A 51,115-nucleotide genomic window follows, 5' to 3' on the forward strand; every position below is an offset into this window, starting at 1 on the left:
CAAAAATTTGGAGTGTTATACCGCGACCCACCGTCGATCAGACCTGTAAGTGTCCGACTTACGTATTTTGGACTCCTCTTTGATTTTTTTTTTGAAATTACACTTTTGTTCCTGTAGTGCGGCGTCGGATGTCGACCCCGGCCAGGCTGCCAGCCAGGGGACGGGCGAGCCTGTCCGCGCTGCTGAAGATACGGCCCCCCAGACCACAGAGCAGCCTACAGCTGCAGTCGCGCCTGGGAGCACCGAGGGGCTCCCGACCGCGGCACCAACTACGACAGGCAGCCCGACCAGGGCTGAAGAGGCTCCCCCAGCTGGCTCCACAGAAGAGGAGGGAAGATCCCCGACCGCTCCTCCTGGCGGGGGGGGGTGAAGTCCCCACGCCGCCCCGAGCAGGAACCTCTTCGGCTGCAGGCTCCCCAGGTCTGGTCCGAGGGCCAGTAATACCTGGGACCACCACCGGGGGTGACGCAGCGCAGGAGGAGGAAACCCGGGCGGCCTCCAATGACGAGGTGGAGGAGATTGAAGGTCGTCCCCGTGATGGCCGCCAACACGTTTATGTGTGGCGCCAACGCGGGGATCATTTTATCGGGCATGAGGAGCTCGCCGAGACCGAGGAGGCCGCCAGGGTGGAGTGCGCGGCCAAGCGCCTCGTCGACGAAGTCAAGGTAAGCGGCTTTTTGTACTGCTGTACATTCTATGCCTTGTCTTGCATGGTCGTTATATGCTCGCTTTGTAGGGCGCAATGAAAACGGCAAAGTACCGGAAACGGTGCTTTGACCAGATAGAAGGCGTCGTGGCCGAGAACAAGGCCCTTGCCGCAGAGGTAGACCGGCTGCGGTCGGAAGTCGGGGAGAAGGTGGCCGAGATGAGTGCCCAAGAGGAGCGTCGTCTCGACCTCACTCGTCGCTTGGCCGATCAGTACCGGCAGCGAGAAGGTTAGTCACACGCTTCGAGCAGCTTTGCGTACTTGTGTAGTTTGCTTTACTGACCAGTTTATGATTCACGCAGACTTGGAGGAGGAGGTGGCGCGCCTCCGACAAGAGAAGGAGCAGCTCAGCCAACAGCTCGCCGGTGCGCTGGAGTCCGGGCGGCGAGCAGGAGAGGAACTGGGTCGAAAGGACCGGGAATTATCTGGTAATGGGTGCCGCCTTGTTAGCTGCTGCTTGTCGCCCCTTTGTTTGTTTGGTATGCCGAAAATAACGCTTTGTTTCGTTTGCAGTGCTCAAGGTGAACGCCAAGAAGCACCTGGATGATCTGATCAAGGACCGGGACTCCTGGAAGGTCAACTGTTGCAGGATCTGGAAAGGAGTGTCCCCGGTCCTAGACCTGATCAGTCCCGAGCTCCCGGAGAGCCAGCCCCGCGCGCCGCAGTTGACCCCGGTCGAGAAGGCGCAACGGGCGTGGGACTGGCTCCATCAGTTCGTGAAGGACGCCGGGGAGTTTGCCGGCGCGCACGTCCTCAGCATGGTGCGCGCCCACTACCCCCTGGTCGACTTGAGCAGGCTGGAGAAGGGGTACCCGAAGGAAGTCGGTCCACAGGAAGCGGACGAGCTTCGGGGTAGTCTGCTGGACTTGTCGTCGACAGTGATCGGCGACATCAATCTGTGCGGAACGGCCACTCCCCCCGACCAGCCGAGCTCAGATAGGTCGGCCAGGGAGTTGTCGGGCGCGTCCGTTGCGGGAGATGGGCGGTCGACGCCTGCGGTCTCGACCAGCCAGGCGCCGGTGGCCCCGACCCCTTCGTCCGGGCAGCAGGGCCAGGCGGGTGATCAGCCCGAGCAGCTAGGCCAATAGAGTAGTCTGTAGAAATAGACTAGTGTCTGCCCGTCAGGGTATTTATTGTAAACTTTGTATGTAAAGTTTGTAATAAAGTTTGCTTTTTGTCATGACTGTTATTTTGAGCGCTGTAAGAATATCTGAGTGACGTGTCACCGTATTCGTCTTGGTAGTCGTTAAGAGCATCCATTGCAGGAGGTTTTCCGAGTGCTGTGTGCGACAAGGTACAGGCAAAAAATAGAGAATTTCATTATCAACAATTATAAGATACTTACAAAGGAAAGTTATTAAAACTTTATGGATAGAAACGTCGCAGTTTGTCGATGTGCCAAGAGTTAGGCACTCGCGTGCCGTCTGGGTATGCCAATCTGTAGGACGTAGGTCGTGTGACCTCGGTCACCACGAAGGGTCCTTCCCAGGGAGTGGATAGCTTGTGCATTCCCTCCTGGCTTGTTTTCCATCGAAGTACCAGATCGCCGACCACGAAGGAACGGTCCTTGACGTTCCTGTTGTAGTATCGCCTGACTGCCGCGAGATATTTTGCTGTTCGGAGACAAGAATCTAAACGCTTTTCCTCCATGCAATTGATTTCGAGTTCTCTGGCGTTGTCGGCGGTCGCCTGGTCGAAGTGTTCGATTCTAGGAGATCCGAAGTGTATGTCAGACGGCAGGACCGCCTCTGCACCGTACACCATGAAGTAGGGAGACACCCCTGTGTTTCGACTGGTCTGAGTTCGGAGGCCCCAGACCACTGCCGGCAATTCTTTCATCCATCGACCGGGTGCTCTGTCGTTTTCGGTGTACAACCTTTTCTTTAGGGCGTCAACGATCATTCCGTTAGCACGTTCCACTTGACCATTGGCACGTGGATGTGCCACTGACACGTATTTTATGACTATGCCTCTGTCATCGCAGAAGTCCCAAAAAGCGGTGCCAGTAAACTGAGTGCCCAGGTCGGTGATTATGCTGTTCGGGATGCCAAATCTGTGTATGATTTGATTGAGGAACTCCACAGCCTTCTCGGAGGTTGCCTTGACCAGAGGCATGTATTCAATCCACTTGGAGAACTTGTCGATTAACACGAAAACAAACTTGAAATTGCCCGGGGCTGGTTTAAATGGCCCGATCATGTCAAGCCCCCAGCAAGCAAAGGGCCAAGACGACGGGATGGTTTGAATTTCGTGGGCAGGTACGTGGGTCCTCTTAGCAAAAAACTGGCATCCTTCACAATGTCGAACCAGTTTTTCTGCGTCGCCGACCGCGGTTGGCCAATAAAAACCTGCTCGGAAAGCCTTTCCGACCAGCGTTCTGGATGCGGCGTGATTGCCGCAGGATCCAGCATGTATGTCCTCTAAGAGCTTGATACCATCATCTTGGGGTATGCACTTGAGCAGTACTTCGGAGCTTGCGTTTTTCCGCATGAGTTTGCCGTCGGCCAGGATGTAGTTCTTTGATCGTCGAATGAGGCGCTCGTTCTCTGTTTTGTCCTGAAGGCCTGTCCCGTCCGATATGTATTTGATGAACGGGGTACGCCAGTCATGCCCACCGGTTGTCGGAGTGGCGTCGTCTATGAGCATTGCCTCGGTGGGCTGCTTGTCGACCAGGGAGGAGCCTACGCTCGGCTCGTGGATGTCCTGGACGAAAATACCCCGCGGGATCTGGGCCCGAGATGAGCCTAACTTCGACAACGCATCTGCTGCTTGGTTCTTATCCCGGACCACGTGGATGTACTCTATGCCGTAGAAGTTGGTTTCCCATTTGCGAATTTCTTTGCAGTAGAGATCCATCTTCTCGTGGGTTGCGTCCCACTCCTTGTTGAGCTGGTTGATGACCAAAGCGGAGTCGCCATAAACATAGAGGCGCTTGACTCCCAGTTCGACGGCTAGTCTTATGCCATGCAAGCATGCTTCGTATTCGGCGACGTTGTTTGACGCCGGAAAAAGGATCCGAAGGACGTAACACAGTTTGTCCTTGTTGGGTGATACGAACAGTATCCCAGCGCCGGCACCGTTGATGTTCAAGGACCCGTCAAAGAACATTGACCAGTGGTCTGAGACATCGGGAACGGAAGGCTCGTTGAGATCCGTCCATTCAGCAATGAAATCGACCAGGGCCTGAGACTTGACAGTGGTGCGACTCTGGAACTCCAGGGAAAATGGACATAATTCCATTGCCCATTTCACGATTCTGCCATTGGCGTCTTTATTGCGCAGGATGTCCCCGAGAGGGAAACTGGTTGTTACCTGGACTCGATGGCCGTCGAAGTAGTGCTTCAGCTTTCTTGACGTTATTAGAATGGCGTATATGAGCTTCTGTATTTGTGGATACCTGGCCTTGGACTCGTTTAAGACTTCACTTATGAAGTAAACTGGTCTCTGGACCTTGTAGGCGTGACCTGGTTCACCTCGCTCGACCACTATTGCCGTGGAGACAACCCTGTCGGTTGCAGCAATGTAAAGGAGTAGGTCTTCATTGGGCTGAGGCGCTGTAAGGACAGGTGGTGAAGTGAGGAAGGTCTTAAGCTGGTTGAATGCGGTGTCGGCTTCTTCTGTCCAAGAAAATTTTTCCAACGCTTTTAACAGTTTGAAGAAAGGGAGGCCTTTTCCTCCTAGCCTTGAGATGAAGCGACTGAGGGCGGCCATACATCCTGTTAGCTTTTGGATATCCTTTACGTTCTTCGGTGGTCGCATGTCGAGTACCGCCTTTACTTTTGAAGGGTTTGGTCGTATGCCGTCGCGACTGACAACGTTGCCGAGCAGTAGACCGGAAGGAACGCCGAAAATGCATTTCTTGGGGTTGAGCTTCCACTTGTACCTATTAAGTGCCTTGAAGGTTCGGTCTAAGTTGTCGATTAGGGTGCTCGCGTCCCTTGTTTTTACGACCACGTCGTCCACATAGGCCTCGACGAGGTCATCACGAATCTCGTCGTGGAGGCATTGCTGGATGGCCCTTTGATAAGTGGCTCCGGCGTTTTTGAGTCCGAAAGACATGGTCGTGTAGCAGTATGCGCCGAAGGGTGTGATAAAGGATGTTTTGATCTGATCTTCTTCCTTTAGCGAGATCTGGTGATAACCAGAGTAGCAGTCTAGAAAGGAGAGGAGTTCGCATCCGGCCGTTGAGTCGACCACCTCGTCGATGCGAGGGAGACCAAAAGGATCTTTAGGACAGTGTTTGTTGAGATCAGTGTAATCAACGCACATTCTCCATTCATTATTCTTTTTGCGTACAAGAACCGGATTGGCGAGCCAATCGGGGTGATACACTTCTTTTATGAATCCGGCTGCTAGAAGCCGTGTTATTTCTGTCCTAATAGCCTCCTTTTTGTCACGAGCGAACCGTCGCAGTTTTTGCTTGATTGGTCTTGCGGTCTTCGAGACATTTAAGGAGTGCTCGATCAGGTTTCGTGGGACACCGGGCATGTCTGCGGGTTTCCATGCGAAAACGCTCACGTTGTCCCTTAGAAACCTGACGAGCGCGTATTCCTATTTTGGATCCAGGTTGGCCCCGATGAGGGCTGTCTTCTCGGGGTTGCCTTCGACCAGCTGCACTTCTTTGTACTCCTTGGATTTTGAGTTCTTCCTGGCTGTCGCCTGTTCGGGTAATCGGAGCTGGTCGGGAGGCAGCTGTGCGGCTTGGTTTGCTGTTTCCGCCATGCGGATTGAGAGGTCAATTGCCTCGGTGATCTTGAAGCTTTCTTCTTCGCAGGTGTACGCAGTGTAGACGTTGCCTCTGACGGTTAGGACACCCTTCTCCGTGGACATCTTAAGGACTAGGTATGAGTAGTGCGGGACTGCCATGAACTTTGTCAGCGATGGGCGGCCCAGTATGGCGTGATAGGTCCCGTCGAAATCCGCGACTACGAAGTTGATGAACTCCGTCCGGAAGTGGTCGGGTGTGCCGAATTGGACAGGCAATGTTATCTGTCCGAGAGGCACGGAACTTTGACCTGGCAAAACCCCCCAGAATTGGGCGTCGTAAGGTTTTAGTTGTGCCGGGGATATCTTGAGGGCGGGCAGGCTGTTGCGGAAGAGGATGTCGATGGAGCTTCCCCCATCCACGAGCACGCGCTCGAATCTGATGCTGTTGATGCAGGGGTCAAGAATCAGGGGGAAACGACCCGGCTCTGGGATAGCGGTCCACTGGTCCTTCCTGCTGAACGAGATCTCCCTGTGGGACCACGTGGGAAATTTCGGGTCTGCGATCAGCCCGTCCGTGCTGTCTATGTTGAGGCAGGCTCTCTTTAACAGCTTTCTTTCTCGCTTGGACTCAGTGGAGACCTTGCTCCCGAAAATGGAGTGGACCACGTCAGTGGGGCTGACGTATTGGTGTCGGGGGTCCCTATCTTGGTCCTCATCCTCATCTTCGTGGTCGTGCCCGTCGCGCTTGTTATTTTTCTTGGCGGAGTCGTCTTGGGTGGCCCGCCATGTATAGATACTTTTGAGGACGCGGCACTCTTTCATGGTATGATTGGACTTTGGGTGTAGTTGGCATGGTCCCTTCAACGTTTTGTTGTAGTCTTCTTGGTAGTCCCGTCGTCCATTGGGACGTTTGACCGTATTTACTTCGTGGTCGTAGTCGCGAGGGCGCTTTCCTCTGAAGTCGTCGCGGCTGTCGCGCCGCCGATCCCAACCCTCTCGGTGATCGCGGTTGTCGGAGCGGCGGTGATTTCTGCTGTCGTAGCGACCACGACCGTCATCTCGCCGGGGAGGCTGGTCGGGACCTCTCGCATCGTCTCGGATTAGTTTTTCTGCGTCGTCGGCATCGGCGTAATTTTTGGCCGTGGCGAGGAGCTCTGCTACCGTTGTTGGACGCTTACGCAACAGCTTGTTCCTCAGCGCTTCGTGGAAACGCAGGCCCTTGATGAAGGCTGAGATGGCCTCGTCATGAGAAATCTTCGGGATTTTGAGGCGCATATCCGAGAATCGTCGGATGTAATCGCGCAGAGGTTCGTTCTTCCTGTCCCTTATCCTTTCAAGGTCATACTTGTTTCCAGGCTGCTCGCATGTGGCGATGAAGTTGTCGATGAAAGCCTGGCGTAGCTCTTCCCAAGAGTCGAAGGAGTCCTCGGGCAAGCCGAGAAGCCACTGATGACCAGCCTGGTCGAGAACTACGGGGAAGTAGTTAGCCATGACGTGCTCATCCCCTGCCGCTGATCGGACGGCGATTTCATAGAGGGTGATCCAGTTCTCTGGATTTTCCTTGCCGTCGTATTTTTTAAGTTTTTCAAGCTTGAAATTGCGGGGCCACACGACCTGGCGGAGGTGTGAGGAGAACTGTCTTAGGCCCGGAGGACCGTGCGTTGCATCGTACTCGATGCGGCGCAGGTTTTCGTGGACTGCTCTCTCTGCGGCGCGCCTGTTGATGCGGTCCCGGGCATCTTTGGAAGGGATGTTGTGGCGGAGATCCCTGTGTTGATCTTCTTCTTGGCCGCGTACGCGGTTCTGCTTGTGGCGGCCATCGGCGTCCCGACCACCATCGTCGCGCCGTGAGTCCCCTCGACGGTTGTCGGGGGAGCGGCTGCGGTGACGCCTGCTGGGTGAGGCCCGGCTACGATTAGTCTGGTCGGAGGCGGCTTCCGTATAAGAGACGTCCTGGACTCTCTTGAGCAGAGTGGCTGTCTGTCCCATTGCGGCGATCAGATGTGCTCGGGTGCTGGTCCGGACTCCCTGGCATTCGGGGGTATCAGGAAGCCGATCTAGGTTAGCCATGGCGACAGCCACGTTGGCGCTTGGCGTTTTGTAGACTGGCTGGTCCCCGACCATGTCAAAGGCATCGTTGAGATTATTTGGTGGCATTTGTTGTTGCTCGTCCGCACGTCGTCGGGCGCGATCGGCGTTACGCTGTTCGCGGAGTTGCCTCTGGTCATCTGTTTCTCCATCAACGACCGGTTCGTCGGCGCTGACATTGAACACAATATCCCCTCGCCGGGGGGGAAATATCGGGAATCGGTCGAAACCCGGAGGGGGTGAAGGAAAATCCAGGTCGTAGTCCTCGTCTTCGGTGTTTATAACCTCGGTGGGGACGGAGCCGGTGCTTGAGTTGGTGCTGGAAACCTGGCCGTCCCGTAGTTCTCGGATTGTCACCATGTTGACGTGGTGATGATTGTTCCTTGTCGGCGACCAACCCGCCTTGCTGAAAACGGATTGTGTGTGCTGTGAGTAAACAGAGGCCGAGTTGTTCAGGCCGCAAGGATAGTCTTCCTTCTTGAGCTCGACGGATCGTCCTGAGGGGGTTGAGGTTATCGTCAGAGACGTTCCCAGCCGTTCGTGTGTGGCGACACGAGTTGGCCGGCGGGATTTGAAAAAATCCGCTGGAGCAGCTTGGTCGGGCCGACGCAGAACTCCATCTATTAGTCGGGAAACTTCGAATAGCTTGGAGTCAGCGCGATCAAACGCTTGGAGAAGGTCCGAGCAGTCGATCTCCTTTCCCTTGTAGAGTGGGAACGGTGGTCGGGCGCTTGGTTCCGTCATGCGTGTGGTCGGAGACGGCGTGATCTCAGATTGGATCTGGATCTCTTTCGAAACCGTGGTCGTGAAGCCGCCGCTGCACGTCGTCCACGTGATCTGGCCGACGGTGAACGTGAGGCCTTCGGGCACGATCGCGGAAGCTGGGATCGTGACCATCTTGTTCGCCGGAAAAGTTGCACGCACAGCCCCTACCTGGCGCGCCACTGTCGACGAAAGTTAGTCGGCAGTCTACCTTGGGGTATACCCACGGTAGTAGTTTATCGGTAGACGGTGCGCAAACTACGAACTCGATGGTGACGCAAGACACGGACAAGCTTTTTATCCAGGTTCGGCCGCCGAGTTGGCGTAATACCTACGTCCTGCGTCTGGTTGTATTGGATTGTGTTGAGAGATAATTTGTCCTAGGGGGGTCCTTTGCCCCTCCTTATATAGTCTGGAGGGCAGGGTTACAGATCTAGAAACTAATCCTAGTCGGTTACAATTGTCATGGATAATTCGATATCAATTCCTATTCTAACCGACTAGAATCCTGCTTGATCTCCACATCTTGTTTCCTTGCGCAAAACTCCAAGCTGTCGAATCAAGCCTTGAACTCGTCTCGTAATGGGCCAAGCTTCCTAGCCGAAGTCTAGCCGTAAGGGTATAGGGGTTTATACCCGCACAACAAACAAGGCCTTGAGTTTATTTCTTACCTTGCTCAAATTATATGAAATACCATTATACTCCCTCCATCTCAAATTGTAAGTCATTCCAAGAATTTTGAAGAGTCAAAGCATTTTTACGTTTGACCAAAATTATAGAGAGAAATACTAAGAATTTAACGTAAAGTGAGTATACTATGAAAATATAATTAAGAAAAGATCTAATGATACTTAGTTGGTATTATAATAATTATTATTTTATCATATAAATTCGGTCAAACTTACTTCAAGATTCATGGAATAATTTACAATTTGGAATGCAGGACTTGCATCACTGACTACGGCACTACGCAGCTGTTCTAGGAGTATGCTCTAGTCTTCTGCCCCCAACCGGAAGTGCTCAAGCGGGCGACCGCCGAGACCTTTGCTGTACGAGTACGCGACGAACTCCCTAGCCGTGACGCTCTTGTAGAGCGGCGCACTGCCGCCATCCGTGATGGGTCCGTAAAGCCTCGTAGATCTCTTGGCGTCCGCGTTGAAGAAGCACGCCACCGAGACCCTCGGCGTGTCCCTGCTCTTGTTCGCCAGGACCCGGTGCTCCACGCTCCTGAACCGGCCGTTGCTGACAAGCTGCATCCACATCACGAGCAAGGCGCGACAACAGTCAATAAGTTTCGAGCAGAATGGAGACCCGGGCAGTGTCGAGATCGAGTGGGATGCCTGAAGAAAGTCGCCGATGTTGACGATGAGAGCGCCGGGGAGGGGAGGGACGTCCACCCAGCCGCCGCGGTCGAGGAGCACCTGCAGGCCGCCCGTGCCGTCCTGCAGGAGGACGGTGACGAAGGTGGCGTCGGCGTGCCTGCTGGTGCCGAGGGTGAGGTGCGGCTCCGGGCACGGCGGGTAGTAGTGGCTCGCCACGTTGAGGCTCTGCGCGCACCCCATCTCGCGCAGGTGGTCGCTCGCCAGCCCCAGGGACTCCGACAGCAGCTCCAACACCCACAGCGCCAGCTTCGTCGCCGCGTCGCCGTACTCCAGCATCACGCCCCTTTTCGTTCGCCATGGATCAGACAGAGATTCAGTAGTGCATACTCCGGGGATTAGTGTGCCTGCGTGTGTGTTCATACCTGACAGCCTCCGGGAGCTCCTCTGGCCGCGGCGGGTCCGGCGCGAGCTCGCAGAAGAGGGTGTCGCGCCAGTTGGCGGCGGCCGACTGGAAGAGGTCGTAATTGGAGCAGAACCTCGCCTTGCGCGCAGTGTCCCTGGTGTAGAACCGGCGTTTCACCTCCGGTTGCTGCTCGTTGAACCGCCTCACCCCGGCGAGCACGCCGGCCATGAGCTCCCGCGGCACGCCATGGTTGGTCACCTGGAAGAACCCCACGGTCTCGGCCGCGCGCTTCACCTGGCTGGCCACCTCTCCTCGCGGTGCTGCAGCTGCGAGGTCGATGACCGGGATGGTGCCGGCGCTGGCCACGACGTCGGTGGGCGGTGGGGACGAGGTCGCCTCGAGTGACTCCGGGGGGTGGCGGAAGATGGCTGGGATGGCCGTGACGCCGGCGTCGACGAGCCCCTTCACGCCCGCCTTGGTGTCGTCGAACGCTTGCAGCAGCTCGCGCCGGCGGTCATAGCCATCGGAGGCCAGGCCGGCTGCCGGTTCGGTGGCAGACATCGATGGTGTACTTGGTGGTGGGGCTCTGCGCGCGACGGGTGAGATAAGATAAGCGGGGTGGGATCAATCATCCATGGGCCATCGATCTCAATCGTGCTGGCCGGCTGGGCTAGGATATTTTTGCCCCGGCAATGCACGGCTCCATCACGGTCACGCAACTCCAGCGCAGGCACCAAGGACCGTGTAGCGAGCCATGGGACTTGTTTAGTTCACCCTGAAAACCAAAAAGTTTTCAAGATTCCCCATCACATCGAATCTTGTGGTATATGCATGAAACATTAAATATAGACGAAAATAAAAACTAATTACACAGTTTAGCTGTAAATCACGAGACGAATCTTTTGATCCTAGTTAGTCCATGATTGAATAATATTTATCACAAACAAACGAAAATGCTACAGTACCGAAAAGTTTTCACTTTTCAGAACTAAACAAGGCCATGGCAACTCTGGTCATCGTGGACTTCAGAGCAGGCCTGGCCTGCTGCCAGTGTTATGTTATCCAACTAGCAGTAGTACAGTAGGGGAAAATTGCAGATGCCGTTAAAATTGCAGACTGACTCGAAGGTCTCGTTTCACTCCGAAAATCAAAAAGTTTTCAAGATTTCCCGTCTCATCGAATCTTTCGGCACATGTATTAAACATTAAATATATAAGAAAATAAAAACTAATTGCACAGTTTACCTGTAAATCACGAGGCGAATCTTTTGATCCTAGTTAGTCCATAATTGGACAATATTTGTCATAAACAAATAAAAAAATACTATAGTAGCGAAATCCAAATTTTTTTCGCATGTAAACAAATCCTGCGTTTCAATCAAACAACGGCCGGCACCAGCGGCAGGATGCACCGTGGCCGTGCAATGTCACGCTCGCAGCGCACGGCGCAGGCTCTGGAAGTGGAAGGCGGGCACGGCAGCGCGAGCGACACCGGGGGACGGCGTCGCGAAACGCACGAAGAAACCGCACCCTTGTCAGGCTCGCTGTCTGCACGCAACTCGACACGCGCGCCACGCCACGCCACGCCGCGCTCCCTTCCCGACTCCGGAGCGCAGCCTGCCTGCCTGCCTGCCTGCGCTGCGCCGCTGCCCACTGAACTCCTCTTCCCCTCTTCCGCGTCGGCTCCCTCCCCATCTCCTTCCCGATTTCGCGAGCCCCCGAAATTCGAATCGCCCGCGTCCCGAGCCCTCGCCCGCACGCCGCCGATGCCCTCCAAGCGGCCGTCCCCGCACGCCATGGACGAAGCCGCCGCTTCCGCAGCCGCCGCGCGCCTCCGCCCCTCCACCCCGCGCTCCAAGAAGCGCACCTCCCGCTCCAAGTCCCGCGGCCGCTCCTCCCGGGACCGCCGCCGCTCCTCCCCGAACCCTAACCCTAGCTCCCGCCGCGAGCGCGCCGCGGCCGCGGACCACGGCTCCGCCGGCGCCGCGCCCTCCCGCAAGAGCGACCGCAAGCCCAAGCCGCGCTCCTTCCCGGACTCCGCCACGCTCGCCACGGCCATGGCCTCGGTCGCGGCCGCCGCCTCCGCCTCCGCCGCCGCCGCCGCGGCCCCGTCTGCCGGCGGCGGGGGCCGTGGCAGTGCGGGCGCCGTCCAGAAGCTCTGGACCGAGGCCGACGAGGTCGCGCTGCTCACGGGCGCGGTCGCCTTCAAGGACCGCACCGGCATCGCGCCGCGCCTCCCGGACATGGGCGAACTGTTCGAGTCCATTAAGGACTCCCTCGCGCCGCACCTCGACCAGGCCAAGGTGTACTACAAGCTCAAGCGCCTCAAGAGCAAGTTCCAGCACTCGGTGCCGGGCGAATCCAGCACCGCGCACGAGCACCGGCTGCGCGACCTGGGCGCGGCCCTTTGGGGCGCCGAGCTCGCGCGCCCTGAAGAGAACGCCATCGCGGTGGCTGAGGAGGCCGACGAGGATGACGCCGACGAGGGAATCGTCGGCGGGGATAGGGAGGGGGCCGTCAAGCTTCCTATGGTCAAGGAGGTGCTTGGAGAGTACTGGAGGCTCAACGGGCAGACCATGTCAGGTGTGTCGCTGGAGAAGGGGTTGGCGATGCTTGGGCCACAGGAGGCTAGTGTGGCCGAGGTCAAATGGAGGCGACAACTTGAGGCAGATATGCGCATGCAGATGCGCCGCCATGATCTGGAAAAGGAGGTCTATGGCCTCCTCATCGATGCCATCAAAGGCCTAGGGCCTTAGCTTGGGTACAGATTTTACCATTCTCTGTGATCTGTGAGACAGATCGATTTACTTCTGTTGTTTCAATTGCTTGGACTAATTAGACTGTTTTTTTTGCTTATCATCAGTTTACAATTGGATTAAGCTGCTAATGCTGTTAAACTTGCATCGGAAATTGGCATGCTCGGTTGACTATTAATTATTGGGATTTAGTTATCCAAAATCACCATGCTTGTTTGTTTTACTCTCAAGTCTTGAGGTTTGATTGTCTTGACAATTTAGTCTCTTTCCCTTCCTGTAGCCTCAATGGGTATAGTAGGCAAGTTTCGTCTCAAAGTGCACAGGCGTATGAAATTTGGCATACTTTTAAGAAGTTAGGCTATGTCACTCTTTTTTTTTACATTTACCATGCAATATTTTGTAGTATGTATTTGTTTGAAGGAAAATTAACATTTTTCTTACAGAATTTTTCCTTCTTTGGAGTCTTCTGGTTATTGGCTAAATTTTCATTTTCATAGTTACACCATGCTTATCTTGCCTTTTTCTTTGCAAGGATTATCTAGTCTTCTTTTGTTTACAAAGTGGAACTGTTTGGTTGTCTTTCTTCTTTCTGTTTGGTTGTCTTTCTTCCTTCCAGAATATAGAGCTCTAGCTTTCAATAGGCCATGACACGTTCATACATAACATATGGCAGGTGTTTGTTTCTGGAGCTATTGAGCTCAAGTTTCTGTATCACAATATTAGTGTGTAGAATAGGTGTCAATCTTCAAGAGTTCAGCTTGCAATGGATAATTGAGTTGCATTTTTTATTCATCATGAGTTTATTATTGAATAAGTCACAAAGTTATGCTTAAATTAGTTGGTCGGCATGCTCCCCCATATATTTTTTGTTCATTCAAAAAGCAAACCGATTACATGCCTGTCTGGTTTACTCTTCTTGTCAAGTAGAATTGTGTTTATGGTTTGGTTTCGTTGTCATGCCAGTTCTACCATCTACTGTAAACGTAGTTAGGTGATTGGGTGGTGTCTAGTCTAGCAGGTGAATGCCTAGGTAGTCTATATGGATAAGCAGAATATTGAATTTATAATTGGATTTTCAACAAGTTAGCATCCAATCAGCATGAAGATAACGAAGAATTCCATGAGCTAATTTGGCATACGTGGCATAATTAAATTTAAGCCAAAGAGTGTGAAACTCATTTGTGTATTTTCCCAATCAAGCATGAACATTTCAAGCCAACAATCAATTGTTGGTGCTAAAAGTTTATTGTCCACTTCGTGCATCATGTGGTTTAGGTCAAGGTCATTGGTTGCATGGTTGTTCCAGTACTCCTGTAGTCCTATTAGACTTGAATCACACATTTTTTTTGTTTAAAACATGCCTTGTAGTTTACGATTTGGCAAAAGAGACCTGCTTTAAATATAGATACCTGAACAGAGTACTGCTGTTGGATCTGGTTGCAGTGTTTGAAAGAACTAGTCAAGTATGCATATCTATTATGCTGTATATGTGTTACATGTGCACAACTATACAAGCTGTGTAGTTATTTGAGATGTTCGTATATGGTGTATGATAAATCCATCAATCATGTTTAGGCATTTGGAGGTTCTACTTGTGTGGGGGAATCCTTTATACATCAAACCTTTGTTATTTATTAATAAAAAAATGGACTTTGTGCTTGTATGTTGCCTTGGGTTCTCCCTGATGGACAATATTGGCTTAGTCATTTGACTTTGGAAGGTTGGTACTTGGTTGGACGTTGCAGCATTGAAAATACAAGGCAAATTATATTATGGTTTACATGCCTTCTATTCCATTGACAATTTTGGTGTGCTCTCTGTATGGCAGTCAACCATCTAGTTTGTTTTCTTGACATGTCTTCTATTCGATGGATAATTATGGCGTGCCCTCTATTGTATGGCAGCCAACCATCGAGTTTGTTTTCCTAATGGGTTCACAATAGACCCACTGTCTCCACATTTTGGCAGTTCACCTTTTGGTGTCCACCACTTATTATCTGAGTTGCCAACTTCCCATGCAGGGAGTTCCATCCTCCATAATGTTGAGATAAGCCACATGGCTGTGATTTCTCCCTCTTTGTTGTGTGTGTTGTCTTTGTTGCTGTCTCTTTTTGTTCTCTTTGTTTGATGTGGGGTTGGCTTTGGTGGAGAATGAGATCAGTGCCAATTTGTTCCCTATTTTATTTATGGGATAAGTGTTCCAGTTATATAGTTTTGGTTTGCTCTATGCTTCCTACACATTCAGGCAACTTATCCGTGATAGAAGTAAGCATTACCAATCAAATAGAATATCTATACCAAAATAACAAAAAAAATCCACCTGAATACAGCGTTGAAAGTCTTATGTGGTGCCCATGCCCTCTATTAGCTTGATTTACTATTACTTTTCTTTGTCCCCTAATTTGATGTTCTAACACAATGTCCACGAAAGTTTAGTGCCCCTATGGGAGCACACCAGAAAGGGCTTCTACTCTGGCTCCTATTGAAAGTTGAAACTCTACCAAACGGTCTCTTGCAGCTTTGCGGGCGAGACAGGGTGAAGGCAGAGTCGTTTTTTGCGAAGGCCGGACGAAGTGCAAAATTGTGGCACTGGCACTCCACTTGGTCGAGGGTTGCACAAGCAAAGAACTCCTGTGTCCTCCTCTGCCGCGCGTGAACCTCTCCTCTCTCTGAGTAGAGCCATGCAGAGGCCAACGACTCGGCAGAGGTTGGCCGACCAGGAGGCAATGGATGGACCTAGTGCTGCCACATTGTAAGCTAGGATGGGATGGACTTACAAGGCTCGGCCGTGACAGGCACGAGCATGGTCCTGGCTGTCTGATCTCGACTGGTGCTTGCGCTTCCCACATCTGTGGATGCAGAGCGCGATGTGAGGATCAGGTGATGTCATGGTCACTCATTTTCCCTTAGAAAAATAAAAGAAGAAATATGGAGCAATACATGTTTACATACTTGGACCTCCGGCCACCACGCACAAGTTCAAACCAAGTCGAGAATTTATAGTAATATATAATAATGTCTTTTTCTTATGAATTATACAGTAAAAAAGCAAATGAAAAAAACTAGAGAAAATCAAGTTCATAAAAACAGTAATATCTAGGGGCAACATGAACATTAGATATATTCTATTCATTTCTGAAAATGCAGAGCTCTTTTGCCAAACATTTTCGAAAGTGCTTCAACTTCACCGAAGAAGCCACTTCTCCAGAGGAGCTAGAGTCGGAGCCCTGCCAAACAGGCCCAATCTCATCTTGCATACCAGATTTGCAAGGCATTAAGATAGAAAGAACCAAGCTAACTCCCTGTCCTTTGTCTGCTCCCCTCCCCCCAGGGCCCAACACATTGAAGTTCTAATACAAAGCCTGCTAAAGCTTAACGTATCAGTTTCACAAGGAGTTAAGATGGAAAGCGCGCAACAATTTACGATACCTGAAGCAATTTGTTAATTATAATATTGGATCACATCCCATTTGGGGCATTTTGACCTACCTGCCAAATCCGTATTTCCATGTGCAGCTAAGCCATTTGGTTGTACTCTTCTTTCATTTTGTCACGTGTCGCCACTTTGGCTTGCGCTGTTCGGCAAATTCTAACTATATGCCATTGGTGAGGTCTGAACATTACAAGTCCCTCTTCACTGCATGGGAAATCTACTGTTACTTCAACACCTCCTTTATCTATGATATATCATTTCTACATCATGCATAATGTGGGCAGTACTTTTTTCTCGAGAACATTCAGATTTTCATGCTTGTCTAGATTAGGTCTTGTGTGGAGTTGTGCTTTGTCCATCTTTCTCTGATCCAAAACCAAGCACGACCAATCGCCCTCAGGCCGAAACAATCACAAACATGGAATTAGAGGAATGCAGGAATGCACTCGAATGGAGGAAAAACCATAATCAATCGTCTGCCAAGAGATTACAAATCAAGGCTGAAGGAATCTGTGACGGACTGCTTGTCGCCACACCAGAAAGGAGTTGCCGCCCAAATGGCCATGTCGAAGAAGACGAGCCTCTGATGCCACCTGTCACACCCATGGTCGCTGTTGATATCAAATCTGACGACGTGAGTAGCAAAAAAAAAAGGAAATCAGAGGTTAGATGATTTAGATAACACGAGGAAGAAACCTTCCTTTCCTGTCTGTTATGTTTCTTTATTTTCTCCATTTTCTTTCTTGCTCTCACTGTCCAGACTCCTGGAACATATTCACGTCTTCCACCTGGGTCCCATGGTTGGTTGGCCCCTTGTCAGTTAAAGCACTGGGCACCTTGCTCTTCATCATGGGTTTATCTGCTACATGTAGGACATCTAGTATTTATTGAATGCTGAAAAAGAAACAAAAATATTACATCTAGGGCAAGTAGCCAAGGCGTTCAAAATAATGGATTATATGGGAACTTTGGGCCTGTTTTGTACTGACCTTGTCCATTCTGCCTGGTCCAGGCAGAAAATCTAGGCGTTGGATTCCGGATGCCTAGGTCTGGATTCGCTGCTTGTTCCAGGTTGCCTGATCAGGCTTGAATTAGGTAGAATCTGATAGGAGATATCAGGCAGTGCAGGAAACAATGTTTTTATTATCAAAAAATAATGATAGCAAAATTGTTTTTAAGGAGTCTTTCAGTGTGATGTTCTGGTACCTTCCAGAGTTCCAGCTACCAGTCATGGAATTTGCCTAAATCTTTGAATTGTGCCTTAACTAGTGTGATACTCCATATATATGGAGTTGAAGAGTCTTCTGAAAGCATTTGGGGATAACTTTAGCACCATGAGTATCTTTTTTCTTTTGGAGGGTAACCATGGGGGGTTCTAAAAGCACCTGAATTTGTGCTCTATACCAAATGGGCTAGTCTTGGTTCGCTACATGAATAAGTCTGGGGGGATATCTTGTGTCTAAAGCAAAATGTGGTTGCATGACACTTGTTTTTGTGGTGCATTTTGCTGATCATTCATTTGTTCTACATAATCTTGAATTGTTGCATCACTTGTTGCTTGATTAGTAACCATTTTCCAGCTGAAAATTTACTAGTCTATCACTTCTTTCAGTTAGATTTGTGCTGCTGTGACTTCTCACTACTTTGTTTCTATACATTTCTACAAACCATAGCAATTTTGTGTTTGATGAAAACTATTTGTAGTAATTCTCATTTGCTTCAGTAAAATCGCTGGCCAAAAAGGTAGGTTCTTATTAGAGCCTTTTCTTGGAGTAATTTACTTGTATAGATTCCCCAAAAGGCAAAAACCATATAATTAGTGATGATAACATGCCTGAATAAAGCTCAAAGAAAACAAAATTTGCTTCTTGCACATGGTACAGCATCTGAATATTGCAAGTAGTGACAAGCACAATACATGTGCTCTTAGTTATGTTATGCTTTTTTAAGAGCCAAATTAACATCTTTCAGCTCATTTTAATACTCTCTACTAACATTTTTATTTTCTGTTACCAACTCTAGTGAAAACAACTCTTTCAAAGCCTGTATTCAGATAATCCTAGTTATACCTTTGGAATATTTGCATAATTCTGATTGCAAGAAAACTGTTTATCTGCTACTAAAGCTAAATTTATTTTGCAGATGCAGTTGATGGAGTACATAGCTGGATACATAGGTGGGATGTTATTTTGTAGGCTGATCAACCCGACCTCTTGGTTGCTGACTGACAGGCCTAACACGGTGTGAGGTGCTGTAGGGGTTTGCACGAATCAGTCGTGTCAATTTATGTCTAGTTGTTGAACTATTCAATGATTGTCTAAGTCGCTTAGGTCTGGAGATGTTCATTTTACTAATCTATCTTGAGAAGAAAGCTTGGTCTATGATCAGACAGCTTTCGTATCAATGCTACATTTTCTGTAAATCATTCGCCAAGTATTATTGCGATGATGATGCTGTGTTTCAGGTGTAGAATCCAGTTTCCAGCGGTTCAGTTTCTCTTGATATGTTGTTGTCTTGACTCAGATATTTCGCTGCATAGGTTACTAGATTCTGTCTGGACATATATATGTATGATTTGCTCGGAGTGGTTAGCCCTCCACTTGTTAGTTGTTGCCGGCATGGTACTCATATTATCTCCTGTTCGCTTAGATAAGCTCAAGCGAACATCCTGAAATTGTTTTATAGCTTTGTATTTGAGCTTGAAGCAATCTAATCGTACAACACGTCATTTAGACTCTTCTAAACAGTGATTTTCAGCTATTTTAGAGCTAGACAACACGTCATTTAGACTCTTATATCAGAATGGTCCTCAACGAGGCCGGCTGTTTAACTGAGCCGAATGTTTTTTTAGCAAATATGCATGGCTATATTAAAGTCACAAAACATACTAAGGCAATGCACAAACAAGCTGATAAGTCATGGCAGAAAGTAGTGTTGGCTGATTTATTGTGAGAGAAAAACATTGCTGAATGACTGATAGATTCGGCTGATAAACTCAAGTGAACAAAACGGAAGGATCCCAACCCACTTCTAAATAGACATGTCCTCTCTACTTGTTGTCGATCAATTTTATTACTAGGATAAGCACACCATGCTTTGGAAGGAGCTGCAACAACATTTCTGAAAGATCTGTTGGCCACAGCTGCCGCCGAAGGGGAGAAAGGAAGGAGGCACAGGCACGAGCACCGCAGGATCAGACAACCGCCACCACATCATCATGTGGATCGGACGCTTCACGAATCGAGTACTGCACACTTGAGAATCACTCGAGTGACATACAGATTTAGCGTTCTGAAAACGAGATCAAAGAAACAATAAACACTCATCGGCCGAGGATGCACCCCGTGCACACGTGAGCTTGGAATTGCCCTTGCTGCCTATAGAATGGAAGGAAGAGCAACAACCCTCCTTGTGAAACCTCAAGCACAAAACTATTTCTACTGTATGCCTTGCTCCATAACGCGGTAAACATTGATGAACACAACCTTGACAGCCAAAATCCCAACAACCTCCAGCCAACACCGCCCATGACAATGCTAGGATAAAGAAAGAGCTTGAAAAACATAGGTCCCAAATCCCAATAGTGTCATCATCTCTGGCCATCAACACTAGGGAAGCAAAAACCCAACTGAGAACCTATGAGCTTCATCTAGAACACATCAAGTAGAGCATAACAAACCTCCTCGGACCATCGTCAGAGGGATACTTGAAAGAGCATCTAGGCCCCTAGTGATTTCGGTGATTAATGACAATGTTGATTACTATGACTAACGTGTGTTTTGCAGAGGCAAAGTCATAGGTAAGGTCATGGTAATAGGTACTCGATAGATAGGGACGTACATGCCTACTTAATAGTGGAAATCGTTTCAGTTTTCAAAGGATGGATGGACATCGTCAAGACTAGACTAGGTCTAAGTGCCATATGGTGAAGAAGGGCACTTAGAGTAGTTTAGGACTTTGTTTTCCTTTGACCGTACTATTAAGAGGGGCTTTGATCTAGTAGCTTGACTTAGGCAAGGCTTTAGGTTTAGGTGTGGTGCACACTTGGTAAACCTAGCACTAGGCAGCTCAGAGATAGTCCTTAGATCGAGAGGAACAAACTTCGTTTTGGAGCGATCACGTTTCAACGAAGTTAGGGTGCCCAAGGGGGCACCGGACGCTCTGTGAGTGCGTCCGGTGAGGTCCTTAGCCGTTGGGAGTTCTCGGTGCTTAGGGTTAGGCACCGGACGCTGGCACCGGACTCACCGGGCAGTGTCCGGTCCCATACCCAGGGAGGTTGTAAACCTGCCCCGAGCACCGGACGCTAGCACCGGACGCACCGGGTAGCGTCCGGTCCCATGCGCAGGGAGCATGTAAAACTCCCCGGAGCACCGGACGGTGCCACCGGACGCTGAGAGTTAGCGTCCGATGACCTGTCAGACGCAAGTACAGTTAGCCGTTATGGAGCACCGGACGCTCGGTGCAGTGCGTCCGGTGCAACATAAAGAGCGTCCGGTGACCCCGTTTTCAGTGGAAAACGGTTGGCTGACCCTTGGACTTCGTGGGTAGTATTTATACTCCACCTCGTCCATGAGAGCTCTCTTGCCCATTTGAACATCTGAGAAACTTGTTGTGGAGCAAGAGAGTAGCAAGGGCCTAGAGAGGATTGAGATTTGAGTGATTTCTTGAGAGAATCCTTCTCTAGTGAATTCTAAGAGTCAAATGTGCATCCACCACTCTCTAGAGCCTTGCTTGGGTCAAGTGAGAGTTCTTTGCTTGTTACTCTTGGTGATCGCCATCACCTAGACGGTTCGGTGGTGATTGGAGGCATGAAGACCGCCCGGAGTTCTTGTGGGTGGCTCGTGTCAAGCTTGTGAGCTGTTTTGGGCGATTCACCGCGACGGAGTGTCGAAGAATCAGCCCGTAGAGAGCACTTGGTCCTTGCGCGGACCAAGGGGGAGCAAGACCCTTGCGCGGGTGCTCCAACGAGGACTAGTGGAGAGTGGCGACTCTCCGATACCTCGGCAAAACATCGCTGAGCACTTTCTTCCACTACTCCTTTACATTCTAGCATTTACTTTGTGTTTTTACATTCTTAGAATTGCCTTGCTAGAATAGGATTGGAACTAGGTTGCAAAACTTTTATCCGGTAGCTCTCTAGGTCACTCTAGGCACAAGGGGTTGAATTGGAGCTTATAGGTTGCTTAAATTTTTAGAGAAGCCCAATTCACCCCCCTCTCGGGCATCTTGATCCTTTCAATTGGTATCAGAGCCTAGTGCTCTTGATTTAGGCTTCACCGCCTAGAGAAAAGATGTCTAACGGGGATGGACCGCCACCCATGTTCGATGGGGATGACTTCCCGTATTGGAAAATACGGATGGAGTCATACCTTGAGGCATGTGATGTAAAGTGCCTAAAAGCCGCGACCGAAGGGTTTACCCCTCCGGAAAAAGACACCGCTCTTACTCCACAAGAGCAAGAAAACGATAAGTGGAACGCGAAGGCCAAAAACCACATCTTTAGAGGCATTTGCAAAGAGGTGTTCAACCGCGTTCGGAGCCACAAAACCGCCAATGCTCTTTGGAAGGAACTTTGTGCGCTCCATGAGGGATCAAAGAGTGAACGTGAGGAACGCTATCACATAGTGATGAACAAGCTTAATACATTTGAGATGCTTCTAAAAGAAAATGCTAATGAAATGTATTCTCGCTTGAATGTCATTGTAGAGGAGCTTAATGGACTTGGGCTCACTCAAATGAGTGCGGCGGATGTAGCAACGAAGATGCTATGTGTGCTTCCCATTGAGAAATATGGGCACATAGTAACGGTGCTTCACCAAGGCGATCTCTCCACCGCTACACCAACCGCCATATTGGGGAAGATCAATGCTCATGAAATGTACATGCACATGAACCCTCAAGATGGCTCCTCATCGGCCAAGAAGGAGAAGGACTTGGCTCTCAAAGCTTCTCACAAGGGCAAGGCCAAGAAGATTGAAGTTGAGTCATCAACTTCAAGTGATGATGATGCATCCATTGCCCTCATGGTGAGAAGAACTACAAAGATGTTGAAGAAGCTCAACAAGAATGGAGTCAACTTTGACTCCAAGAAGAAGAAGTTCTTCACAAGTAGCAAGAGAAAGCCCATCTCCGAGATGGATTGCTACAATTGTGGTGAGCTTGGCCATCTTGCTCATCAATGTCCAAAGCCCAAGAAGGACAAATACAAGAAAAAGAACAAAGAGCAAGATGACTCAAGTGATGATGAGAAGAATGAAAAGAAGCCATACAAGAAGAAAGGTGGCAAGAAGAAGGAGCACTACAAGAAGAAGAATGGCAAGGCCTACATTGTTGGTCAAGTGGTGACTCCTCCGGCAATGAGAGTGATGATGAGAAGGTTGCCGCCATTGCCATTGATGCTTCATCACCATCATCTTCACCACCATCTACATCCTCTACACACCTATGCCTCATGGCTAAGGGTGACCAGAAGGTACAAAGTGAGGATGAGAGTAGTGAAAGTGATAGTGAATTTGAACCTCCATCTTATGATGAACTTGTAAAATTGCTTAACAAGTACACTAAAGTCATAAGAAAATCTAGAAGTGAAAATGAAAAGCTTGAACTTGAAAATGAAACACTTCTAGCAAAGCTTAAGTCTAGTGATGAGCTTAGAGACCAAAATGAGATCATGACCACTAAGCTCAAGGAGCTCAAACTCTCTTTAAAAGAGCTCAAAGAAAAACATGATAAACTTGAGAGTGTTCATGATGAGCTTATCACTAGATATAGAGCAATGAAAGAAGAACTAACAACTCTAAAAGCAAACTATGACAACCTTGAGATTGCTTATGAACTTGCAATTGATGAAACACATGTTGCTACTAACAATGTTGCTAAGCTTGATGTAGCCACATCTTGTGATGACTTACTTGTGGAGAGCACAAGCAAATGTGTTGATTGCAAGGGCAAGAAAGTGGTAGTGGCCAAAAGCTATGAGGACACTATCAAGCTCAAGGATGAAATTGTCATGCTCAAGAAAGAGTTGCAAGACCAAGCCAAGCACAAGACCATTATGATTGAGTCACTTGATCAAGACAAGAAGCTTGCATATGAGAACAAGTTGCTCAAGGAAGAAAATCAATATCTCAAGCTTGGTTTGATGTATGACAAGCAAAAAGAAGATGAGACATTCATCTTGGATGAGTTAGCTAGCAACAAGGACCCAATCATCAAGAAGCTAACTCAAGAGAACAACAAGCTCAAGAAAGAAAAGGAACATCTAACCATGGGGTTTGCCAAGTTCACAAAAGGAAAGGACCTTCAAAGTGAGCTCTTCATGAACACCGTCATGAAGATGGATAAGAGTGGGATTGGCTACAAGGCTCATCAAACAAAGCTCATCAAGTCACTAGCCACTCATGATCAACCAAGCAAGCCAAAGCCAAAGAGATGCTTTGAGTGTGGTCAAGAAGGACACTTTGCTCATGAGTGTAAGGCACCACTACCACCACCCTTGCCCAAGCATGCAAGACCATTTGCCTTCAATGCTCACTACATTGTAAGGAAAGACAAGAGTGGCAAGGTCAAGGTTAGCTTCATGGGGCCGCCCAACAAGCAAAGGCCAAAGAAAATTTGGGTGCCAAAGCAACTAGTAGAGAAGGTCAAGGGCCCTAAGCAAATGTGGGTCCCTAAATCTCAAGCTTGATCTCTTGTGTGTAGGTGAACTACAAGACCGGTGGATCACATTGGGTAATTGATAGTGGTTGCACTCAACATATGACCGGAGATCCCCGGATGTTCACCTCTCTTGATGAAGATGTTGACAACCAAGAGAAGATCACATTTGGTGACAATTCAAAAGGCAAGGTCAAGGGACTAGGAAAGGTTGCTATATCAAATGACAACTCCATCACCAATGTGCTCTATGTGCAATCATTAAGCTTCAACTTGCTCTCGGTTGGACAACTTTGTGATCTTGGATTTGAATGCCTATTCAAGAAAAAGTAAGTAATTGTGACCAAGTAAGGTGACAATGAAGTGATATTCAAGGGCTTCCGACACAACAACTTATATATAGTTGATTTCTCATCCGATGAAGTTGATGTCAAGACTTGCTTATTCACCAAGACTTCACTTGGGTGGTTGTGGCATAGAAGATTAGCACATGTTGGAATGGGCACACTCAAGAAGTTGATGAAGAAAGAGTTGATTAGAGGCTTGAAGGATGTGACATTTGAGAAGGACAAGCTTTGTAGTGCATGTCAAGCCGGCAAGCAAGTTGCAAACACTCATCCAACCAAGGCCTATCTCTCTACTTCAAGAGTGCTTGAGCTACTTCACATGGATTTATTTGGACCGACCACATATGCTAGTCTTGGAGGCAACAAATATTGCTTGGTCATAGTTGATGATTTCTCACGGTACACTTGGACATTCTTCTTGCAAGACAAGGCCGAAGTTGCATCAATATTCAAGAAGTTTGCAAAGAATGCCCAAAATCAATTTGATGTGAAAATCAGGAAAATTAGAAGTGACAATGGGAAAGAGTTTGACAACACCAACATTGAAGAGTATTGTGATGAAGTGGGAATCAAGCATGAATTCTCATCAACATACACACCACCACAAAATGGGGTTGTAGAAAGAAAGAACCGGACATTGATCACCTTGGCAAGAACAATGCTAGATGAGTACAACACTTCGGAGAAAATGTGGGCCGAGGCAATCAACACCGCATGCTATGCTTCAAACCAGCTCTTTCCTCACAAGTTCCTAGAGAAGACACCATATGAGTTGCTCAATGGGAAGAAGCCTGATGTCTCATTCTTTAGAGTGTTTGGATGCAAATGCTACATCTATAAGAAGCGCCAACACTTGGGAAAGTTCCAAAGAAGATGTGACATTGGCTACTTGGTTGGCTATTCATCAAAGTCCAAGGCATATAGGGTCTTTAACCAAGCGACAAACACGGTTGAAGAAACATTTGATGTTGAATTTGATGAAACTAATGGCTCCCAAGGAGCAAGTGAAAATCTTGATGATGTAGGTGGTGAACCATTGAGGGATGCCATGAAGAACATGCCGGTGGGAGACATCAAGCTAAAAGAAGATGATGATGATGTGCAAGTCATTGAGCCACCATCCACCTCACATGTTCCACAAGATGAAGACAAGGATGTGAGAGATGCTCATGAAGACACTCAAGTCACTCATGAACAAGCGGTGGCACAAGCACAAGATGTTGATGCTCCCCAACCAACCCCTCAAGTGGCGCCAAGAAGAACATCACATCTCCTCCAAGATCACTCTCAAGATCTCATCATCGGGAGTCCATCACGTGGTGTAACTACTCGTTCTAGACATGCTTTATTTATTGAACATCACGCTTTCGTGTCTCTTGAAGATGAACCAAAGACTATAGAGGAAGCTCTTCGTGATGCGGATTGGATCATGGCCATGCAAGAGGAGTTGAACAACTTCTCTCGCAATCAAGTATGGACACTTGAAGAGCGACCCAAAGATGCAAGAGTGATTGGAACAAAGTGGGTCTTCCGGAACAAGAAGGATGATCAAGGCAAAGTGGTGCGCAACAAGGCAAGGCTCGTGGCAAAAGGCTTTTCACAAGTGGAAGGTCTTGACTTCGGTGAAACCTTTGCACCGGTGGCAAGACTTGAAGCAATCCGTATCCTACTTGCATATGCATCTAGTCATGATATCAAGTTATTTCAAATGGATGTGAAAAGTGCTTTTTTGAATGGATATATTAATGAGCTTGTCTATGTTGAGCAACCCCCCGGTTTTGAAGACCCTAGGTACCCCAAGCATGTATACCGGTTGTCCAAGGCTCTCTATGGTCTCAAGCAAGCTCCTAGAGCTTGGTATGAGAGGCTTAGGGTCTTCCTCATTGAGAAGGGCTTCAAGATTGGGAAAGTTGACACAACACTCTTCACCAAGAAAATGAATGGGGAAATCTTTATTTGCCAAGTTTATGTTGATGATATTATTTTTGGCTCTACTAATGAAGATTTTTCCAAGGAATTTGGTGATTTGATGTCCAAGGAGTTTGAGATGTCCATGATTGGCGAGCTATCCTTCTTCCTAGGTTTTCAAGTCAAGCAAATGAAGGAAGGAGTCTTCATCTCTCAAGAGAAGTACACTCAAGATCTTCTCAAGAGGTTCAAGATGATGGATTGCAAGCCAATCAAGACTCCCATGGCATCAAATGTGCATCTCGACTTGGATGAGGGAGGTAACCTGTCGACGAAAGCTAGTCGGCAGTCTACCCTGGGGTATACCCACGGTAGTAGTTTATCGGTAGACGGTGCGCAAACTACGAACTCGATGGTGACGCAAGACACGGACAAGCTTTTTATCCAGGTTCGGCCCCCGAGTTGGCGTGACACCTACGTCCTGCGTCTGGTTGTATTGATTTGTGTTGAGAGAATAATGTGTCCTAGGGGGTCCCTTGCCCCTCCTTATATAGTCCGGAGGGTAGGGTTACAGATCTGGAAACTAATCCTAGTCGGTTACAATTGCCATAGATAGTTCGATATCAATTCCTATTCTAACCGACTAGAATCCTGCTTGATCTCCACGTCTTGTTTCCTTGCACGAAACTCCGAGCTGTCGGATCAAGCCTCGAACTTGTCTCGTAATGGGCCAAGCCTCCTGGCCCAAGTGCAGCCATAAGGGTATAGGGGTTTATACCCCTACAGCTAGTCCCCGAGCATCATGTATTGTGAAGTAACACGCCATCTTAAGCTTCTTCAACCAATGAAAACTTAACGTCTTCAATCAGCATGAAAATTGCCCAGACAGTTGCAACGGTATTTTGACCAAATCTAATTATATTTGATCAACATCATCATCGAAGAAGTCAATTGTTCGAAGAATGCATGGTGTTCTTGAGAAAAAATATTTTTTTTCCGGTGAAGTGTGCCCACTTTACTTTTCTGAAAAGTACGGATCTTCAAAAAAGGAAAAAGCATATTCACCGCAAGGTGAAGTGTGCCCACTTAGTCCCCGAGCCTGGTAGTAGGTGACGTAGGCACGTGGTGCCAGGGTCAAAAGAAAAATCCTCAAAGTAATTTTGAATCTGAGATGCATCGCCAGATGCATCGTACCGATGTAGTCCCCGAGCTTGCTGGAAGGCGAAGTATGAACCTTGTAGCAAGGTCTAAAAAATTAAATTTATCCAGTCCCCGAGCATCTCATGCTCGTTTACTATCAGATAGACTTATCAATTTGACGAGCTGGTCAACCAGTCCCCGGGTGTACAATGCGAGGAAATTGGTACAGCCCGCAGATTCCCAAACTGACAGACTGGATGACCAGTCCCCGAGCATCAAGTGCTCGGTGGTCGGTGCAGTCCCTGATCTCCTGAACCAACAAACTTGATGGCCAGTCCCCGAGCATCAAGTGCTCGGTGGTCGGTGCATTCCTTGAATTTCCGAATTGACAGACTGGGCGACCAGTCCCTGAGCATATAGTGCTCGGTGGTCAGTGCGGTCCTTGAACTTCTGAGTTGATAGACTGGGCGACCAGTCCCCGAGCATATAGTGCTCGGTGGTCGGTGCGGTCCTTGGATTGTTGACCTTCTACCAATTTTTGTCTGTGTTATTTTGAAAAAATCTTACCACGTAAATGATTGACGTGACGAGACCTCCTGACGCAATGTCAGATGGTTGCGTGAAAAGTTGCGCCTGGTAACTGTGCAGCCGCCCTTTGCGCGGTTTGAGAGAAAGAAACCATCAATTTGTACGAAAACACCGCCGCATTAATTGCCGATAATTATTGAAAACCGAAGCGCCGCGTCCGCCGTTGGGCCCGCCCACCTCCCAAGAATGCGGGAAGTGGGAGGGGTGGAGTTGTGGTTTATAAAATCTCGACAGTTACCCCCGCGTTGCTTACCCTGCCATTGCCTTCAAGCCTTCCGCTCTTGCCTTCTACAATCACCTACACCCTCCTAGCTCGAAACCACTCCTGCACCTCCAATGGCGAAGAGCGACTCCAAGAAGAGGGCCGAGCTGATGGCCAAGGAATGGAAGAAATCCCGTAGCACTGCGAAGTCCCTCGGTGACCTCGTCGATATGGGGCTACTGCACAGCCCAGAGCTCGGCGGCTGGAGGGCGCCAGAGGGGGAGAGCTACCCCGACCCCCGCGCCGGTGAGATCGTAGTGTTTGAAGATTTTCTTATGAGGGGTTTTGGGGTTCCTGTCCACCCTTTTCTTCAGGGTCTTCTTTTGTACTATGAGATCGGGATTTGCAATCTGCACCCGAACTCAATCCTTCTCGTCTCTACCTTTATTCATCTGTGCGAGGCCTATGTTGGCATAGAGCCGCACTTCGATCTTTTTTGTTATCTTTTCTGTCTAAGGAAGAAGGGAGCAGTTGGAGGCTCCAAGATTGCAGGTGGAGTATACCTCAATCTTCGGGACGGGATGAAGAACCGGTACCTAAGCTGCTCGTGGAACACCTCTCTTACCGAATGGTACAGGAAGTGGTTTTACGTCAGGGAGGAGCCGGGCAGCTCCACGTTCTGTGACGTGGGGTACATCCCTGAGAAGAGGGTCAGTTGGACCGACCGCCCAGAGTTCGCCGGCCAAGTAGCGGACCTGATGAAGCTGATCGACTGGTCGCGCTTGGACGGGCTAGGAGTGGTCGGCAACTTCATTTGTCGTCGGGTGATGCCCTGCCAGAAGAGGGTGCACTCGGCGTACGAGTATGCTGGAAGCCAAGACCCGACCAGGATGACACCTGAGATCTTGGAGAAGGCGGAGGTGCAGCAGTTGTTGAATGAGCTGTTCAACTTTGCTGACGGGAGCTTCATCTGAGGTAGTGATCGGGTGCAAGCTTTCAAGCTGGGACGACCAGCTCCTAAGGTATCGCTTCTTCCTGATTGTGCCTCCTTAGCGCTTGTTATTGTCAGCTGCTGACTTGTCTGTGTTAATTTTGTAGATAGGAGATGTTGACCGGTGCACAGTGTGTGTGTCACTGGCGCCTGGGATGGAGAATCCCGCAGGGGAGGATCCACCGGTGGAGGACGCTGCTTGGTGTGCTCGGTACACCAGCAGTGAAGAGGAGCAAGCCCGTCCCGCCTCGACCACCGAGGACCGGGTGACTGGGAAGAGGCCATTGGCAGCAGATCCTTCACCTGCGCCGACGCTGTCGGCAGAGAGCAGCCAGGCTCCAAAACGCCGTCGGCTCGTCCGGATCGCCGACGACGATGATGAGGAGGAGCCCGCACCATCGCTGGTCCGAAGGCCTCGTAGTCGTGCGGACAATGCGCCGGCCACCACTGATCGGGTGGCCAGCGACCCTCCTGCACCACGCGTCGCAGAAACGGGGGCACCAGCGCCGACCGGCAGGGCTAGGAGGAGGTTCACCGCAACCCACCGTCGATCAGACCTGTAAGTGTTCAACTTACGTATTTTGGCGTTTTTTTACTGTTGTTGAAAATGTCGCTTCATTGCTCAGCGCGGCGTCGGACGTCAACCCCGACCAAGTCGCGGAGCAGGGGATGGCCGAGCCTGCTGCCGCCGTTGAGGACGCCGCACCGCAGGCCACAGGACAGCCTGCGGCGGCGGCCGCTACTACAGGCGCTGACGGACAAGCCGCCCCGGCGAGTGCCGCGGAGAGCACTCCGCCGAGGGGTGAGGAGGCGACAAGGACCCCTCCCCTGAGTACTGTTGTGGAGGAGGAAGGCAGAGTCCCGACTCCTCCAGAAGAAGAAGCGAGGGTCCCGACACCGCCCCGAGCAGGGGCCTCTTCGCCCGTAGGTTCCCCTGGCCTGGACTAGGGACCCGTGATGCCCTCGACCGCAGCCGGGTGCAATGCGGCACACGAGGAGCCCTAGGAGGCCTCTGACGACGACGTGGAGGAGGTCCAGGGTCGTCCCCGTGATGGTCTCCAGCACGTCTATGTGTGGCGCCAACACGGGGACCACTTTATTGGACACGAGGAGCTTGCGGAGACGGACGAGGCCGCGAGGGTGGAACGCGCGGCTAAGCGTCTCGTGGACGAGGTTAAGGTAAGTGGTCCTGTGTGCTGCTCGACAACTATGTGCAGTGTTCCTGTGTTCAACATATACTCTTTCTTGCAGGGCGCGATGAAAACGGCGAAGTACCGGAAGAGGTGCTTCGACCAAATAGAAGGCATTGTGGCCGAGAACAAAACCCTGGCCGCAGAGGTGGACCGGCTTCGGTCAGAAGTTGGAGAGAAGGTGGCCGAGATGACGCTCAGGAAGAGCACCGTCTCGAGCTCACCCGACGCTTAGCCGACCAGTATCGGCAGCGAGAAGGTTAGTCTCGTACTCTGAGGCAGTTGTTTGTAGCCGCGTTGGTTGACTTTGCTGACCAGAAGATTATTCGTGTAGGCTTGGAGGAGGAGGTGGCGCGCCTTCGGCAGGAGAAGGAGAAGCTCGGACAAGAGCTTGCCGGGGCGCTGGAAACCGGGCGCCGAGCAGGCGAGGAGCTAGGACAGAGGAACCGGGAGTTGTCTGGTAAGTAGCCGTGCCGCCAACCTTTTATATAGCTGCTCAACGTTCTTTTCATTGTGCTGACCTATTCCTTGATTTGTAGTGCTCAAGGTGAATACCAAGAAGCACTTAGACAAGCTGGTCAAGGATCGGGACTCCTGGAAGACTAATTGTATTAGGCTCTGGAAAGGAGTATCCCCGGTCCTAGACTTGATCAGCCCCGAGCTTCCAGAAAGCCAGCCCCGCGCGCCAAAGCTGACGCCTGTCGAAAAGGCGCAACGGGCCTGGGATTGGCTCTAGCAGTTCGTGAAGGACGCCGGGGAGTTCGCTGGCGCGCATATTCTCAGCATGCTGCGCGCCCACTACCCCCTGGTCGATTTGTCCAGGCTGGAGAAGGGGTATCCCAAGGAGGTCGGCCCGCAGGAGGCGGACGAGCTTCGGGCCGGTCTGCTGGACTTGTCGTCGACGGTGATCGGCGACATTAATCTATGCGGGACGGCCACTCCCCCCGACAAGCCGGGTTCAGACAGGTCGGCCAGGGAGCTGTCGGGGGTGTCTGTTGCTGGAGATGGGCGGTCGATGCCTGCGGTCTCGACCAGCCAGGCGCCGGTGGCCCCGACCCCTTCGTCCGGGCAGCAAGGCCAAGCGGGTGATCAGCCCGAGCAGTAGACCAGTAGGGTAGTCTGTAGGAGTAGACTAGTGACCGCCCGTCGGGGTATTTATTGTAAACTTTGTATGTAAAGTTTGTAATAAAGTTTGCTTTTGTCATGACTGTTATTTTGAGCGCTGTAAAGTTATCTGAGTGACGTGTCACTGTGTTTGATTCATAGTCATTAAGAGTTTCCGTCGCAGAGGACATTGTTGCTCTTCGGCGAAAGCTCTGCGTGTAAACAAAGTATAGCCAAAAAAGAAAAACTTTTATTATTGCCAACTATAAGAGACTTATAAGCAAAAAGTTACTAGAACTTATGGATAAAATTGGCGTAGTTTGTCTATATGCCAAGAGTTAGGCACGCGTGTTCCGTCTCGATATGCCAATCTGTAGGATGTGGGTCGTGTGACTTCGGCAACCACGAAGGGTCCTTCCCAGGGGGTGGATAGCTTGTGCATTCCTTCCTGGCTCGTTTTCCATCTGAGTACCAGATCGCCGACCACGAAAGAACGGTCCTTGACGTTCCTGTTGTGGTACCGTCTGATTGCTGCAAGATACTTTGCTGTTCGGAGACATGAATTTAGACGCTTTTCTTCCATGCAGTTAATTTCGAGCTCCCTGGCGTTGTCGGCTGCTGACTGGTCGAAGTTTTCAATTCTAGGAGAACCGAAGGTTATATCAGACGGTAGAACTGCCTCGGTGCCGTAAACCATAAAGTAGGGCGACACTCCTGTGTTCCGATTAGGCTGAGTTCGGAGACCCCAGACCACAGCTGGTAACTCTTTCATCCATCGACCAGGTGCTCTGTCATTCTCTGTGTACAACCTTTTCTTTAGGGCGTCAATAATCATTCCGTTCGCACGTTCAACTTGGCTATTTGCCCGTGGGTGAGCTACTGACACGTATTTTATGACTATGCCTCTGTCATCGCAGAAGTCCCAAAATGTGGTGCCAGTGAACTGAGTACCCAGGTCGGTGATTATACTGTTTGGGATCCCGAATCTGTGTATGATTTGATTGAGGAACTCCACGGCCTTGTCGGAGGTTGCTTTGACCAGTGGCATGTATTCAATCCATTTTGAGAACTTGTCGATTAATACGAAAACGAACTTGAAGTTGCCAGGGGTCGGTTTAAATGGCCCGATCATGTCGAGGCCCCAGCAGGCGAAAGGCCAGGACGACGGGATAGTTTGAATCTCATGAGCAGGTACGTGGGTCCTTTTAGCGAAGAACTGACATCCCTCACAATGTCGGACCAGTTTTTCTACATCGTTGACCGCGGTTGGCCAATAAAGACCTGCTCGGAAAGCTTTCCCGACCAGTGTTCTGGAGGCAGCATGATTGCCACAGGATCCGGCATGTATGTCGTCTAGGAGCTTGATGCCATCATCCTGGGATATGCATTTGAGCAGCACTTCAGAACTTGCATTTTTTCGCATGAGTTTGCCGTCCACCAGTATGTAATTCTTTGATCGTCGAATGAGGCGCTCGTTCTCTATTTTATCCTGAAAGCCTGACCCGTCCGATATATATCTGATGAACGGGGTGCGCCAATCACGGCTACTGGTTGTCAGAGTAACGTCGTCTATGAGCATTGCCTCAATAGGTTGCTTTTCGGCCGGGTTTTAGCCCACGCTTGGCTCATGGATATCCTGGACAAAAACACCTCGCGGGATCTGGGCCCGAGATGACCCTAACTTTGACAACGCATCTGCTGCCTGGTTCTTGTCCCGGACCACGTGGATGTACTCTATGCCATAGAAGTTGGTTTCCCACTTGCGAATTTCTTTGCAGTAGAGGTCCGTCTTCTCGTGGGTTGCGTCCCATTCCTTGTTGAGCTGGTTGATAACTAAAGCGGAGTCACCATAGACATAAAGGCGTTTGACTCCCAACTCAATGGCTAAGCGTATGCCGTGAAGGCATGCTTCGTACTCGGCGACGTTGTTTGATGCCGGAAAAAGGATCCTAAGGACGTAGCGCAGTTTGTCCTTGTTGGGCGACACGAAAAATATCCCAGCATCGGCGCCGTTGATGTTTAAGGACCCGTCGAAGAACATCGACCAGTGGTCGGAGACATCGGGAACGGGAGGCTCGTTGAGATCCGTCCACTTTGCGATGAAATCGACCAGGGCCTGAGACTTGACTGTGGTGCGACTCTAGAACTCCAGGGAGAATGGGCATAATTCCATTGCCCATTTTACAATTCTGCCGTTGGCGTCTTTATTGCGCAGGATATCCCCAAGAGGGAAACTGGTGGTTACCAAGACTCGATGGCCGTCGAAGTAATTGTAACACCCGGCCCAATGCTTAATAGGATTAATAGGAGACTCATACCAACAAGTTGCAACTTGTTTTCCGGGAGCCCATCTCCAAAGAACTCTAAAGTTAAGCGTGCTTGGCCTAGAGCAATTTAGGGATGGGTGACCGACCGGGAAGTACTTTTCGGGTGCGCACGAGTGAGGACAAAGTGTGCAAAAAAGACTAGTGTTGGTCTGTGGGGGCTGACTATGTCCTAGAAAAGCTGTCAGATATAAGTGGGCCCGGCCTCATGGAGGCGGGACGTTACAGAATGGTATCAAAGCCGACTCTCGCGGTTTCACGGGCGCGTGTGTCGCAGTTGCGCAGGCATGGTGTGCATGGCTGGTGTGGACCCAGAGTGGTCACACAGCATGGCACTGGATGCACGGACGTGGCCAAGAGAGGATGTTCCTGGCTTGGGGTTGATCGACGAGGACGTCGATCTCTTAAGGGGGTGAGGATGTAACACCTGGCCCAATGCTTAATAGGATTAATAGGAGACTCATACCAACAAGTTGCAACTTCTTTTCCGGGAGCCCATCTCCAAAGAACTCTAAAGTTAAGCGTGCTTGGCCTAGAGCAATTTAGGGATGGGTGACCGACCGGGAAGTACTTTTCGGGTGCGCACGAGTGAGGACAAAGTGTGCAAAAAAGACTAGTGTTGGTCTGTGGGGGCTGACTATGTCCTAGAAAAGCTGTTAGATGTAAGTGGGCCTGGCCTCGTGGAGGCGGGACGTTACAATAATGCTTTAGCTTTCTCGATGTGGGGGCTGACTATGTCCTAGAAAAGCTGTTAGATGTAAGTGGGCCTGGCCTCGTGGAGGCGGGACGTTACAATAATGCTTTAGCTTTCTCGATGATATTAGAATGGCGTATATGAGCTTCTGTATTTGCGGATATCTGGCCTTGGACTCGTTTAGGACTTCGCTTATGAAGTAAACGGGTCTCTGGACCTTGTAGACGAGACCTGGCTCGTCTCGCTCGACCACCATTGCCGTCGAAACAACCCTGTCAGTTGCAGCAATGTAAAGGAGTAGTGAAAGTGCATCTAGCCCTTTGTGGGTTTTGGTGAATTGAATGACAACATGATTAAAGGTCTAATAAGTTTGCTAAGTGTTGAACAGGATATTGAGTCTATTGCACATACTTGTGGATTGTGTATTAACAAGTATGTTCAAGGCTCAACAAGCAGGCAAACTTGATGATATGCCACATAGTGTTGAAATGAAGGCCAAATTGTGTATTGTTGTATTAAAGGATTATGGAAACAATCTAGGTCAAGCAAAAGACAACAATGCAAATAAAATCTATGGAATGGCTTATATGCTGTGGGATATCATAACATCATGAGAAAGCAAGCATATTTGACAAATGGCAAAAGAGACATGAGTTGATGTTCTTGGATTGGTGTCTACAATGGCTTGCTTTTCATGAACAAGAAAAGCTTGATAGTGAACTAGGTTTGATCAAGCTAGAAGTATGAAGATCAATATTGAAGTGAGTATTGAGTGTCAAGCCAAAATAGAGAGGATATAAGGAACTGTGAATTGGCTTGATCATATTGATGCTGATCCATATATGTCTCTATGTGAGTCAAACTGAAGCTTGATTGATCTCAATATTTATATCTAGAAGATATTCAAGCAAGGATCACAATATTGAAGAAATGATTATTCAATGGATACTTAATGTGATATGACTTGAGTATGGCTTGATAAGGTGAAGATAGCAAGGAAAGGGCTTCGAGGGACTAAGCGGAGGTGAAGGGATAAGCGACGGTTTAAGGACCGAGGTACCATGGCTAAGGTGAAGAAGAGAGTACTTGCATTGAGTCGAGGAACTAATCAAGCTATGAGGAGTCGTATTGTGTTGAGAATCAAATCTTTAGTAGAAGTGACTTGAAGCCATGGAGGTGAACTCATATGTGTTGAAATGGGTCAAGTCACATGCTCAAGGTGTGTTTGCTCAAGAAAAGGAGACAAAGTTGATTGCAACCCTTTATGGAGTAATATTGAGAAGAAATGGCATATGAAGACATTGAAGACTCAAGTGGTTAAATTGGTTATATTCTTTTGTTCTTGAGTATAGGTATGCCGTACTATCAAGGGGGATGCAATACGAATGATAGACAAGTCTCAAGTGCTCAAACTAACCGAACCCAAGTGCTAACATGAGAGAAAACACTTAGCACTGCACCTGCAATAGTTGATCTTGAAGCTTGTTCTCTATAGGGTTGGATAGCCCTTGAAACAAGCTTTCCGAAAAGTCCAAGATCACTGCAAACGGAGTTCGGAGTAAAAAGTTATGACTTTTTCCGTAAGGTGACCTGTGCTGTTTTTACAAGGGCGGCAGTGCCGCCCATGATGGGCGGCAGTGCCGCCCTTGTACAGTCACAACGGCTAGTTTTCGAATCCTAACGGCTAGTTTGAGTGGAATGAGTATATATACCCATCCCACTGCTTCTGGTCGTGCTGCTGATGCTCCAGACTTTCCCAACCTTTGCAAAGCCTCTCCCCAACCCTCTCTTTGTGGGAGTGAAGTGCTTAGTGCACAATTAAGTGTTGGGGCTGTGTGATTAAGTGTTAGAGAGCATATTAGAGCAATCCTAACCTTGAGCACTTGCTGAGCTTCGTCGATCTTTGTTGTGCATTTGTTACTCTTGGAGGTAAATCCTCCTAGACGGCTAGGCGTCGTCCGGCGAGCTCCCGTGCTTGTGGTGAGCAGCGGGACAGTTTGTAAGACTCTCTTGCAGCTAGTGAAATCACCCCTCATCTCAAGAGTTCATTCTCTTGATTTGAGAACGAGGGCAAGGCAAGCCTTGGTGGCGAGCCAATCCTTTTGTGGATACCTCAACAACGTGGACTTAGGCAAGCCTTGGTGGCGAGCTGAACCACGGGATAAACACCGTGTCATATTGTGCTTGTTTTACATTCTTGCAAGTTTATATTGTTGTTGAGGTGCTTGTAAGGTTTGTGGCCGATCTACTTGGTGGTACTTGTTCTGCTGCGTATAACTACTATTCAGTGACTAACATACTTGCAGGAAGCTGGGAAATTTACCTGATCTAAATTTCCTTGGTTGGATTTTGAATTGTACTAAGTTCCTCCTGCGCAGGCCGGCAGTGCCGCCCTCCAAGGCCGGCAGTGCCGCCCTCTAATCTGATAGTGTTTTGAGTTGAAACTTTGTAGATTTGTCATTGGATACCTCTAGTACTTCTTCACCAAGTTTGGGCTCATTTGGACACACGGTTGCAGGAAGGCAGTGCCGCCCTGAGTTTTAATTTCAGTTTGAGCAGAATTTTTTTGCAGGCCTATTCACCCCCCCTCTAGGCCTCCTCGGCGACATCAAGGTCCTTTCAAGTAGGTCTTCATTGGGCTGAGGCGCTGTGAGAACAGGCGGTGAAGTGAGGAAAGTCTTAAGCTGGTTGAACGCAGCGTCGACCTCTTCTGTCCAGGAGAATTTTTCTGACGCCTTCAAGAGTTTGAAGAAAGGGAGGCCTTTTTCTCCTAGTCTTGAGATGAAGTGGCTAAGAGCGGCCATACATCCGGTGAGCTTCTGAATACCCTTAACATTCTTAGGTGGTTGCATGTCAAGTACTGCTTTTACTTTTGAAGGATTTGGCCGTATGCCGTCGTGGCTGACGACGTTGCCGAGTAGTAGACCGGAAGGGACACCAAAGATGCACTTTTTGGGGTTAAGCTTCCACTTGTACCTATTTAGCGCCTGAAAGGTTCGGTCTAAGTTGTCGATTAGGGTGCTTGCATCCCTTGTTTTAACGACGACGTCATCTACATAGGCCTCAACGAGGTCATCACGAATCTCGTCGTGGAGGCATTGCTGGATGGCCCTTTGATAGGTGGCTCCGGCATTTTTGAGTCCGAATGACATGGTTGTGTAGCAGTATGCGCCGAAAGGAGTAATGAAAGACGTTTTGATTTGATCGTCTTCCTTTAGCGAGATCTGGTGATAACCAGAGTAGCAGTGTAGAAAGGAGAGGAGTTCGCATCCGGCCGTTGAGTCGACCACCTCGTCGATGCGAGGGAGACCAAAAGGATCTTTAGGATAGTGTTTATTGAGATCAGTGTAATCAACGCACATTCTCCATTCATTATTCTTTTTGTCTACAAGAACCGGATTGGCAAGCCAATCGGGATGATACACTTCTTTTATAAATCCGGCTGCTAGAAGCCGTGTTATTTCTGTCCTAATAGCCTCCTTTTTGTCACGAGCGAACCGTCGCAGCTTTTGCTTGATGGGTCTTGCGGTCTTCGAGACGTTTAAGGAGTGCTCGATCAGGTTTCGTGGGACGCCAGGCATGTCTGCGGGTTTCCATGCGAAAACGCTCACGTTGTCCCTTAGAAACCTGACGAGCGCGTCTTCCTATTTGGGGTCCAGATTGGCCCCGATGAGGGCCGTCTTCTCAGGGTTGCCGTCGACCAGTTGTACTTCTTTATACTCCTTGGATTTTGAATTCTTCCCGGCGGTCTCCTGCTCGGGTAGTTGGAGCTGGTCGGGAGGTAGCTGTGCGGCTTGGGTTGCTGTTTCTGCCATGCGTATTGAGAGATCAATTGCTTCGGTGATCTTGAAGCTCTCCTCTTCGCAAGTATATGCAGTGTAGACATTGCCTCTGACGGTCAGGACACCCTTCTCCGTAGGCATTTTGAGGACCAGGTATGAGTAATGCAGGACTGCCATGAACTTTGTCAGCGATGGTCGGCCCAGTATAGCGTGGTAGGTCCCATCGAAGTCGGCGACCACAAAGTTGACGAACTCTGTTCGAAAGTGGTCGGGCGTGCCGAATTGGACAGGCAATGTTATCTATCCGAGGGGCACTGAACTCTAACCTGGCAAGACTCCCCAGAATTGAGCATCGTAGGGTTTTAATTGTGCCGGAGATATCTTGAGAGCGGGCAGGCTGTTGCGGAAGAGGATGTCAATGGAGCTTCCTCCGTCTACGAGCACGCGCTCGAATCTGATGCTGTTGATGCAAGGGTCCAATATTAGAGGGAAACGTCCTGGCTCCGGGATAGCGGCCCACTGATCCTTCCTGTTGAAGGAGATTTTCCTGTGCGACCAGGGAGGAAATTTTGGATCGGCGATCAGGCCATCAGTGCTGTCTATGTTGAGGCAGACTCTCTTTAAGAGCTTTCTTTCTCGTTTAGACTCGATGGAGACCTTGCCTCCAAAGATGGAATGGACCACGTCAGTAGGACTGACATACTGGTGTCGTGGGTCCCTATCCTGGTCTTCGTCCTCGTCTTCGTGATCGCGCCCGTCTTGTTTCCCGTTTTTCTTGGAGGGATCGTCTTGAGCAGCTCGCCGCGTATAGATGCTTTTGAGGATGCGACATTCTTCCATGGTGTGGTTGGATTTTGGATGCAGTTGGCATGGTCCCTTCAACGTCTTGCTGTAGTCTTCTTGGTAATCCCGCCATCCGTTGGGGCGCTTGACCGTATTCACCTCGTAGTCGTGATCGCGAGGGCGCTTGCCTCTGAAATCGTCGCGATTGTCGCGGCACCTGTCCCAGCCTTCTCTGTGGTTATCCAGAGTTATCGTATTTATATTTTTACCACTGGGAGAAAGGGTGCATCTGACTAACCAAATCTATTGCTACTATCCCTTTAGGCACAAAGAATGTCTTTCGATGTGAGTGACAAATAGAGAAGACTGCAACCGTAGTCTCCTTCTAACCTTGGTAAGGATGATCTATTGTTCTAATGGGGAGGCTAACGGAATCTAGACACCACAAAGGATGTTCAACCCGCACCTATAAACCCTATCCTTCCTGCTAACGAGATGTGATCTACAAAGGTAACTCGGAATTGTCACGTTCCTCACTACTACCACGGTCCAGCTAGTCAGGGAATATCTATGAGTACCCCAGCCTAAACACCACGTTTACGCCAGTAATGATTACTCTAAACTCTACGCGAAAAGATTAAAGTAAACTCATAAACCATAAGAACAATAAAACAAGAACTTACTAGAATTTAGAAGTGGAAATATTGAAGAATCCTAGGAGCAAGCTTCGGGTTAGGAAAACTTGATCCCGCAGGTACAAGCTTGGAGTAGACACCGACAGGCCGGGCTTCCTCCAATCAACACCTCCACTCTATCTCTCTCAATCTAGTAGAAACTAGAAGATCTATTTCTACCTTACATTGGTTGCTAAGCCTAAAAAGAAATATTAATTAGAGAAGAGGTTTTCCTTCAAGGGCACCCCTCAATCTCTATGATAATTTCTTCATGTCTTCTCCAGGGGCCAGGGGAGTCTCCTTATATAGTCCTCCCCTTCTATGCGTTTTTGGGTCGATAGGCGAGGTGGTACTATGTTTTCCTTGATCCAATAGGTCGGTGGAACATCCCGAGCGAAGAGAGTCCTGATTGGCATCCAACAGGGGGCGGGCGCCCAGGTCCTCAGGGCGGGCGCCCTGGGCCTGGCCCCTTTCGGCCTCCGCTTCCTTCCCGTGGCTTCTGGAGTCTTCTAGATGGTAGAAAATTACGCGGTGCGTTGATATCTCTATGTAATTCCGACATGTGGGCTTTTCTTCCTTATTTCCTGATAACCCCCTGCAGAAATAGACAAACACCAAAACTCGTGGAATTCTGTCAGATAAAACCCTAAGTCTAGATGTTGATTTCATTTGGATCCTTTTCTTTGTTTATTTGATAATTAAATTTGATACTTAAGGACCGTCAACAAACTCCCCCAAGCTTACCTCTTGCTCGTCCCTGAGCAAGGATAGACTCAGCAATGGATTAGAAGTTGTTGCAATATCTTTAAAAATTGACGGTACACATGCTTTTTAAATAATATCTCATCTCTGAGTTAGAGTAAACTGTCAAGACTTAAAACTTACTTTACCTTCACCATGGGACTTGTAACCGTCACTTCTGTCTTAAGAGGTTAAAAGATAGAACAGTCTAGCCAAGAGCCATGTCTCTTATTCTTGATCAGCTATAGCTCTGTTTTTTTTAAGATTTTCAAATAAAACTCAAAGATTCCTTTTATGACTCTCTCATATCTCTCTTTTGTGGTATTTCTGGATCCTTACCAAGGCATTGATGGTATATGCCTTCTCTCAAGATATGTGGTATTTGTGGTATAAAGCATAGTGACATTGTCTTCTCTCTCACCCTACTCTAATAAAGCTTGATATCTGGAGCTCATAGGTGGGAGATAAAGTATACATACTTACAAGACATTTATTGTATAGTCAAACCATGGATCCAAAGAAACAAATCAATAAGCCAAATCAAGATGTGCATGTGTGGCGAATGAATGGTGTATGGTGATGATGGTAATAACAATGGTGAAAGTCTAATTCTACTTTTGCTCTTTTGAGGGGATACATACCTTCCTTGCTTTTTGAAACTTTATGAGGAGAATGAGTTGCTCTTCTTTTTCTTTCCTCTCAGGTGGGTATCTTGCACCCCTAATTCTACTGTCGGACACTTGTCCATTTTTACCTCTCGTCTCACTTTTTCTTTCTTTCGAGGTTCCGGGCACTTGCCCCTTTTTATTTCCTCATTTATATATATATATATATATATATATATATTTTAAGAGCACTCATCTCTTGAGATAATATGGCAAGTGGTAGTAACCAAAATATTTGGAGCATTTATTTCACAGGAAATAACAGGGATAGGAAAATGTTTTTGACTATTCTCTCCTGGATTAGGAGTAGGATATTTTTTGGGTGATTCTGGAGATGAAAATGGATGGATATATGTGGATGGTACTTCCGGAGTAGGAGTAGCATATATGAGTGAACGTGCAAGTGAATCTTGATTTAACCACATGACAAGCTCCTAAGGGTCTACACAGCTTGACCACACTCAATGCTCATAAGCAGTAAATAGTAAATGTGTGGCTCAAAATCTAGCAAGCATGTATATATGGCTGTGGTAGGAATTTAAACTCTCATCATACAGGAACTCATCATGCAATATTTTAAAGATTTTTCAAAGATAAAATTCTCCAGAATTCTAGCTTCTCTAGGAACAGAAAAACAACAGCTCAACCTTCCCATATCATATCCGTTGACAACTTAGATTTCAGATCAAGTTTTCATCTCACAAGTTTAGATCTAGAGCAAGCTTTAAATTATAACAGTTATGTCTAAACTTGAGAGGGAACTTCAAAATTGCAAATTAGGTAGAGCAACTATTCATCATATCCATGCTAGAGTTTTATTATTAAGATTCAGATTAGCATAGCCACTTTATTTATTTATTAAACATACTAAGCAAAAGATATATATAAGCACAAAATCTTTATTTGGTTTTTCATAGTTTATGTATTTTAATATTCTAACATAATATAAGTATAAAGATAGGTAGAAATACTTAGCGAGAATAATGGGGGTGCTTTCCCCCAAGCTGAATTTTGACGTAATTTCTCTTGATGTAGCTAGCAGGTGGCAAAGGTGTATTTGAAAGTCAGCAACATTCTGACAGCGATTAGAATGTCCTCCGTCTGCTAGTCTTCTTGATTCTTAAATTCTGTGGAGCTCAAATAGACAACAAAGCTTGTGGAACTAATTAAGTGTTAGCATAAATATCTAGCCTTCATCATGTTGAGCTTCCTTAATAAATGTTATTTATTTAGCAGGATCATACACTTATTATTATTATATATATATATATTTTATATATATTTTTATTATAAGATGAAAACTTATTTATTTTATTTTTATGCCACCACAGTGAATGTACTTATGGGTTTTATGCCATGAGCATACTCACATGGAGCTTACTATTTTTTTAACATTTTTATTTTCATTTCAAGATAGCATGAACCTGATTAACTAAGCAAATTATAATTGAATAATTGAAAGGAAAGGGTAACTACCAAGTTTACCTCTTGGCAAGGCGTTCGGTATTTTTATGTCCTCCGAACGGGACTCTCTGTTTTCTCAGTCGTCCTGGGATTCGCTAGGTGGCGTAGTCAGTGATTCCGGTGGCGCCTCTCTTCGTGTATAACTATCTTCTCTCTCCATACCTGACTCGGTGCTACGGTCTCCTCAGGACAGTTCTGTTCAAGCTGTATGACTTCAGTCCTTATCACTTTTCCTTCGTAGTCTACCCATCCGTTCTTGATGATTTGCCTCCTCTTGGTTGCGGTTGCGTCGTCTTCTTGTCCTGACCTGCTTAGAGTCTTCAACTATATAGTTATGGTCAGTAAAATAGTTGCGTACCTTCTCAGAGGGGAAGTGCATGTGGATTTCTCCAGTTCCAATATAGATGATTGCTTTGATAGTGTTGAGGAACGGTCTTCCAAGGATGGTGGGTGGATCATATTCGTCTTCTCCCATGTCAATGACCTGAAAATCATCTAGAGCTGAATATATTGGTTGTAGGGGCATGGTTCCATGCAGGAGCTAATAAGTGACTGCGGCCATTATGTTGTCGTCAGATCCGGTGTCGTAGAGTGTCTTGTGAAAAGAGTATCCATTGATTGCGCACTCGATGCTTGGAACACCAGGGTCGTCCTTCTTGATCAAGAAAGGTGACTTGAGTCGACGATGTTGACCTCTTCCGACAAGGATCCAATGTTTTAAGTCTTCTGGACAAGACTTTCCACCATCTTCATCCTTTAGGTGCATCATTTGATTAGGTATAGACCTTGACGTCTGCACCTCTTGATACGGTGTCACCCATATTCTTCTTTGCCCAGCAGTTCGAAGTATGGTGTTGGCAATATCCTGCTCAGTGTGTTTGTGCTCATAGATCCAGGTCCTTCACTTGGTGGAGTCTTGGAGTTGTAAAACTCCTCCATGTTTTGCTTGAAGTGTACCTGTTCATAGAGACAAGGCAGAGATCAAGTGCATGGGCTCTGTTGGTGGAAAACACCAACAGAACCAAAAGTGTATTTGTTCTTCTCTAATCTTAAGCATAGTGAGCAAGACAAAGTTGATGGATAATAAGATCATGAGTGTAGTATTTGAAAAATTTGTCAGATCAGATGGCTCAACCTAATGGAAAGATAATCTATCTATATTTATGTTTTGTTTATATCTTTCAAATATTGAATGTGCAACATATTAGCTTATATGTTTAGGAGCGTGGGATCATGAAGGTAGTACTAAGAACAAAGATTAAAGGACTAAACATGTTGAATTAATTGAGTTGGTTAATCTGGAGTTATAAATCATAAATGTTTGTCTCTTTATTTATGTGAATGCTAAAACCAAGGAGAAGCTTATAAAAGCGATAGTCAAGTACCTTAAGGTGTTACCTTACTTGAAGAGTGACGGTACAGTATCACCTTGTGGAAGCTTTCCTTTCTTAGCGGTTGTGCATCGTGTTTGTGACACCCTCCATGAATCATCTCTTATGAGCCACGTCTTTCTTGTGCAAATTGTTAAACTTCATGTGTCACTTTCTTCATCTCCAATGCGAGTTTATCTCAGGACTTCCTAGGTTGATATTGAAAGTTTTCCTGCAGGGGTTAGTCCAACAAAATATCCCATATCTACTATAGCATACTATCGGCTTAAAAATCAACCTAGACACCATGTCTAATTTGATTTAGAAGGGCATTTTAACCTAAGCACCATGCTTAATTTAAAATCCCTTGGAAGTAAGATCATTATTCCTAAACTAAGCACCATGCTTAATTAAGAGATAAATGAAACTATTCCAAACCTAGACATATACTAAAGCAAATAAAGGTAGCATGAGAGCATTTATAGAGATCTACTTAAGTGGAGATGAAGTAGTGTAATTAGTATTTAACAAATTGAGCATGTCTCAAAGGTAAGGACAACCAACGTAGCAACATGGCAAAATATATTTTTTATGTAAAGTACTCCCCCAAGCTTGAATTTTACAAAATTCAAGTTTGGATGAATTTAATTCAATGTTGTGTGATGGTTGGTTGGACATACCCTGTGCTTGTCATTCATCCGATCTTCTTGCTCCAATCCTGGAAAGGTTAGTGACAAGAATACCCGAAGGAATATTTCTACAATTATCTTTATATGCTCAATACACAAGGCAATGTTGCAAATAATTAGAAGTTCATGTTATGATCTGATAAGTGCTTGTTTTAGGACACTAAGCTTGTCCTTGGGAAACCATCAAGTTATGTTGGTGAAGTGGTTTCCCCTCCAACACCTACCTATATCAAGATCAACTCAACGAGATCTGCAATATTTATTATAGACATATGCATCGACAACCACCCTTTTAAAGTTTTTATAAATGAAGAGGGAGAGGGGTTGGAGATCTAAAATATGGTAAGGATGGAGAGACAAATTGATTGGAGAGATGTTTTATATGAGCAAGGACTGGGTGAGGTATTTATAAAATAACTTCCATGCTCACTGTTGTTTCTCTCATTCCTAAACTCCAAGGATGATTCTTCATGAATGCTTAAAATTCCTCTAGGATTGTCTCTCAAGTTTGTTTTATCTATCCATTCAATGGTGATAGCACATGGATTTTTAATGCCCTCTAGCCATTGATGTTGCTCTTCTCGATCCTCCTTCTTATGCATGGGATGTCTAGAGAGATTCATAGGATTATCGGGAGGTTCAAGAGAAAAAGCATAGTAGAAATTATTAAGCTCAAGGATAGGTTGGATAGCCGAGTTATGGGATTGAAATGTTTGGAAATCGGCTATTGAAACTTCTCCTCCTTGTATGGGAGATGATTCCTTCTCTATCTCTAAGATTTTTCTATGAAGACTAGTGTAAGAAGGATGTCTACGAATGAAGACATACCTTCCTTGAATGGATAGATAAAGAAAGAAAGACTCTACCAAAGGTTATATGATTAAGACCAATGTGAAAATATCTAGGAAAAACATGGTCTTGTAGGGCTAGGTCTAAACCAGAATTTATAGAAAGATTAAAAGATTCCCTAGGTGTAGCTAAAAGTGCATTATCTTTTTGATTAAAAGATAGGACCTCAGCTATAGAAAAGGGTTGGTTTTGACCTATTGCAATCAACTCCGGACACAGATCATAATTAGGGGCAGGACGTGTTGACTCCCATGGTCTATGGCTGGTCTCCGAAGGTGCAAAGAATTTAATAATAGGTATGGAATTTGAGTTATCCATAAAGATAAAAATAAAAAGATAAAAGAATAAAAGTATAAAAGTATAATACAAGATAATAGCAAGATTCAAAGTTATCTCAGCAAACCGTCTTTCTCCCCGGCAACGGCGCCAGAAATGCTTGTTGATATTTGGGAACGCAATAAGGAAACGATCCGCAAGCGCACGAATATCGGTGAGCATTTGACTACTGGGAGAAAGCGCCCGGGAGGTTATCCAGAGTTATCGTATTTATATTTTTACCACTGGGAGAAAGGGTGCATCTGACTAACCAAATCTATTGCTACTATCCCTTTAGGCACAAAGAATGTCTTTCGATGTGAGTGACAAATAGAGAAGACTGCAACCGTAGTCTCCTTCTAACCTTGGTAAGGATGATCTATTGTTCTAATGGGGAGGCTAACGGAATCTAGACACCACAAAGGATGTTCAACCCGCACCTATAAACCCTATCCTTCCTGCTAACGAGATGTGATCTACAAAGGTAACTCGGAATTGTCACGTTCCTCACTACTACCACGGTCCAGCTAGTCAGGGAATATCTATGAGTACCCCAGCCTAAACACCACGTTTACGCCAGTAATGATTACTCTAAACTCTACGCGAAAAGATTAAAGTAAACTCATAAACCATAAGAACAATAAAACAAGAACTTACTAGAATTTAGAAGTGGAAATATTGAAGAATCCTAGGAGCAAGCTTCGGGTTAGGAAAACTTGATCCCGCAGGTACAAGCTTGGAGTAGACACCGACAGGCCGGGCTTCCTCCAATCAACACCTCCACTCTATCTCTCTCAATCTAGTAGAAACTAGAAGATCTATTTCTACCTTACATTGGTTGCTAAGCCTAGAAAGAAATATTAATTAGAGAAGAGGTTTTCCTTCGAGGGCACCCCTCAATCTCTATGATAATTTCTTCATGTCTTCTCCAGGGGCCAGGGGAGTCTCCTTATATAGTCCTCCCCTTCTATGCGTTTTTGGGTCGATAGGCGAGGTGGTATTATGTTTTCCTTGATCCAATAGGTCGGTGGAACATCCCGAGCGAAGAGAGTCCTGATTGGCATCCAACAGGGGCGGGCGCCCAGGTCCTCAGGGCGGGCGCCCTGGGCCTGGCCCCTTTCGGCCTCCGCTTCCTTCCCGTGGCTTCTGGAGTCTTCTAGATGGTAGAAAATTACGCGGTGCGTTGATATCTCTATGTAATTCCGACATGTGGGCCTTTCTTCCTTATTTCCTGATAACCCCCTGCAGAAATAGACAAACACCAAAACTCGTGGAATTCTGTCAGATAAAACCCTAAGTCTAGATGTTGATTTCATTTGGATCCTTTTCTTTGTTTATTTGATAATTAAATTTGATACTTAAGGACCGTCAACACTCTGCTCGTCTGTTTCTCCATCGACGACCGGCTCGTCGGCGCTGACATTGAAAACAATGTCTCCTCGCCGGGGTGGGAAGACCGGGAAACGAGAGAAGCCCGGAGGATGTGAAGGCAAATCCAGGTCGTAGTCCTCGTCTTCGGAGTTTATGACCTCGGTGGGTACAGAACCAGTGCTCGAATTTGTGCTGGAAGCCTGGCCGTCCCGTAGTTCCCGGATCGTCACCATGTTGACGTAGTGACGGTCTGGTCGACCGTTCCGTTTTGGCAGCCAACTCGCCTTGTTGAAAAGGGATTAGATGTACCGTGAGTAGAGAGAGGCCGAGTTGTTCAGACCGCAAGGATACTCCTCCTCCGGGTTAGCCTTGAGCTTGACGGATCGTCCTGAGGGTGTTGAGGTTATCGTCAGAGACGTTCCCAGCCGTTCGTGTGTAACGACACGAGTTGGCCGGTGGGAGTCGAAAAAATCCGTTAGAGCGGCTTGATCAGGCTGGCCTAAGATCCCATCTACTAGTTCGGAAGCTTCAAGTAGCTTGGAATCAGCGCGATCAAGTGCTTGGAGAAGATCCGAGCAATCGATCTTCTTCCCCTTATAGCGTGGGAGTGGTGGTCGGGCGCTCGGTGCCGTCATCCGAGTGGTCGGAGCCGACGTCATCCCAGATTGGATCTGGGTTCCTTCCGAAACCATGGTCGTGAGACCACCGCCGCGCGTCGTCCATGTGATCTGGCCGACGGTGAACGTGAGGCCTTCAGGCACGGCCGCGGAAGCTGGAACTATGACCATCTTGTTCGCCGGAGAAGTTGTACGCACACCCCCTACCTGGCGCGCCACTGTCGACGAAAGCTAGTCGGCAGTCTACCCTAGGGTATACCCACGGTAGTAGTTTATCGGTAGACGGTGCGCAAACTACGAACTCGATGGTGACGCAAGACACGGACAAGCTCTTTATCCAGGTTCGGCCGCCGAGTTGGCGTAACACCTATGTCCTGCGTCTGGTTGTATTGATTTGTGTTGAGAGAATAATGTGTCCTAGGGGGGTCCCTTGCCCCTCCTTATATAGTCCGGAGGGCAGGGTTACAGATCTGGAAACTAATCCTAGTCGGTTACAATTGCCATAGATAGTTCGATATCAATTCCTATTCTAACCGACTAGAATCCTGCTTGATCTCCACGTCTTGTTTCCTTGCACGAAACTCCGAGCTGTCGGATCAAGCCTCGAACTTGTCTCGTAATGGGCCAAGCCTCCTGGCCCAAGTCCAGCTGTAAGGGTATAGGGGTTTATACCCCCACATAACCCAATTGACAAGACTCTCTATCGCTCCATGATAGGAAGTCTACTCTACCTCACCGCATCTAGGCCCGATATAATGTTTAGTGTGTGTATGTGTGCAAGATATCAAGCAATGCCTATGGAATCTCACCTGATTGCCGTCAAGAGAATTCTTAGGTATCTAAAATACACACCATGCCTAGGTTTGTGGTATCCTAAAAGTGCAAGATTCCAACTTGTAGGCTATTCCGATTCGGATTATGCCGGGTGCCGAATTGATAGAAAAAGCACATCTGGAGGGTGCCACTTCCTAGGTAGATCACTTGTCTCTTGGATGTCAAAGAAACAAAATAGCGTTGCCTTGTCAACAGCCGAGGCAGAATACATTGCCGCCGGTGCTTGTTGTGCACAAATACTTCACATGAAACAAACTTTGCTAGACTATGAAGTAGTACTAGACAAAGTACCTTTGTTGTGTGACAACGAAAGTGCCGTAAAACTTGCAAACAACCCAGTTCAACACACCCGCACAAAACACATTGACATCCGCCACCACTTCCTTAGGGATCATGTTTCTAAAGGTGACATATCTCTAGAGAATGTGGGAACGGAAAATCAATTGGCGGATATATTCACAAAACCCCTAGATGAAGCTAGGTTTTGTATGTTGAGAAATGAACTTAATGTGCTTGACCTCTCTAACTTCACTAAAAGATAAAGCTGTGTGTTGAAACGTGTAAATAACTTTTGCTTTGCATATCATGCATACTAAAACTAAAACACAAAACTTGCATGTAGGGCTTGTCTAACATAGTTAAGATAACCCCTTTTGTGTGTGTGAAAAAGCTTAACCTTAGATCAAACTTGACAAGCATTAGTTTACTTTCAAGTATCGCATTTCACCTCATATCATATGCATGCTTGTTGGTTGACCGTTTCTTTTTGGTTATTCTTTGAGCATCCGTTGTGTTCGTCCATAGATAGGGGGAGCATTCAAAGCTCATTGTGTTTCTAATCCCTAGCTTTATGGCCATATGACGCTCCTTGGTGATTTCTCGAATTATTTTCATAAAAACTACTAAGCCTATGGCTAAATATTTGTGAAAATTTGAGGGCTTGAGAGAGATCACTCATACTAGTTCCATTTGGTGTTTATTTGTGTGTCTTTGAAGATGGAACTTGGTTGGGTCAAAGTCGGACGTAGTGCTAAGTTGTAAAAGGACTCAGAGGAGCACCGGACGATGCACCGGACGCTATCTCCGTGCGTCCGGTGCGGTGAGTGTGTGAGATTGCACTCACCGGACGCAAGAACAGTGTCCCTGCAGCATCCGGTGAGATGCGTCCGGTGCTCACCTGGCGTGCCCTAGGGCACCGGACGCTAAAGCCAGCGTCCGGTGGCCATCGTCCGGTGATATGCCAATTTTCAAACCTCTCAGCGCATGAGTCCGGTGGTCACCGGACGCGTCCGGTGCCACTTTAAGTGCGTCCGGTGACCCCGCGGCGGGCACATTTAACCCGCGCCCAGGGGGTTGGCTTTGGGGCAGATCCTTCTTTTTCCCCGCGACGCCGCCTGTGCCCGTGCCCTAGACCCCTCGCCAAAACGCCGCCGCCGTCGAGTTCTTCAATCTCGGCGATCTCGGCGTCCTCCCCCGCGGCTAGATCTCTTCCCCCGGCTTCCTTTCTTCCCTCTCTCGCCCGTGATCCCCCTCCTGTAGGTCAGTTAAGTTTTGGGAGAGTCTGTTTGAACCCTGCTCTCAAGGTGCTTGATTATATGTGTCAATGGATTAAAACGAGGTTTTTGACACCGATTTTCTCCGTTTCATCTGTGCAGCACCTTGAGGAGTCGTTTCGCGTTCTCCGGCAGGTTTCGTTCGTGTTACTTCATCCGGAACGCGTCCCGTCATCGGATCGTAAGCCGTTCGCGCCTGTTCCTTATCTGTTCTTGCGTTCTATAGGGCTTTCTCACCTCTAGCTATTATGTTCGCTTAACCTATCTTGTCCATCTCTGCAGCGTGTTGATCTCCTATGTCAGTTGGTTGCTTGCCGGTAGTTCGTTCAGTCGTTTGTTCTTGCGATGGCTCGGTGCAAGAACGTCAGTGGACCGGCAGCCAGCGCTGGAGGTTCCCCAGGAGGTGATGGTGGAGGTGATCCTCCCCGTCGCCTGTCAGCGGCAGAGAAGGGCAAGGGCAAGAAGTTGGCCACCAAGAAGCACAAGGTCAGCGACAGAGAGGCAGAGGTGGCCGAGGCAGTTGCAGCAGCAGCAGAGGCAGCTGAGAGGGGTGGACGGTCACGTGCTTTGAGGATAGGGGCCGACCTTACGCCACGTCAGAGGCGTGCCGTTCTTGAGGCAGAGGCACTCCATGGATCCCCTCCAGGCACAGTTATGATAGGGGGTCAGTGGGTCAGGATTGTGGTCAGAGATCCAGCGCAGGAGGATCCAGAGACAGAGGCCCAGGTAGAGGGTCCAGCAGAGGCACAGGAGCAGCCCCTCAGGAGGTCGACTCGTGCACGTACCCAGGCCACTCCTTGGACTGGTACACCGAGCCAGTCCACTTCCACTGCTCGTGCTACACCAGCTAGAGGCACTCCAGCTCCTCGTCAGGGACCAGTCAGGATACACAGGGACCTCACCCTTGTGTCAGCTAGAGAGATCCAGTAGCTGCGGTTCGTTCCATTTCCCACCTGGTTTCCAGCTGCTAGGGATCCACGAGCCGGTGCCAGGTTCTACACAGTAGTCCAGGAGGACATCTACAAGGCACTGATTCGTTCGCAGTCTCAGTTCAGGGAGCATCGAGTTATTGACCTTGAGATACTCGG

The 51,115-nt window shown here is 48.1% G+C and overlaps 3 protein-coding genes across 3 annotated transcripts; 2 read left to right on the forward strand and 1 right to left on the reverse strand.

Moving 5' to 3' along the window:
• Positions 9,109–10,703, reverse strand: LOC8070754 (DIBOA-glucoside dioxygenase BX6). Its single transcript, XM_002437986.2, has 3 exons — positions 10,008–10,703; positions 9,604–9,928; positions 9,109–9,513 (listed from the first exon to the last, which is right to left on the reverse strand). Exons 1-3 carry the CDS (start codon positions 10,547–10,549, stop codon positions 9,256–9,258), a joined length of 1,125 nt encoding a protein of 374 aa, XP_002438031.1. The 5' UTR covers positions 10,550–10,703; the 3' UTR covers positions 9,109–9,255.
• On the forward strand, positions 11,394–18,804 carry LOC8070755 (STOREKEEPER protein). Its single transcript, XM_002436631.2, has 2 exons — positions 11,394–12,748; positions 18,319–18,804. The coding sequence occupies exon 1, from the start codon at positions 11,394–11,396 to the stop codon at positions 12,741–12,743; it is 1,350 nt and encodes a 449-aa protein (XP_002436676.2). The 3' UTR covers positions 12,744–12,748; positions 18,319–18,804.
• LOC110430713 (uncharacterized mitochondrial protein AtMg00810-like) lies at positions 25,888–48,842 on the forward strand (the record flags this gene model as incomplete). The annotated part of the gene is made up of 3 exons (XM_021448567.1): positions 25,888–26,414; positions 27,315–27,324; positions 48,336–48,842. Coding segments are annotated over exons 1-3 (1,044 nt in total), but the record flags the coding sequence as incomplete, so codon positions are not given.

Source organism: Sorghum bicolor, chromosome 10 (assembly GCF_000003195.3).
Source record: "Sorghum bicolor cultivar BTx623 chromosome 10, Sorghum_bicolor_NCBIv3, whole genome shotgun sequence".
Classification (NCBI taxonomy): Eukaryota; Viridiplantae; Streptophyta; class Magnoliopsida; order Poales; family Poaceae; genus Sorghum; species Sorghum bicolor.

Coding starts and splice junctions, on each gene's coding strand:
- LOC8070754 (XM_002437986.2), bottom strand. CDS start 10,549: ATGTCTGCCACCGAACCGGCAGCCGGCCTGGCCTCCGATGGCTATGAC. Junction 9,929..10,007: donor GAGCTCCCGGAGGCTGTCAG/GTATGAACACAC, acceptor GCGAACGAAAAG/GGGCGTGATGCTGGAGTACG. Junction 9,514..9,603: donor ACATCGGCGACTTTCTTCAG/GCATCCCACTCG, acceptor ATGTGGATGCAG/CTTGTCAGCAACGGCCGGTT.
- LOC8070755 (XM_002436631.2), top strand. CDS start 11,394: ATGCACCGTGGCCGTGCAATGTCACGCTCGCAGCGCACGGCGCAGGCT.